We start from the raw sequence: 72,089 nt of genomic DNA on the forward strand, positions 1-72,089 counted from the left end.
TGTACACCCATATGGCATCCATCAGTACTCTATATGTGTGGCACTCCCTCTATATGTCCTTATATCACCGTTTATAAGCCCATATACATATCAAATCTAGTTACACAAACAGGATGGGTATGATTAGCATAGGGTGCAAGTTTAGCCGATGCCCAAAAAAAATTAATTTAAAAACTTGCACGTTCAATATATTATAAGATGACCATAGGTTTAGGCCCATTTATATTATAAAATGACCATAGGTTTAGGCCCAATATTCTAAAGTGATCCATACTTGTCGGCTTTCGCGATCCTGCGGAATTGCGGTGAGACCAAATTTAAAAAGGTTGAAAAGCCCAATTTATGAAGTGAAAAATCAGTAAGGCCCATTTAAAGATAACACACCAATAGTCCGAGTAATTAACATCTTTTACGATGGAAACTAGCTTAGAACCCCGTGTAATACACGAGTTGAATAAATGAAATTTTATATATTAAATAATAAAAAGTTATATCTTTATGAACCTCGTATATTGTACGGGTTAAATAAATGTAATTTTATATATCAAATAATAAAAAAGTTATATCTTTGAAAACCATGTGTATTACACAGATTAAATAAATGTAATTTTGTATACTAAATACTAAAAACGTCTATCTTTAAAAACCCGTGTATAATCGGGTTGAATAAATCTACAAAATAATAAAAAATTACATCCTTAAAAACCTCGTATATTACACGTGTTGAATAGATCTAAAAAATAGTTATATCTTTAAAAACCATGTGTATTACACAGACTAAATAAATGTAATTTTGTATATTAAATACTAAAAACGTCATATCTTTAAAAAACCCATGTATAGTTGGGTTGAAAAATCTACCAAATAATAAAAAAAATTATATCCTTAAAAAACCCTGTGTATTACACGTGTTGAATAAATCTAATTTTACATAGCAAATGATAAAAAAGTTATATCTTTAAAAACTTTGTGTATTACACGGATTATATAAATGTAATTTTGTATAGTAAATAATAAAAAAATATATATTTTTAAAAACCCCGCCTTTTACACGAGTTGAATAAATATAATTTTGTATACCAAATAATAAAAAAAATATATTTTTAATAAATTAGGATAACATTTAATATTAATTTATTATTTATATATTTAATATAAGATAAGTAGGAAAGAGAGGTATTTGTTTTAAAAATATATTAAATTAACAATTTAGATTTGAGGAAAATATTTTATTAAAGTATGAAAATGTAACGCCCCAATATCCGAAATTTTATATTCGCTAGCATGTTTTACATATTATAGCATGAAATAAAATAATTAGGCTATAATTAGATAAGATTTTAGAATACCAAGAAAGTTTATAAAACTTGGAAAAAGTTTATTAAGTGACAACAATAGATAACATGGGGGTTGAATGTGTAAGGTTTGATAAATAACAAAATAAAATTAAAAACCCAGTAGTTGGGTGTGTGTGTGTATCGCGACCAGAAGGGGGAAAGAAAGGGTGAAACCCTACTTGTTCAATCAAGGTCAAAATTCAGCAAATTAATGGTGGCTCTTGACACAAATCGAATGCATGTGCTTGATTTCTCACTAATCTAAGTATTCTGATCATAAGGTAAGAAAGAATTTCATGTTTTGGTGCATCTTGATGAAGTGGGTTTTACCAATCCGTGAATCGCTATGAAATTGAGTTATATATGAGTTAGAATCACTAGTTAGAAGGTATATTATGCTTCAATTTGATTTGCTAAAGATTTGAGAGAAAACCCACTTGTTCTAGTAAGATGATGTTTATGTCATTTGAATAAGTAGATCAATTCTATGAATAATTGTGTGAACACTAGAACATTGATAGATTACTATGTGTAGGATGAAAGGTTTGTGCAAGAATGGTTGATTATGTGAATTATGATGATATTTAGTGAAATTATGCATAAGGTACATGTACATGATGTTTCATATGTTGTATGCACACTAGGTGTTTGATGAAATGCCTCAATGACCATCTAAGTAGCTTTGAATGGGATATGAACAAATGGTGGTAAGCATATTTGCATTGCGAATAAGAAATGTATATAGTGTCATTGATATAGCATAAATGATGATACGAATACATGAGGATAAGCCGAAAGTTTGTATGATGAACTGTTGACTTTTGAAAGTCAACTACGCATAAGAAGCATGATTTGGTTTGTGATCGTAGATGTAGGATTATAGGAAGTTGTATGGTACATGTTATGTTAGTATGTGTTAATTTTGATTACATGATGAATTTCATGAGTTTTAAAGGATATGAATTGAATTGTATGTCATATGCTTGTTAGTTGTCACTAATGAAAGTCAAAAATGTGAAATATACAATTGGTATGATCTTTAACAAGGACAATTGTGAAGGCTAATGAGAATGTGATTTCGGTGACTTGAAAGTATAGGAACCATATCAACATGGACACAAGCATGGAAGGACAATGGGCCAAGGGCAATTATAGAAGCTATGCACGAACTCGGACGCACGAGGTAAGTGATTTCCTTGATCGCTTCTTAGTTGTTTATATAAAGTTATGTGCTAGTTAGTTAAGTATGTTAATTGAGGACCAATAAGGATGTGTTGTATGAAACCAATGATTTTCGTTAAGTAGATGTAACGGGTCAAATGTAGTCTTGATGTTATAACGGAAGGGAGAGTAAGAAAGGGCTACGGTATGATAACCGGGTAATGGGTAGAATTGCGCATAAGTACGCTAACGATAAGCAGGAGTATGGATAAGTAGTCGAAGGACTTGATTATGATTTATGACTAATGGGTAAACGATTTCATGAATAGAACTTGGGCTAACGAAGATTAATTTAGTATATTCGTTTAAAATGAATGAATTAATACATAACGGGTATCGGGCGCGTAAACCCGGGTACGAAACTCCGGATAGTGTAGAAAGTATTATGCTATAAGGATCATGTAAGTTTTGCACTAAAACGAAAGTGTTGTTTGATGAATTCATGAACGGGTCGAATAACCGTAAATGAATAATAAGCCGATAGCGTATAAGTTAAGAATTTCCTTAATCCGGATGTGGGATTTTGAGTCCATAAGGTAGAGGCCAATTTACAAGCATGTAGAAGGAAACGAGAGGTTAAACGGGTTGAAAGTTATGCGAGTTTTAGTACGCGCGAACGACGAAACAACACAGCAGGAAAAACCAACATTTGAGAGGTCGTCGCCGACGCCCATATGGGCCGTCGCCGACGCCCTCTGGAAAGCCAGTTTTTGCTGACGGGTTATCTTGCTGCCTACGGAGGTTTTGGGCTACGGGCAAATGCAAGGGCCGTCGCCGACGCCCCCTAGGGCCGTCGCCGACGCCCTCCCCATGTCCAAAAAGCTGAAATTTGGTTATTTATGTTATTTATGCATTGTAGGCTTCGTTATATTATCCGTGGTCTATGGCGAGCCTTCTAAACATGATTTCGGGTGTTCCCTTGACATTTATGAGTTGTAAACCCAAGTCCAAGTACCATGTAATTAATGTATAGATATATAAGAGGTATGTAAGATCTTGGACGTGTATTTAAGTACATATGAAGGTACGTATGAGTGTATGCAAGTAAGTAGAGACATAGTAATGCATGTATGTACGTAGATGTGTATTTATGTATGTGTGAAGATACGTGTGTGTATATGAACATATGTAGAGACGTAGTAATGTATGTGCGTATGTAGATATGTATTTGGCATATATAAATGTACGTATGCGTATATGTAGGTACGTAGAGATATATGAAAGTATGTACGTATGTAGACGTGTATGTATACATGTAAGAATGTTCGTGTGCATGATTTAGATACGTCGAGTAATACGTTATTAATAGTGTGCCTAGAGAATGAAAAAGTAATGCGGGTACATTATTGAAGCCTCACTAGAACATGGATACGCGGATGGAATGCTTAAAGTTAGAAAGATAACGCAATGGGAAGTGTACGAGATTGAATCTTGTTTATGTATTAAGTACTAATGTGATGAATATATGTGGTGAGTGCAGGTTGTACGAATCACGGGCGGTTATCACGAGGAGTAGAGATCGAAGACCGAGTCACAAGATAGATTGTACCGAAATAGTTGAGTACGTATTTTAGTAAGCAGGATTTATACTTTATTTTTGTAAAAGATACATATTAAAATGAACTTTTAAGTAGGTCAAGATGTTTGTAATGAAAGAAATTTTATGGCACGAATTTCCGCTGCGACTTTTTGTCAAACACGTATTAGGGTCTTACAGAAAAGATTTAATATTAATTTATTATTTATTTTTTAATCAATATAAGATAAGTATAGATTTGAGGATACCTTCAATGAATGATACGTGTCCAAAAGTTGGTTTCTTTTATTATAGTAGATAGATTAACGACAATCTAACTCACAAGTTTCATACGATGTGACAACTGTCAAAATTTCAGGTATCCGTACAACTATTAAACCATGATTAGTGCTTAATGACTGTGCTGAATTACAATTAACTGCTTACTGATTATTGCCATATACATACATGTGCATCACATATTGCTTAAAGTCATATCATTAATGCATGAAAGCTTATTTGACTCAAACGATGCACAAAACACAGTTAGCACAGTTATCAGACAAATCAGGAAAATGCTGACAGAATTCAGCATATAGGCAAACAGTGTGTTGACACACAGATTGAGCCAGAAACTAAGTATTACACTAGTAAAGTGTGTAGGAAAGTAAGGATCACAAAACTGCCTTCCTAGAGATAGTTTAAGTGCCGGAAAGTGCCTAAAACTCACATAAAGTGCTGAATTCAGCAAAAATCAGCAATTTTCAGCATTTAAACAATCTAATATCGTGAAGAAATATGGTTAAATGGTCCTGAATGCTTTCCTAAGTGTCGGGAATCAAAAGTGTCACAAAAGGTAACATAAAGCACACTAAACTGCATAGTTTAGCACCTTAACGAACCGGTAACCAACCGAACAACCGGACACTACCCGAAACACCAAATTTTCACTAGAAGCACTGTTTTAACATTACCAAGCTAGTTATTGTCCACGAACATCATAACACCTCATAAAATATCTAGTAACTAAATCCTAACTACATACTTGATTTTTAACCTAAGTAACTAACTTAGTTACAAACCTAGTCTACATACCCCCCCCCCCCACCTAGAGGACGACCCAACATATGGCCCCACTTGGGATTTTGTTTCAATATTATATTTGATCTTGTTGGCACCTTAAGAACACTAAACCCATGAGTTAAAGCCATGAAATGGTTATAAGAAGAACCCTTGTGATCATAACTTCATAACTTTCACACATCAAAACACACACACTCCTCTTTCCCTCTCTTGTGCTCTCGGCCGACCCTAACCACACCAACATCACCATCATTCATTCATCCTACATCCATTCCAAGCTTATACAAGTGTGTTAGAAGACATACAAAGGAGCTAAGAGCTTGTAGAAGTTGAAAGACCTCTTTCATTTGCTTTTATCCATCTCTTAACTTCACTTGATCATCCCTAGCCTTGAGCTAGTGGTAAGAACCTTGATCTTGCTATTTTACATCTATTTTAAGTGGTTAAAAGATGTTACATAATGATGATCTTGAAGAACACTAAGAAACTTGAACTTGAAACATGAACATAAGCATGAACACATAAGAAATCTTAATGTTTATGTGTTGTAATACTTGTTGATTGTTGATTTCTTGTGAAAATGATGTTGATCATCATATGATCTTGCAAGATCATGATTAAAAATATAATCTAGCAAGATAAGAGGATGAAAGTGTTGTAGGATCTTGGATCATACTCATAAGAAACATGAACTTGAAAGAATATGTGGTTTTCTTGTAAAATGATGATTAAAGTGAGTTGTTAATCATGTAGAACTAAGATTTCAAGAGTGATTTCTCAAGAAACCATGTTAAAAATACAAGTTCTACTTGGTCTTGGTTCTTACATAAATAAACCCTATTTTTAAAGGTTAAACAAGTGTAGAAACACTTATGTAACAAGAAAAACCAAAGAAAAACATTTTTGAGAAAATATGATTATAAGTTGTGAAGATCCATTTTCTTTAAAAATGAAGTATTTAAAGAATCAATCACATTTTAAAGGGTAAGTTACTACAAATTTTTATAAATATTCAAGTTCATGAAGTAGTAGATTGTGCTTGTTAATGGCAAAATTGGTAAGTAAAGATGGTTTATTATTGATTGTGGATTGATTGTGTTGATTTTTCAAAAGAAAATGATATACCTTCAAGGTATGGAAACCTCCATTTTTAGGTGAAACTATGGCAAAATTTTTCTAAAAATTGAACACTTAGAAAAATATTTCTAAACAAATATTTACAAGTGTATTTTAAACCATAAATTTTTACATAAACTTTGCCATAATTTTTGTTACAAAATTATAAATATTGGAGGTTGATTTTTATAAATAAAAGTGACTAAATATGTATTTAGGAAAATATATATTTAGAAGTCACCATGTGTGTGATTATTTGTATACTTTGTGTATTAGTTATATTATTTTAGGACATGAAATAATATAACTCATCAAAATACCGAAAGTTATAATCCAAAATATTAACAAAATTCCAAGAATATGAATATACAAGTTATACACAAAATATTGGTGAAACCGAACTAAGGAATATAACTTACAAAATATTCCGGAAAATTGATTCACAAAGTATATTTTGGTAAATAATATTTTAGACACCAAGTGAATAGAAAATATGATTCTTACAATTACTACAAGAATATATCATATTTTTTACAAGGAAAAATATATTATTTTTGGCAAGTATAAATATATATTTTTCTTGAAATTCTTAGAAGATATATTGTTTTTGAAAGAAATATATATTTTCTTAAACAAACATGAAATACAATATTTTTGGGTGAAAGATATATTTTCTCAAATAAATATGAAATATATCATTTTTTGGAGAAAGATAAGTTTATATATATTTTCTAAGTTAGACTCGAAAATATATTATTTTTGGAACTTATATGAAAATACAAATATTTTTGCCCAAGGGAAAAATTATAAATAATTTTTGAAAAATTATAAATAATTTTTCTAAGTAATATTTCTTAAAGTATATATTTTGGAAATATATATTGGGGAACTTTTATTAAAGATAATATTCCAGAAAAATTAATATGAAATTAAGTATAAGAATACTTAATGAATACAATAAAAATACGTATTCTCATACGTATAAATACACACCGGAATACGACCCCAATACATGGCAAAAATATACAAATACAAGAATACGAATACAAATACACCCATCCTTGGGAAGGATATACAAGTATAAATACTTGAAAAGTATTAAGTTAAAACATATTGTTTTAACAATTATTCCAAAATTTAATAAATATAATTTAAGTTAAAATATTTATTATTTTAACAAATAATTATATAACTTGGAATAATATCGAAGACACAAAGAAACGTAACTCAAAGACACAAACTAATACTAAGTCAAGGCACGACCCGTTCGTCTAATAGATCATAGTATGTTCTAGGTAGTCGTGTGCACCGGAAGAAGCTTGAGTTACTGTGATACGAAGACGCAAAACTGTGAGTTCGTGACCCCCTTTTCTTTTAATTGTTTTCAGTTTTATAACTTCGGGGGTGAAGTACATGTTACAACTGTTTACAAACGTTATTATTTGGTATGGTTAGCTAAGGAAGGGTACTGCTAGATCATGTGAGTGGTGGGTATGACGCTTAAGACAATTAATACTCGTTGTAGGACCGAGGGACATGAGTGATAGATCTATTTGGGTGTAGCGAGCCCCGCCCATGTTGGACCAGGGTTTGACCCATGGGATGACTATGTCTTACAGCCGGAAGCCCGATACAAAGTCTGCTAGGTTTGAGCCTTCCTGCATCAAGTCACACATATTAATGGCCTTGCAAACCATTAATGATCTGTTTTCCTTGTTGCTTTCATACCGGGATTTACAAACATACATACATAATTTCATTGATTTCAAAGGTTTATTCGTGCACTTAAACAAACACACGAACTCGCTCAACTTTTGTTGATGTTTTCAAACTACATGTATTTCAGGGAAATTAAATGTGGATCTGGCGGGCGTTCGGAAGTTCCAAGTGTTGTTTTGAGAATAAAAGATGTCATCCATGGTCTTAGGGTTGGTTCGTGTGTCTTAACCTGGACGAGACACATCTTCCAAAACCTGGTTTTATTTAGTGTCTTTTGTCGAGTCCTTGTGAACTCTAAAAACAAGTTGCATGGTTTGTACTCGAATTTGAATTTCTATGTTTTAAAACAATGTTGTTGTTATGTTTTTAAACTTATTTAATGGATGAACATCTTCAGTTTTATCATATAGATATTGTTATGATTGAATGCAATAATATTAAGCAAGTCACACCAGTGGCAGATCTAGAAACGAAACTAAGCCGTAACGTTTTATAAATAAGCCGTAACGAAATCGAAAAAACGTCAAATTTTTCCAAAATTTACACTAATTTTTCCAAATTTTTCCGCGCCAAGCCGTAGCGGAGGTTGCCCCCGGTAAGCCTTATGTCCGCCACTGAGTCACACATAATCACGCTTCCGCAAAAGTCAGGGTGTGACATACGAATCCTTCAATTTATACAAAGTTAACAAAGTGGATAAATAAGGTATAATACTAGGGAGTGTGTTTGTGATTATAAGAAACCTTTGGTTTTGAGTTGATCTAAATACTAATTATACTCGTTTTTGAAGCCTCGTCAATAGTTAGTATGCATTTTTTTAACCGTAAATTTTTGGATTACTGATGAACCACTAGAGTATCATCGTGCCATCATCGGAGCCACCCGATCATATCCATCTCCACTAGGCAACAGTGCCTATATACCAATACAGGATGAAACCCAATAAATTTGGGAAAACTCTCTTGTGAGAATCGAAACTAGTGTCTATATATCAATACAGGAGGAAACCCAATAAATTTGGGAAAACTCTCTTGTGAGAATCGAACCCAAGACCTAATAGTCCTTAAACCTTATCACACCCGATCATATGTTAATATGCTTACCGTGTCATATTACTAAAATCTAAAATATTATGAACGTGCTACGAGGTTTAATACATACAATATGAGACAACTTGACTTGTTTGTATTCCCATCGTGATTTTATTTTACTTGTTACACGTATAAAGTGATCTAGACTGTTATAAGTTAGGATCACTAATTCACTGCTAGAAATCAACGTCTTGGGTTGTGTCCGTCCCGTAGGTTTTATGATTTTAGTTTCTAATATATAACAATAATAACCAGTGGCGGAACCAGAACGATTTAGTTAGGGGGTCATCATAAGCTTATATTCTATACCGGTTCAAATTAGGGGATTCATCTCTAAGTTTGCTCTTCAAAAACTCATAATTTATAAATAAAAATTCAAAAAGTTCCTGTGACTGGAGGGTCAACGGACCCTCTTGACCCCCCTCTGGTTCCGCCCCTGATAATAACAATAATAATAACAGTAACAACAATAATAATAACAATAATAATAATAATAATTATTATTATTATTATTATTATTATTATTATTATTATTATTATTATTATTATTATTATTATTATTATTCTGGTTCCGCCCGTATATTATGTAAGCTCGGACGGAAGGGGAATTGAATATGAGTGGAATTTTTTGGGTGGTGGAAACAAAAAGATAATTAAAGAATAATTTGTTTAATACTATTCCCTACGTCTTAAAAAATACATATTCTTTTATGAAGTTAACCATTACTGATTTAAAATCATTGGACTATGAAATGATCAAAGGAAAGATAGAATCAGAATGTAGGCAAAAATGACGATAAAGAATTATTATTTTGATCGACATTTCAATGCAATCTAGTCATAAAGCCATAACTTTTCAGTAAAGAAGATAAAAGTTCGTTTCAAGTATTTTATGGACTAAAATTTAAGGAATCAATTACGCGAAAGAAGACATGTTAGATGTCTCTAATCCCTGTTATTACAAACTATTAACTATTTTAAAATTCGTGTATTAGACGGGTTTACTAAACAAAATATAAATAATTATAATAGAGATTTACTACTATAGTTGTTTTAGTTAACTTTTTTAAAGAGTAAAGTACAAAAGTGGTCCATGTGATTTACTAAAATTAGGGATTTGGTTCTTAATTTTCCAAAAGTATATAGATGGTCCATGTGGTTTGCACTTTGTAACACATTTAGCTCATAGCCAACAAATCTAAAGGTTTCAGCAGGTCCAAGTTAGAGACTAAATGCGTTAGAAAATGCAAACCACAAGAAACATCCATGTACTTTTGAAAAAAAGTTAGGGACTAAATCCGGTACTTGGGAGGGCCGGAAACGTTTTAGATTAGATTGTATGGATTATTATTTCCTTTTCATTTGTTTCGTGTTATAGTCGCGATTTTGATGTAACAGGTTGCAAGGCTAGCTTCTTGCTAGTTGGTGTGCTGGAATAAAGTTGGTTTAATTGCCCGTTAAAAAATGGGTGGGGCAAAATACAAAATAAAAGAAGTTTAAGTATTTTAATTATATAATGTTTTTAAGTTTAAAAATAAGTTTAATAGGAATAATATTATACTATTGGTAAAAGAAAGTTGACGGATAGATGAGGAATTTCAATCTAAAATAAGATTTTTATTAGGGTCGTAAACGAACCGAATGCTTAACAAACAATTCATGAACTGTTGGGAAGGTCGTTTAATAAATGAACAAACACGAAAAAGAAATTTCGTACGATAAGTTAAATAAATAAACAAACATGAACAAAGATTGCGTTTGTTCGTTTACGTTCATGAACGTCTAGTAATGTGTTCATTTAAAGATTTTGTTATATCATATTATATTTATTTATTTTATTGGCTTTAGTATTTTAAATTTTGAAACCATAATTATACTACACACCTCTGCCAACATCTCTCATTTGACCATTTCAATTTCAGGTTGTGTTAAAGTTTGACTAACATCTTAATTTTTGTGTTAATTATGTTAAGTATTTATTTATGTTTAGTGGATTCTTCGTAATCTTTCTAATGAAAAATGTAGATTGTGTTTTTAAATGAATATATAACGTTCGTTTGTGTTCACTTATGTTCATGAACGTTTATTTGTGTTCGTTTGCGCTCGTCTATGTTCCGTAAGTGTTCATGAACATGCTCATTTCCTTAATGAACGAACACGAATAAGAACTCTCGTCTGGTAAATGTTCATAAATTGTCCATAAACATATGCATTCATTAATGTCGTGTTCATTCAGTTTGTGTACAACCCTATTCTTTACCAAAGTAAAATATTCTTACAAGATATTAGAATGTTTGCTTTATGTAAAATAGAAAATATGGATACTTTATAAGAAATGATATACGACCAACTCCCTTTTTAAGTATTTAAGTTTTAATATCAGGTTTGAAATTAGACGATCTCAAACTTTATTAGATTAAAAGTGCCGAGGTCAGGTTTAGGTGAGCGCAAACGCTATCCTTGGTGTGAAATATTTTTGGGGTTGGCTAAATGCACCCCCCTTTTTACTAAATGCACCCCTCTTTCCATAAAAAAACATTTTAAAACTTTTTAAATTTGACCCTTTAAAAATCCATGACTCACAATTAGAAGAGGTTACACCAACCAAAAGATTTATTAAGATTGAGTGAATTACCTTGAAGGCATGACGTGGTTTGCAACCCATCAACTGCAAAGTGTTGTGAAGATATATTGAAAATAAAGTATTAAAATTCCATGACTATTATTTTTTATAACATAAATCCATGACTTTTATTTTTTATAACATCGAGATTCAAATTGTTTGACTTTTTTTTAGATATATTGAACAAGATGTACACAATTAGAAGAGCTTACACCAACCGATATACACCAACCGATTGAAAACCACAATTTTTAGATATATTGAAAATAAAGTCTTAAAAATCCATGACTCGCATTTTTTTATAACATCCAGATATACACCAACCGATTCAGTTCGTAAATGATCTATAACCAACTGAAATGTTCAAACTCGATTCAAAATAAACCGAATATCAAAGAAAATCAACTCAATTTCATCGAAACATAATCAAATCAATCCAAACATGCATCTACAAGGTTCTTATCCATAAGTAACAAATGAAGTTAAAAAAAAATTGCAATTAAAGTTTAACCAACATATTGTATACTTCGGTCTGGATTAGGGTTCATTAGCTCCCTATACCTTTTTATGCGAGATCTGTACATAACTTCCCAATCTGCTGCGACGTCACTGCGGTTCATACTCCAAAGATTGTTGGGTAGAGGCATCGGATAGTCACCTTCTAATTTAACATGGATGAAATGGTTTGTATAAACATGAACAAGCGATACCACTTGATGAGGGCTACGGACTTGGTTGGGACCGAGCAATAGAGGGAAGAAAGTTTGATTCCCGCCGATGCTTAAAAGGTGAACAATCACACAAAATCTATTAGCAATGAGGAGTCCAGTGTGGGGTATTTCCATCCAATGATCACCGGTTGCATATCCCATTCCTTGATGATCTATGTTGCGACGTAGACGGTTATACTCTCCGGGGACGACCGTGTCAAAAATTTGCCTCCAAATTTTTTGGTGAGCGTCCATCTCGTGTACAAGTTCACTTCGAATAAAACCCCAAAAGTTTTCATCCAGCTCCAAGCCCACAGCTACAGACCGAAACCCACAGTTACCATCGGGATCGACATTTTTTATACGTGAAATGTATGGGTGAAAGATTTCTGGGATTTCTTTCTTTAATGGCTCTGAATCGTTCGCGTATGAACTATGTCTCGGTGGCGACGGTTTCAAGTCCATAAAATTATATTCAACTACATTTGTCTCGGTGGCGATGGTCTCAGCCATAACTTTTTGTTGTTGTTGTTGTTTCTTTAAGCTCGGTCGTCCACGAGGTTTTTTCTTAACAACATGTTGCTTTATTAATGGGTCAGAATCTTTCGCGTATGAAGTATGTCTCTGCGGCGATGGTTTCAACTCCATAAAATTGTATTCGACTACATTTGACGTGGTTGCATAACTACGTTTACGGGAATACTGAGGATCGGCTCGACTTTGTTTTTTTTGTTGTTTCTTTGGTCTTCCGCGAGTATTTTTTCGAACAGTGGGTTCTTCAAATGATAGTATACTTGGATCGATTATTCCTTTTAGCTTTTCTAGCAACACTTTCTTCCCCAGGTTGGACTGCTTATCAAAGAGTTCTTGAAACATTTAGCAGCACCCAATATTTTTTTGATAATATAATCTATATCAAGTAACATATCTAAATAGTAATTTTATATTAATAGATATTAGATTTAAATAACCTTAACTTTTACAAATTGGTCAATAACATTCTCAACTTTCGATTTGTATCACACCGCTCCCAACTTTCAATTTATTGGACGATAACGCTCCCAAACTGACCCAACACTAACTCAGTTTGCTGACATCAACTGCCACGTCAACAAACCAATGCCACGTCAGCCACCATGTCATCGGAAAAGCCAAGTCAGATGTCACGTCAACCGACACATCATCAAAAAAAGTCAAGTAAGATGCCACATCAGATGCTACGTTATTCAAAATTCCACGTTAAATGCCATGTGAACACATAAGTGTCATATCAGCAAAAAAAACTAATTGGGTTAGAGTTCAGTTAGTTTGGGAATGATATCGGCCAATAAGTTGAAAGATAAGAGTGGTACGATACAAATTAAAAGTTGGGAGTGCTATCAGCCAATTGGTGAAAGTTGAGAGTGATATGATATAAATTAAAAATTGGAAGTGCGATCAGTCAATTGGTGAAAGTTGGTTATTTAAATCTTTATATTAATTAAAGAATCTACCACGAGATAAGTAAATAATAAATAATTAGTTTAAAAATGCACTTAAAAATAACATAGTATAAACGATCCTATGTTACAACTCTTTTGCAAAAGTAAAATAAAAGTTACAAAATTTTGATTAAAAAAGCTATAACATTTGATAAGCTTTTTACACCAAATCGTATACTTTACAGAAAAATATATATATATTTTTGTATAATGAAACGAATATTGTTATTACATAAATGTTTTATATCGGATTACTGTTGGATTTGATATTTTAGTAGAAAACACCTTAAATAATCTTTTTTTTATTTTTACATGAATTCCCAAAAAAGAAAAGTCCAAAAAGGAGTAGCAGCACTTTATTAGGAACCACCCGATCTAAAGTACAGTTAACTATGAGTCTATCAACTCCCTGTTCACATATTCCTACACGTGGTAACGTCATGACCCTCAAATCACTTCTCGCGTGTGTCCAACGCATGACATGGTTGACTCTTAATCAAACCAAACAAATGAAGAGGCCCCAAACCCAAACCAACATGGAGTCATGGCCCAATCCCTTTGCTTTTTAAAATTTTTAATTAATAAATAATATTCGTGAGGTGTAGGCCTGGTTTCGAGAGGTGTAGGCCTGCCTGATACGCTTTGTCCGAGATGCGGTATTGTGGATGAAGATCCGAACCATATCTTCATTTCTTGCATTTGGGCAAAGAGTATATGGTGGAACGTCTTTGTGTGGCTTCGTCTAAATCCTCCTTACCAGTTTGATAGCCTGAAGAACATGCTGAACGAGTTAGGAAGTAACCCAGGCAGCAAAATATGGAGGCGGCTCATTTACACGGTTGCGGCGGCAACGACCTGGAGGATTTGGTATGCCCGTAATGCCAAGGCTTTCGAAGACACTTTTATTCCAGTTAACAACTTGCTGGATTTAATTAAGGAAGACGTTTTTCTTTGGGTGTGTAATAGGGCGAAGATTTCTTCTCCTATATGGGAAAATTGGATAAATTTTGATGTAGCGGACATTGTATAAGTCCCTAGGTCTCGTTTTTTTTCCTGTTCTGTTGTTTATTTCTCCAGTTTCTTGCTGGCCCTATATATTTATATATATAGAGTTGTTTGCCGTTCAAAAAAAAAAAAAAAAAAATAATATTCGTTTTTAAAGTTACCAAAGAAACGTGTATCTGGGTGGATCTCCTTAGGCTAACTTCCACAACGATAACCAGAGTTGTGGCCAACAAAACATAACACTCTCAGGACTCGTCATAAGAATGGAGTTATCTCTGTAACTACTCTTTGTCGAGAGAATAAAAACTTAGTTTGTAGGAGTAATTTGTAGAGAGAAAGTATTGTGTGAGAGTAGATCTCAAACCTTTGATTTGGTCTTGTCTATTCATAGTGATCGGTAGTTAAGGTTTCCCCTTATTTGGGAATTTTATTTGTATTGGGATTGTACCCGAAAATAGGTGATCATGCAGATCATCTTAATATCTGAAAGATTCGGTTATCTAAGAATATTTATTCGTATTGAATAGAATGTTCCAGAATAACATCTGGGTTTATTATAGTTAAAAAGTTGTTTGACCAGTTCGAATTATGCGAACCAGGTCATACATCGTCAGTTTTACATCTTTTTTTTCTATCAATTTGATGTCATAACTTTGTTTAATATGTTTGATACATATATGTTTGGAAAATATTTATCTAATTAACAATTCATAAATCTATAAGTAAAAAATTAAAGAATTCGTAGGCAAATTGCACATGACTTTTGTAGTCTAACGGTAATGTGGTATGTTATTTGCCTCTCACAAAAATTGTGTGTTTAAATCCTTGCAAATGTAAAGATTATTGGTATTTAAGTGTAAAAAGTTATTTTTTTTATTTATTTACTTTTTTTTTTATAAGAAGAGGAGTTTTCGTGAGCTATTGTCGGTTTAATTTGTTATAAAAAAAATATAAGTTCTTATTTAAAAGTTTGTTTTAATAATTATAACTTTAGCTGAAAAACGGCTTCTAAAAACAATATACTAACGACTTCTAAAAACAATTTACTAATATGAGTAAGTACATAGAAAATTAAACACATCAACCAATAGGTAGATCTAATAGAACACACAACCTATGTATTTCCTCATTTCTTATATTTGTTATTGTGTTAGTCTTGCACCTTTCGACTTTACTCACCAATTGTTATTGTGGCCTCCCTCGAAATCAGCCGAAAGGAGGTGTTAGATATGTTTTGGCTGGTATATGTGTGTGTTGTATAGACTTTAAAAAAATTGGCTTTCAAATTTTTTTGTCAAGATTAGGCCGTGGATAAGATTTGTAAGATCGTATTATAACACAAAGAAGGGTTAAGAATTGTTCTTTTTATTTTGTTTTTATTTTTTTTACTTTGATGTTTGCTTTCACGTTTATCCCCATTCATTACACTTAATAATTGCCTGGTCGTGAAAAATTGACAAACAATTATTTGTACTCTTATCAAATATACACTTATGCCCCCTAACAAAAACAATTGATTATAAAGATTATTTTTATCAAAAGAAAATATATATGCAAGAAGAAATATTAGTTTCTTCAAATACATGATTTTAGCATGATTTTTTTTTTTTGTATTTTTTAATAAAAACCTTATTTGCATATATGTTAGTATGACATGTATGTTAAAATGGCATATGTATGAACCGTCTTATAGTCAGTAGTTTTATTTTAAAATATAATAAATTCAGTAAGTTTTTTTTTTTTATCAACAACAACAAATTTGATTATTTTAAGTCAAGTCTATAATAACTTTTTTATAATTTAGAAAAATGTATAATTTCGACTAAACTTGTATTTTTCTCTAATTTTATATAATTGAATTAAAAGGTCATGTGAATGGCTCTCAACCAATGACTAATGCTTTTCAGTATTTTTGAGACATTGATTCGATGCCAACAAAAATAGCCAGCAAAGGAACTAGGAACACCTCACTGTTCTCTGCTTCTTATCCTACTACTGTTTATTTGAAATTAATACTTCAGATATCAATTCTTTATCAATATTTTTTACACATAATTTATATACTTCTTGTTCTTGTTGGTACAATTGTATCGTCGTTGTGACGTCTAAACAAATTTTATAGATCTTAAAATCAAAGAAAATATAAAGATAAAGAAGTATATATATATATATATATATAGGATAATGCTTGGTAAAAAACCCCATTTCTTTAAGAAACTTAGCAAACTATATATGTGGCTAGCATGTTGCCACGTTGATCTGATCTCATGATTTTAAATTTTACATCAAGGTTATATTAGTAATTTGCTTTAACCCCAAGAATTATGAGATGACCTTTTCATTAATTGCCCATCAAGCCATCAAATCGTATACATTCACCATCCCCATATTTCTTTTTCATATTTCCCTTTTATCTCTTCTACATCTCTCATCAGAGAATCATCAATCTTCTTATTTACACCACAGTAGCAAGCATCTCCATTAATATCAATGGAGACAAATCCACCAACCTCTGAATTAATGTCGCCGGTCCGTAGTTTCCCAAACCGGTTCTTTTGCAGCGACTTCCAAAACGATGAAGAATTTAATGCTCCAGGTTTGTCCATATATAGTTTGCTAACTGTTCTAGAAGATCTGTTTTTTTTTTTTAAAATGGTTCTGTTTTTTGTGTTAAAATGGTTCTTAAAAGGGGTAAATGTTTATGTAATTTACAGGTTTTTATTTTTGTGTTAAAAAGTTATGCTTGGTTCTTAAAAGGGGTAAATGTTTATGTAATTTACAGGTTTTTATTTTTGTTAAAATGGTTCTTAAAACGATGAAGATCTGTTTTTTGTGTTAAAATGGTTCTTAAAAGGGGTAAATGTTTATGTAATTTACAGGTTTTTATTTTTGTGTTAAAAAGTTATGCTTGGTTTGCATATGAACTGATTTTTGGTTGTGTTGTGATTTTATTTTAGAAAAAGATTGCAATTTAGCTAAAAAGTTGTGATGTTGTTTGAGAAAAAAGATTTTCTGGCTATGAATGTGTTAATAGTTATGTGTGGTTAACGACTTAACGGTTATCTTATCTTTTTGTTATTAGGATGGTGATGGATACAAGGGAAACAAGATCCAATTCTCGGGACCGTTGGTTTTGTCAAACGTGGATCAGATGCTTAAGGATCATGACCATGTTTATGTTACAGCACAACACAACTAACACGTGTTATAGTTTGAACTTCAGGACATGCATGTGTTACATGTGACATGAAACCCATGTACAACGTAACACGTATTAGTGCTATGTATTTTTGTTTACTAGTAATATGTAATGTGAGACTCTTCTTGTTTTCTCTAGTACACGATGTTAAAACGGTCTAGACTTAACACATTTTCTGTTGGAGGCGCCCGTATTTGTACCTTTACTGTTACAGTTACTATTGAAGTTTATGCATCCATTCTAGAAGTCTCAACACATGTTATAATAGAGGCTTAACCCACGTTATATCATGTTTACTCTGTTGTTATTAAGTTACTATTGGAGTTTATTCATCCACTGTGGAAGTCTTTACACACGTTATAATAGATGCTTAACACACGTTATACATTTCAGTCGCTTAACACATGTTACAGTATGTATATACACATCATGGTGTTTTGGAAACTAATAGCTTATACATGACACCATGTTAGGTTAAACCAAGATTATAACAGAGGGTTAACACATTTTATCCCAGGTATACGGTGTTACGATATTAACTTGTATGTTCCATATTAACTTGTACAAGTTTTTACTATCAGTATATGCACATCATAGTGTTTTGCAAACCACTTTCATATACATGAATACAAGTCGGGTTACAACAAGATTATAATGGTGGAGGCGCCCGTATTTGTACCTCTACTGTTACAGTTACTATTGAAGTTTATGCATCCATTATGGAAGTCTTAACACATGTTATAATAGAGGCTTAACACACGTTATATCGTGTTTACTCTGTTGTTGTTAAGTTACTATTGTAGTTTATTCATCTATTATGGAAGTCTTAACACACGTTATAATATATGCTTAACACACGTTATACATTTTCAGTCACTTTAACACATGTTACAGTATGTATATACATATGGTGTTTTGGAAACCACTAGCTTATACTCATGTATTCAGGTATAACAGAGGCTTAACACATTTTATTCAGGTATACGGTGTTACGATATTAACTTGTATGTTCCATGTTAACTTGTTCACGTGTTACGGTCAGTATATGCACATCATGGTGTTTTGCAAACCACTTTCATATACATGAATATAAGTCGGGTTATAATGGATGCTTACATGTTATCATATGTATACAAGTGGGGTTACAACAAGATTACGATATTAACTAAGCTCCCCATTAAACTCATCGCCCCCGTCGACTGTTTTCACCCTTTGTCACATGTTAAGCAATTACATGTTCCGAACAGACAAATTGTAACACATATTAGATCAGTATATACACATCATGGTGTTTTGTAAACCACTAGCTTATACATGAATACAATATTATATATTCCAAAATTACCGGTACATGTGTTACCATAAATGGCTCGTTTCATATTACACGTTACATCATGGTGTTCTATTACAGCATGAACCACCAACACATATTATAAATGAACGAAGACTTCTTTTCCAAATGATGTGACTTATTCAATGTCCTCGCATTAACGTCGCCTTCATCCATCCAGCTTGTCAATTGAATATCTTTTATGGATCTGTTTCTGTAACTCAACACACGTTATATATCATTCTAACAGGTGCTTAACACATGTTATGTGTCTGTCTCTGTAATTCAAGCAACCCAACAAAAAAACAATTATTGTTAAGATCAAAAGCCCCAAACAAGCAACCAAACCAACAAGAAAACCCGTTCAAAATCTCATCCTAAAGTTTTAGATTTATTTAAAATACATGAACATTAACCATTACTAGAACACGTATTAACTTCGCCTACATCCATCCAGCTTTGTCAATTGAATATATTTATGGGTTTGTTTCTGTAAATCAACACACGTTATATAACATTCTAACAGGGGGCTTAACACATGTTATGGGCCTGGGTCTGTGAATCAAACAACCAAACAAAAAAACACTTACTATTCAGATCAAAAACCCAAACAAGCAACCCAAACCAACAAAAAAACAGCTACTGTTAAGATTAAAAGCCCCTAACAAGCAACCAAACCAACAAAAAAACCAGTTCAAAATCTCATCCTAAAGTTTTTGATTTGTTTAAAATACAAAATCATATTAACAACCATTACTAAAACACTTTCAGCACACAAAAACATATTAATAACCATTTCAACAAAAAAATCAAGTGTGAAATGATATTTCAAGAACACTTACCGGATCTATAACCGTCCGATGAACATGAAGAAGATCTTCAAACCTTCTTCTCACACACACACTTGTGCGTGTGTCATCGTTCTCTCTCTAAAACAACATACTTCAAACTTCTTCTCTCTCACACACTTGTATGTGTGTTCTTGGTGTTATAGATGAACATGATGAAGATTGTTGTTTCTCTCTCTGAAACAAAAAATTCATCTCTCTAAAAACATTCATTCTGTCCTCGTTCTCTCTCTAAAACAACAATCTTCAAACATTTTCTCTTTCACACGATGTAGATCTGAACTTGAAGATCGAAAGTTGTGTTTGGTGTTCATCATGATCTTGATTGAAGAGAGAGGAGAGAGGAGAGAGGAGAGAGATAAGATGTGTGTGTAAGAGAAATAAAGTTGATGTGAGTGAGAGAAAAGTCAGATTTTTAATCCCTTAAATGCCCTTCTCCTTTACTTTTTTTCTAATTTATGGTTTTATTTAAATGTAAAGGACACCAAAAAAAGCTCAGCCATAGATCTACTTGGATGAAACAAAATCAATGGATGAGGTTGGGTTTCCAAGGTTTTTTAAAAAAGATGGGGTTTTTCATATAACCCATCCCTATATATATATATATATATATATATATATATATATATATATATATATATATATATATATATATATATATATATATATATATATATATATATATATATATATATATATATCTTTTTAACGGCAAATATTAGATGGGTTTAGGTGTAACAGAATGAATGTTTTTTAAGCATTTTCTTTTTGTTAAAAACAACGGTGGTGCATGATCGCAAGCATTACTAATTTCCATCGTGTATGGTACGAAATTACTTTTCACAATTACCACTTATGGTATAGTCTAGCATTGCTTAGAATTTGATGAGAAAAAGGTTCTTTTCATATTAATGAAACAAAAAGCTAAAGTGTATTTGTGGTGATAAAGTTGATGAAATTATGATAAGTTGAAAAAAAAAAAAGAAAAATAAAACTTGTTATGAATAAGAAAGTACTAAAATAAACATAGTGTTATTATTTTTACACCTTTTTAAATATTAAAAAAATCACATAAATACTTTATTAACCCTCAGGTCATGCATAATGGGCGTTATTGAGGCATGAAGGAGCTTGATAATACTCTAACACTGCCCCTCTGGGCGTTATGTGGACATGAAGAAAGAGGGGTGTTTCTAGCCTAACGTCAGATGAGGAGAAAAAAATTGGAAAGTATGATTGAAAATGTATTAAGAGACGTTAACTATTACACATTTTTTGAAAGATCGTTATGATGTTGATGTGGTGGAAAACACCCCCTTAGAAACGCTAACCATTACGGATGATGTTATATTGTATTGTTATTATATCCTTGCTAATGGCATGATGCCACTTACAATGCTTTTCTGATGTAGTGGGAGTCGGACGCTATAAAACACTTGTACTTGCATTTAATTCGAATGAGACGAGTATGAAGATGGGGAACTCGGAATTCTACAAACAAAACAAGAAAACAAAAAACAAAATAGTGACGCAACTCGGCAACTTGCATGCCATTTAAGGTTTGTGCTCATTAATATATTTATATTTATAATCAAGAACATATCTTATTTCAAGCTTAACACGATGTTCTACAAACAATAAAATCATATAACGACAAGAATGATATTATAGAAATTGAGATTATATGAAAACTATTGAACCCTGAAAAGAACAGATAAGGCAAAACTAAATGATGAGAAGAATTTTTGATGAAGGAATAACTATTGGCTATAGACAACAATTGTTTTGTAGGACAGTTGTTTAGTTTGAGGTAGCAGTCTTTTATGTAAACATTGTTAGACCATGCGTAGTGGGTATGATTCACCCTTGGGCGTTTTACGCCATGTGGCAGCCTAGTCAGCAATGGGGCATTATTGGACATTTTCTAAAATGGGTATAGTGGGGATGTCGAAATTGTGAGGCATTATGTTTGTAATAAAATTAAATAAAAAAAACATCAAAAAAATTTGATTGGTTTTCTAAAAATGGAAATGAATCTGATTGGTCAAACCTTGCCTCTTATAGCGTTATTTAGAACACGTCTGACCAAAAAATTGGCCAAACACGACCACGGGGGTGGAGGTGCCGGCGTTATCCGGCGTTTTCGGGCGAGATTCCGAGCAAAAAACGCCCCACTACGTTCGGTCTTAGGGAATTTTAGAAAACCGGATGATCAGAGAAGCGTGTAATCACTCTCAGATCAAATTATTTCGGTGTTCACCCGAATAATTCAATCGGATACAACTCTGATTTTCGAGAAAATTGAACCAGGGTATGTGTGTTTGTGAATTATTTTTGTTAGAAACAGGAAGAAGATCATCAAAAAACTGTATGAGAATTTGGGGATGTTTTTGCAGATAACTGCCTCTGGCAGTTATATTCAAATTTAGTCAAATTGCATTAAAAACTGTCTTAATATTTGTCTGAAAAATTAGGACGAATTTTAATAAATTTTATTTTCTAAGGCATTTTCCTTAAAACAATTTAATGAAAATAAAATTTTATTTCCTCTGGCAGCTTGACCCCAGCCAGGGGCTCTGCCCCTTGGACCCCGCCAGGGTCTGCCGCCCGTTGGACCCTGCTCCCAGGGGCGCTACCCCTGGACCCCCGCCAAGGGGGCGTTGTCCCCTTGGAACCTCAGTAGAGTACGGGCTCCGCCCGTACACTTCGAATTATAATAACTCAAACAAGCGTGCACTCCTGCACCTCCTAACTTGCTTGATGTGTATTATTATTCGCTTTGATCACCAAGTCAATCCCGATTACACTAAAATATCTAACAAACATTTGTTTGTAAGATTAATCATTCAATTATTCTAATTGGTAAAGCTATGATGTCATCTGGTGTTACTCTCAGTGTATTAATCATTTGTTCTTAGATTAGGAGTACAATTGTGAGATCATTAGTTGAGGAGGATCATGAGTATGTAAACACTTGAATAGAGGAAACGAGAATCTGTGATGACTTATTTATTTGTTAGTTGATTGATTAATTGTTCCGTTGCATAATACTTTTAAACATGAATTGTTACTATTTTATTAGTCAAAATATACACGTAGATCCCAACGAAAACATAATTTCATGACGCATATGTTCAAGTTACATGATAATGTAGAAATGTGTTGACCCATATGTTCAAACTACATAATAACGCAAAAGTGTGTTGAGTGTGTGCCTTCTATCACTTTTTATCATCATCTTTGTGTACTCTATAGATAGAGGGGTAGTATGTGGATTAATTTTATACTCATCTTGACGTGAGTCGACAAGGTTTACGCCACTCCCCTAATGAGTCAAGACAAAGTGAAACCAATAAACCTTGATCATATGAGTTAGAGAATCTCAAACGATGATTATGCGACGAAACACGTACAACATTGTGTTTATTTAAAGGAATGTATATGTGTATATCTATGTGAAAAGATATATAGAAAACTCTTAGTTATTGAGAAAACTCTAAGCTCCAAACATTTTGTTTTGAAAAAAATCACACATGTAATATACAAATAAAAAGGCGTAGAGTGGATATTTTAAAAATAAATAAATAAGTTTTTGTGTAACATATTTATAGTCGTGTTGCGCAAAACTTGTTTATTTTTTTAAATGTTCACTCCGCGTTTTTTTCCATTTTTTTTCTCAAAGATCTTAAACACATATATATTACATGTGTGATTTTTTTTAAATAAAAAAAAATGTTGGGAGATTAGAGTTTCTAGGTTTTCTCAATAACTAAGGATTTTCTCCCAAAACTTACACTGTAGAGTAAGTTACTTTTTTAGTCCTTGTGTTTTAGTGATTTTAACCATTTGAATTCAAAATCAAAAAGTTTAACGTCTTGAGTTCCTAACCGCTTATTTTATAACGTTTTGGGTCCAATTTTTAACACTTGTACTTTTAATTTTTGACTCAAGCGGTTAAAATCACTAAAACACGGGGACTCAAAACATTATAAAATGAGCATTATTCATGGACTCAGAGCATTAATTTTTTTGATTTTGGACTCAAATGGTTAAACACATGGACTCAAAAAGTAATTTACTCTACACTATATACATAGGGTAAAATGAAAACTTATTCGAGTTGTCTAAGTTCTCACAACTCGAAGGGGTTTTCCCTTAATCTTGATCCTCTCTCTCTCTCTCTCTCTATATATATATATATATATATATGGGAAGATTCTATGCAGAACACAAAATATTGTGAGAACACCAGAACACAATGAATCACCTATTTTTATAATTCTAAAAACCTAAAAAATAAATGAAAATATTGCAAATGTAAGATTAATTGTTTCATACACTCGAATTCAAAACAAAATATGGAAAATTTTCACTTTTTGTATAACATACAGATATGTAGGTTATGTGTAGGTTAAATTACCAACATGTATGTAAGCTACATGTAGGTAAAAAAAATATAGTTTTTTACGTATGTATAACACATATGAATTTAAGAAACTTCAAACTTAAATCCCAAAATTTAGTATTTAAGAGTTGTTCTTTTTGTTCTCGCAATAGATAGTATTCTGTAATGATCCTAAGCGGGAATCGAACGAGCGTTTTTCGAGCGATCATCGAGCGTCAAGCAATTTGGGCAGCCCTATCTCCAACCACTCCAGCACTACCTCGTTGGCAATGATTATCTTAAATAAAACTCGCTATACTTCTCACAATTTCCCATAATTAAAACACAAAGATTATCTTAAATATAACTCGCTATATTTCTCAAAATTTCCCAAACAAACCTTTACATTTTTCATGCATAATCACACGACTATTACTTTACAATCAAACATGTATGATTGTTAACAAATTAAGAGAGTGTTTGGGGTTGAGTTTTGAAAATAGATTATGCGTTTTAAATAATCAGAATCAGATAATTAGCTGTAACAAAACGTGTTGCAGAAAGATAGTGTTTGGATTTGATTATGTTGTTTGATATCACAATAATCAGATAATTAACTATTTGAGTGTTTGGCAAATATATATTTTAAAAAATAAATAAGTTTTGATCTCCACAAAATGTAAAAAATTAGTTTTTATAGAATCCCGTTTTCCTGCAGTAAGGGGTGATCTACTTTTGGATTATCACGTTTTGATCTCTACAAAACGTAGAAAATCAGTTTTTATTAATTTTTACCAAACACTCAAAATGGATTTTTTTTTTGCGATTTCAAAACACAATAATCAAAAAATCAGGTTCAAAACTCAACCCCAAACACCCTCTAACACGTAATCTGTTAGATTTTGTTGTCATAGCTTTGAGTTATGTTAAAAAAGGCAACTTAAATTGATTATACATGCCAATATAAAAACTACGTTTATATTTAAATTATATCATTTAAAATAATCAATCATCACTGACCACTCGACACCCTACACCTTATCAATTAATTGATTATGAGCATCTATTGTCTTTCGTTTATCGCTACATTGCCAAAATAACCGTTTGACAAAATTTGAAAACCCTAAACATCCAAGGAAATGACATTGAGAGGGGTCTGACGATCCTACTTACAGGTTAAATATTAGTGTACTTATCCTATAAAATTTCAAGATGACCCCACTAATGTTTGTAGGTTGACATATGTGGTGTTAGATTATATGTGGACTAAGGGGTTTGAATTGTATAAATAGTGTTCTAGTTAATTATTTATTGAATTTTAAACTCCAATCATAAATAAACACACATGCCAGATATGGGTCCGAAGTCCAGTGAGGCAAAACTTTCTTCACATATAGTTGGATTGAGGTAATTAGTCGATACTGTTTGGTTAAAGAACAATATATAGTGCCACAAAATATACAAGAGCAAGTTTGACACAACAACAAGATCACATACTTAGCATTTTAAGTCAAAATGTAACAAACAAAGGGTAAAAATGTAAAATAAACATGTTTAGGTTAAACAAATTTAAAGATCCTTTAAGAAAAGAAAAGGAGTAGCAGCTTATTTAATGAAAACTCAGAATTACATTAAAGAGTGTGAGGTTCACAGACTTTTTTTCTAAAGAAAATCGAGTCTATAAAAGAACTGAAATTTAAAGCAAATGAATGTCATAGCGACAAGGTGGCCAATGGGATGCAACAATGTAATGATTGCAGAGACGTCTATAGAAATTGAACTTCAGTACAGGTGGTGAGAACAATAACGATGATGAATCAGTGATTGATTATATCATCTTTAGCTCTCCAAATGGAAATTACATCGAGATATAAGGTAAATTGACAACAAGCTAAGCTGCTACCCCTTTTTGAATGGCAAAACAAATCTTTTAAAAATAAAAGAGATTTTAATTCATTTGATTGTTTTTTTATCTCTGTTTAAAAGGAACTTAAGCGAGTGTTAAAACAAAGGATATTGAATTTGAATAACCCCAACTTTCACCAATTGGCGGATAGCACTCCCAACTTTTGATCTGTATCACACCACTCCCAACTTTCAACTCAATTGGCCGATAGCACTCCCAAATTAACCCAACACCAACCCAATTTGCTGACATCAGCTGTCACGTCACCAAACTAGTGCCACATCAGTAACACGTCACCAAAAAAGCCAAGCCATGTGCCACGTCAGCAAAAGCCAGGTCAAATGCCACTTCAACAAAAAAAAAAGTCCACGTGAACACACAATTGCCATATCTGCAAAAAAAAACTAACTGGGTTACGGTTCGGTTAGTTTCGTAGTGCTGTCGGTCAATAAGTTGAAAGTTGGGAGTGATGTAATACAAATCGAAAGTTATGAGTGCTATCGGTCAATTGATAAAAATTTATTTAAATCAAATATTCCTTAAAACGAACCTTTTGAAAGTTAAAACCAAAATTCAAACATTCTTTAAAGGAGGGACCAAAACCGCACATAATAACATTTGGAAGTAAGAAATATATAAATAATAAAAGAGTACTGTAGCTTTTAGTTGTGTTAAAAAAGGCAACTTAAATTAATATGATTATATATGCCAATATAAAATTTATATTTATAAAATTATATTTAGGGAATATGCCACAGAATAGTAATGAAGTTTTAGGAGTGTTCCAATTAGGTCACTGATAAAATTTATTGTTCCAATTAGATCATTCTACTTTATTTTGGTGTTCTAATGCTAGAGATTTTACCTGAATAGCAGGTCATAGTCCTACTTGGCACTTATTTAACTTTTTTTTTAAAAAACATGATGACATGGAATAAAAAAAAGAAATATAATAAATCAAAACAAAATCAAAACCCAAAAGGATCAAATATTACAAATCGTTGAAATTATATCCTTAGTTGTTTATTTTCATTTATAACTTTTTTAGATATTTTGAAAAAAAATCACATTTTTTAATTTTTTTCCGCATTTTTTTAACTTTTCTACAATTAAAAAAAAATTAAACCTATTTCGCATTTTTTTCTAATCCATTTGCCATTTATGTGCCATGTCAACAATTTTTTTTAAATAAAAAACCTAAATAAATGCCATGTAAGATGGATGACCTTCTATTTAGGTAAAATATCTAGGATTGAAACATCAAATGAAACTTGAATGACCTAATTGGAACAAAAAAAATTATGAGTGACCTAAACTCTCGAAACTTGGTTACTATTGTACAAAGTTAACCCTTATATTTATGTAAAAAGAGGGGGATATTTAATCATGCATCGTGTGGTGGCGTTGATAGCCAAAAGACAAGGGGTACATGCACTAATCGGCGTTTGTCTCAATTGCTGGGTGTTATGTTCCTTATGTCCAAGGCTTGATGCAGAACTACAATCGAGCTGGGGGTTTTATTGGAAGCAACCTCTCTATTCCTACGGGGTAGAAGTAAGGCTGTCTACATCTCACCCTCCTCAGACCCTACCTTAGCTTTGCAATTGGTGGAATATACTGAGTATGATGATGATGAAATTTAAATTATATCATTTAAAATATTCAATCATCACTAACCACTCGGCACCCTACACCTTATCAATTAATTGATTATGAGCATCTATTTCTTTCATTCATCGCTACATTGCCAAAATAGCCGTTTGACAAAATTTGAAAACTCTAAACATCCAAGGACATGACATTGAGAGGGGTCTGACGACCCTACTTATATCAGTGTACTAATCCTATAAAATTTCAAGATGACCCCACTAATGTTTGTAAGTTGATATATGTGGTATTAGATTATATGTGAACTAAGGGGTTTAAATTGTATAAATAGTGTTCTAATTAATTATCTATTGAATTTTAAACTCCAATCTTAAATAAACACACATGCTAGATATGGGTCAGTAGTCCAATGAGGCAAAACTTTCTTCACATATAGTTGAAAAGAGGTAATTAGTCAATATTGTTTGGTTAAAGAATAATATATAATGCCATAAAATATACAAGAGCAAGTTTGACACAACAACAAGATCACATACTTGGCATTTTAGATCAAAATGTAACAAACACAGGGTAAAAATGTAAAATACATGATTAGGTTAAACAAATTTAAAGATCCTTTAAGAAAAGAAAAGAAGTAGCAGCTTATTTAATAAAAACTCAGAATTACATTAAAGGGTGTTAGTTTCACGGACTTTTTTTTGTAAAGAAAAATGACTATATCAAAGAACTGAAATTTAAAGCAAACGGATATCATAGTGGGACAAGGTGACCGATGGGATGCAACGGTGGCAGTGATTGCAGAGACGTCTACAGAAATTGAATCGCACTACAAGTGGATAGAGCAGTAATGGTGATGAATCAATGATTGATTATATCATATTTAGCTCTCTAAATGAAATTTACATCGAAATAGAAGGTAAACCGGTAACAAGCTGCGCCACTACCCATTTATAAATAGCAAAACCAAATCTTTTAAAAACAAAAGAGATTTTTAATTCATTTGATTTTCTTTCCTCTCTGTTTAAAATGAACTTTAGCAAGAGTTAAAAAAAGGGAGATTTGATTTAAATAACCACAACTTTCACCAATTGGCCGATAGCACTCCTAACTTTCGATTTGTATCACATCACTTCCAACTTTCAAATTAATTAGTCGATAACACTCCCAAACTAACCCATCACTAACCCAATTTGCTGACATCAACTGCCATGTCATTAAACCAGTGCCACATCAGCTGCCACGTCACCAAAATAGCCAAGACATATGCCACATCAGTTGCCATATCTACAAAAAACTTTCTGGGTTAGAGTTTAGTTAGTTTGATAGTGCTATCTATCGGCCAATGAATTGAAAGTTGAGATAGGTGTGATACAAATCGAAAATTGGGAGTGCTATTGGTCAACTGATAAAAATTGAAGTTATTTAAATCAAATATTCCTTAAAACGAACCTTTTGAAAGTTAAAACCAAAATTCAAACATTCTTTAAAGGAGAGACCAAAACCGCACATGATAACATCTGGAAGTAAGAAATATATAAATAAGAAAAAGAGTACTGTAGCTAGGCAAATCATCGTGTGCGATTCATTATGTTGATGTTGCATCTCCTAAATGTGTTTTAGGCAATAATATTCACATTCCCTTCGATTGTCATCCATGTAATGTGATCTTTTTAGCAAGTTTGGATGGCATGGTATGTGTTTGCTTATGTAATACTGGTGATTTGGTTGTTTGGAATCCACTAACTCGTGTGTTCAAGATGCGAAGAAATTCTAATTATCAGGGATTTTACAATATGGATGATGATAGTCTTGGGTTTTGTGTTGACTTTGCTGGTGATTACAAAATCGTGCACATTAAACGCACTCATTTCAGGTTGATTGTTAACATTTATTCGTTTAGTGATGGTTCATGGTCAACTCCAAGGTTCTTAATTGATAGTCCATATGATATTGCTGTTTATAGTTGGTCCGTTGGGACATTTTGTAGGAATAGTTTGTATTTTGTACTGACCAAATTCTGGTGTATGGGTAACACAATGGTTCTTCGTTTGGATTTTAAGTCGAAGGTAATAGAAAATGTAGATTACCCAGATACATTGAGTGTGGAATCTATAGGTCAGTTGGTGACTATACGAGATGAACTTCATATGTTGGTTAGTATTGGAATGTGTAGTGTAGATGTTCAATTGTGACGTCTACAAAATAATATTTGGTTAAAAGTGGTGTCTTTTGTACCCCGTGTGTTTATGCCGTTGATGATAGGGTCATCTGTGCACTACACTGATGGAAATAACAAATTAATTATAGTACACGAATGGGGTGATGTTGCTCAGATAAACGTAAGGGCAAAGAAGATGCATGGTTTTTTTCCTATCATCTTTACACAAGGCATTGTAAGTGCAAGCTATATTGAAACTGTAGTTTCACCACATGTTTAGTTATGGTTTTGTATTTAGTTGTTTGTTGTTTGTTGTTATCATTGTATTATATACATAGTATTATGTTTGTGGTTGGTATTTTTTTGTATATGGAGAATCAATATTCGAAATTAATGTGTTATTTTAATTGTTCTATTATGTTTATAATATGTTTGGTGTGTAATATTTTATGCTAGTAAATATAATCAACGTTTGTTTGTCATCGGTAGTTTTTTTAACACTTTGTAAACATCTAACTTTCATATATCTTATCTAAGTTCATCTAATGGTGTTGTTAATTTCTACGTTTATCAATTTACAAATAACTAATTCATTTTAAATTGTGCGAATTAGATGTAAGATTTTAATTTAGTATGTATGACAATTCGATATATGACAATACAAGAATAGTTGTAGTTTCTAATCGCAATCGCATAAAAAAGTCATTAGTATCTTAAATATGGAGACACTTATTTATGGAGTCACTTATTGATGTTCTTAATAGTTAGATAAGAAGTCATTATGATATTAAAATATGCAGTGTATTTGGATGATGGAAATATTACCAATAAGACTTCTAATGTTGTATACAGGAAATCACAACTAAATTTATAACTAAATATGAACTTCGACTACCGTTTACAAATTATAATTCTAAACAAAATATGTCATCCATGCCCTAATATACTAATGATTGTTATCAAGGTTAGATTACCAACCAACCAAAAAAACACAATAAACTGTACCAACATGTCCAACCAAAAACCATCAAACGATGACGACAAAAGGCATTAGTTTATATACGCAGACATCTGCCTCATTAGCAGATAACGTTAACTGCTAAGCTTGGCTGATTGCATCCACATGCGTCAACATGAGGAGGTTTCCTGATTCTACATAAGTTAAATGCATAATGTCACCCGTGCTAATATCATTTTCTTTCATGAAACTTGGCCACCCTTCAATCGCATACCTAAATCCATTTCCATCCTTCTATCGCTTAACTATCTTTACAACTCTTTTCCCATCCATGTTTCTGACGTTCATCTGATGCACCTTCTTTGTTAGCCTTGCGTTGTTTACAACTTCTACAAGTAATCACTGCATTGATGTTAGAGTTAACAAGTATATTAGCCGTGTTGGAATATAATTGTCAGCAACAACAAATATCAATTGTTAATTTACGAATAAACATAATTTAGTATGTATTATCTATTATAGTTATTCTATGAAGTCTATAAGTGAAGTTATACTTTATTGTTTAGAAAAAAATAACTGTTTTAAGGTTTTTTGTTGCAAACCAAGTTCAATTGTTATGTGTTTAACTGGTAATTTTGTACGTATAAATAGCCTCATGAATGGTGTTGTAAATTGTTCTCATTAAATAACAGAAATGACATACCATTCGATAATTTGCTTTCCTGTTGAATCGATACGCACCACTTTCTTGAACATAATTTTGACGTGCAACACGTTTTTCGTCTACATTGCTTACCTTCAACGCCATCCCACTTCTTTTCCCGTTTTTGTTAACCTTATCATTTCAAACATGCATTTCCTTTCAATATATATTTATATATATAGTATATATGTTAATGTATAAGAAATATTTATTGGAATATTTTATTAACTTATGCTTAACTTACCAAACGATCTCGTGTTTGTCGTCCAGTTGCTGACACGGTAGAATGATCATAAGTTGTACAACATATCAGTTGTTTAGGTTCTTCAGATGTAGAATCGGATGCAATCTGTTTACCTTTCTTTTTAACCGGTTATTACAGCCCATAACATTAAAGAAAATTAAACTACAATCGTCAACTAAGTATGTATAATAATATGAACAAATAACTTATCCGTTATTATGTTTCAAAGACTTACATCTTCTTTTGTCTGGTTGTTATTTCCTTCACTTACAAAACTCTTTCTTTCAAACTTCAACTTTTCTTTGTCAACACTTTTCTTATTCACTTCATGTTTCTCATCATTCATCTGCATCCAAGATTTTTAAAATTCATTAACATCTGAGGATCAATATATTGTATTGTAAAAATTTGTAAACTCATTACCCCAGTAATCAATTGGTCGATTGAGTCTTCTTGATCAGTGAAGATCTGTTATACGATAACATCCATAAATACGCCTATTGACTAGCAAACCATTTTAACTTACTTTAAACTACTTACAGAGTTGAAGTGTTCATAGTATGTGTGTTTAGGTATTTCAACAACTGAGTTGTCTTTAGTTGTCTCCTTCTTTCTAAAAACAACCTCAACTCCGCTACGATAAAGTGTCAAGTCAAACGATTCGCTGTATGTTTTCATCAACATCAGTATATCACCATCTTCTATGTCAATATATTTAAACATCTCCGGACACCATTTAGCAAAAACGTAGCATGCATTTATTTTTTCGGTCTCAACTTTCCAACACTGACCTGCTGCGTATATGTTATAAGAATCTTTTACTGGGCAGTAACAGTAAAATTTGTTCACATAAGCTTCTGGAATGACCTGAAAAGTCATGTAATATTTTATAAACATATATTCATTTATTCCATTTGCTGACAAGTATAACAAAAAACAAATTCCTACTAACATATAACTATACTTACTATGATCTTTAAATCTCCGTAACGGTTGACTGTCAAGAACGATTCATCACAAAAGTTTTCTATGAAACAATGTATTTGTAGACATTTTTCTTTGATTATCCTCAAAACCAATAAGGTGTTCTTTGTCAATTTAAGACCTTTTATGATACTTATCCATCCGTCAGTGACAACACTTTCACCACTTACACTTCTCAGCCATGCTGTACAGTTTATTCCGCTTTCATGATTTATCGTTACCTTTGTCCGGTTCCAGTAATCTCCTCCCACAAGCTTTACAAACTCAATTGGTAATGCCTGTAGTTACATTTACTAATTTCAGTTTACGTAATGAAGTTTACACTTACTTATTGTAGGCATTACAGCATACCAGTTTCAGTGATTTAGGGTCTTGTAATAGAGACAGTGTGGACGTAATCATTTTTGTATACCTGTGATAGATAACATTTAACATTAACTGTTAGTATTAATACACAATGTGTTAAAATGTAATCTTATGTCATGAGAATATTATTCCTAATTCATAATGTGCAATAGATCTCTTCTGTATACCGTTTCAATACATATAGTCGTAAAATAACCCTTTTCGCGTAATCGTACATGGGTTAGGTTATTTTGGAGCAACTTATAACTTATTAACTTATAAAATTTAATAAGTTGTCTTTATAGTGTTTGGGTTAGCTTATTTAAGTTATTTTTGTGTGTTGAGAAGTTGTTTTTGATAAGTTAGTATTTGTAACTTCTCACTTATGACTTATATAAGTTAATAAGTACTTTTTGAGAAGGAACCCCAAAAATAAAAAAATTTATAACAGAATCATATGTTTTCATCCGTGTTTATGTTGGTGTTTGGGATTCCTTCTTAAAAATGACTTATTAACTTATATATGTGACAAGTGAGAAGTTAGAAATTCTGACTTCTCAAAAATCGCTTCTCAACACACAAAACCCTTTAAAATAAGCTAACCCAAACACTCAAAAAACAACTTATTAACTTCTATAAGTCAATAAGTCATAAGTTGGTCGAACATAAGCTAACCCGAACACCCCCATATGTTTGATTACAAATTTTTCATATATTATCCTCATTATACTGTAAACATTAATTCGACAATGTCCGTAACATGCAATACATAAGATATATATCAACTATACATAACATATGAGAGGTTGAAGATGATTGAAACCTAAAATCCAATTTGACATCTACAAACAAGTTATTCGCCGGAGAAAGCAGCATATGTCGCTGATTAAGTATCTAACAGAGGTTTAGAAAACTAATAGAACTTAAACCGTTAAGATTTACAATCGGAAGTTACCTTTTTGTCGATCAAATCTTCGGCGACGATGATCTTCAAGGAGATATAAAACGCTGGTGATGATGAAGTTGTTTTGATTGTGATAGATATGATGATGATTGCGTATCTTTTTATAATCTTTTGTATTTTATTGTTTGTTTAATTAAATAAAGAAATACTTGAATATTGGTGGTATGGATAGTGTTAATATTAGTCATGGTATTGCAACTGATTCTATATATCGTGTTATTGCATCTGATTATTGTGTTTTGCAACTAGGTGGGTTTTCTATACATTATGTTATGTGTTCTTGTCATTGTGTTTAGTTTGTATCCAATGGATATTAATTTTATTAAATTAAATATAAGGAAAGATTAAAGAGTGAAATATGTATAAAATATTATACGCTACAATTAACACTTCCTAAGATTTCGACGACTCTCGCCTTCTTCCACGCGATTTCATTCTTTCTTTTGTTTTGCAGACCGACTAAGATGTCGTAGATTTTCTTATCCTGTTTCAACAGTTGTGTGATAAACTCTCCTGCGTTGTTCTTGAAATCTGATGGGGGAGAGTGGAGGACTTCGTCAAGCTATCCGATGCTGCTCCAGGTTCGCTTGTAATTGTTATCACTGATGATGCTGACTTTTCTGTTTTGTTCTTCATATGCTCCCTTTTCTTCGAGCGATCATATAGAGAATTGTAATTGATTTAGTTTATGTTGATGTTAAATTGTGCCTGAATATAGAGTTGCAAACATGAATAAAAAACACTATCTATACCATAAACATCTAACTTTGATAGATCTCATCTATCTTTATTTAATGGTGTTAGCAATTGCTATGTTAATCAATTTAAAATAGTTACTTAAAAATTTTAAATTGTGTGAATTAGATGTAAGAGTTGGGTAATAAGTCATTGTGTTTTTAATAGTTGGGTAATAAGTCATTGTGTTACTAATCGAAGTATGAGAATATAAGAACAGTTGTAGTTACTAATCGCAATCGAATAAAAAGTCATTATTATCTTAAGTATATACATGGTTATTGATGTTCTTAATAGTTGGATAATAAGTCATTGTGTTTTGCCAACGAAATTGTATATTATAGTATATATATTGTGTTTTTTTGGCTTTTGTGTAATATCCTTGGGAGATCCTGATGACATCAATTGCTTTTTTTGTATATGTATTCTGCATGTTTATGATTTATTGTATATCATAGCATACATTGTGTTTTTTTGGCTTTTTTGTTATATACTTGTGAGATCTTGATAACATTAATTGTTTTTTTTTGTATATGTACCCTGCATGTTTATCATTTATTACAAGTCATTATTATCTTAAATGTAGACATTGTTATTGATGTTCTTAAATAATATTCTCATGACATAAATATAATCTACGTTAATCAATTCATTTACAAATAATTAATTAAATATTTTAAATTGAACGAATTAGATGTAAGATTTTAAATTAGTATGTATGACAATTCAAGAAGAGTTGTAGTTATTAATCGAAATCAAATCAAATCAAATCAAAAGTCAACATTATTTTAAATATAGGCATAGTTATTGATGTTCTTAATAGTTAGATAAGTAGTCATCGTGATATTAAAATATACAATGAGTTTGGATGATGTTAATCATATATACCGAGACAGCGAATGGGTAAACTACTAGTTTTTTAAAGGAGGGACCAAAACCGCACATGATAACATCTGGAAGTAAGAAATATATAAATAAGAAAAAGAGTACTGTAGCTAGGCCACTAGTATATAGAAACGATAGGCGAATTGAAAGTCGTTAAATCCGCAAACGCCGAAGACGATCAGCAGTCAGAAGCTTCTCAACTCGTAATTCACACATGCAGTAACCGTCACTCGATCACATCATCGAACCTTCTTCATCCTGCAAATTAGGTCTATTACTTCCAAAACTACAAACAAACACACACACACACACACACATACGTCTATATTTGCATCTGTTTCTTCGATATCTGATTTCGATTGGTTTATATGCTGTTAGAAACTGTTGAGTTTCGTATTTGTTGATTATTTGGTTTAGATCTGAACTGCTGAATGAGTGAATTCGTGTTGTACACGTAATCTGTTGGAATCTACATTGCATGTGTTGGTTTTGTGTTTGAATTGTGACGATTGCTTTGTGAATTTGTACGGTTTGACGGCGTTATCGGAACAGAGTGAAAACAGGGGAAGATGACGGCAAAAACGTCTTCTCAGCAACCGCAGTTCATGACTAATACGCCGTTAATTGAGAGTTCTGATACTAATCAGATTGTTGTTCCTGATGTAAGTATTATATTATTTTAATATTATTGTTATTATTATAATTAAGCAATAGGTTTTCAATTTATTTTTATTTTGTGATTTTGTGTTCGAGTTTGTTCTAGCGTCTTCTCAATTGTTAATTAAAATTTTAGTTGTGAAGTTATGTGAATATCAGAATATGTGATAATGGTTGGTTGAGATGATTTTCTAAACTTTGGTAATTGTGTGAAAGTATACGTATACTCTAAACAAGTACTGATAGATCTGGTGCCAGATAATAATAATACTCAAGTTGCTGTCAGTTTCAAAATCCAAAGCATTTTTTAAGCTGGGGGTGTTTGGCCTAGTTTTTATTTTTTGGCTTATGCTTATATTTTAAAGTAGCTTATAGCTTATTTTCTATCATTTGATAAGCTCTTTTTAATGTGTTTGGATTAGCTTGTAGCTTATTTATATCATTTGCCCTTACACAAAGAAGGCTTCTACAAATAAGCTAAAAAACCATCATCAAATAAGCTTATTCAAATTAGCTTATATAAGCTAATAAGCATAAGCTTAAAAAGCTAAACCAAACATCAAATTAAGCTTATTTTGTAAAAAAAGCTAAAAAAAGATATAAGCTTTGTTAAAAAAGCTAGGCCAAACACCCCCTAAGAGTCAAATATGTAATCTAGCTTCCTGCTAGTCACTGACTTGATTTTAATATGATTAATTAGTAATATTATCTTTATTTTTTTAAATGCTACGCATAGCATCTAATGACAAATTTGAGCTGATAATTATTTTTATAAGTGGAATTTTAATTTAATTTTTTTAACTATGTGATCAGGATTATATAGAAGTATGATTTACAATTTTTTTTTTAATTTTACGTGTGTAATACACGGGTTTGTAACACTTTTAAATTAAAATATTATTCAATCTAATTTTTTTTATATTTAATCCGTGTAATACACGGGTTTATAAACTAGTTACTATAATATATGAAAATCATTATTAATTTCATTTGGTTTATTAATATATAGTAACATTTGGTTTATTAATATATAGTAATTTGAGAAAGTGGGATTCTGAAAGTACATATTTGATGGTCCTAATTGTTTATATATGCAGAAAACAAGCTGGAAAAACTTCTTTGCATATTTGGGTCCTGGTTTTCTTGTTTCGATAGCATACATAGATCCTGGAAATTGTAAGATACTTCTTTCTCATTTTCATTTTATTTACTAAGTCATTTATGACTATGTAGCTCATAACTGATTTTATAGTTGCAAATTCTTGCAGTTGAAACTGATTTACAGTCAGGAGCACAATACAAGTATGAGGTGCTTATATAATGTCCTTTCTGAAGTAGTTCAAGATCATTTTGAGTCGACCCGTATTAAATTAAAGTTACATTTTACATTGTTTTATTAGGTGTTTAAAATATAATATTTGTCTTTGTTTTTAGTTACTATGGATTATACTTGTGGCCTCAGTTGCTGCACTTGTGATCCAATCTTTGGCAGCCAACCTAGGAGTTGTTACAGGTATTGAATTATTTTTATACGTTTTTAACCTATCGCCCCTCCGGAAGATATACCATATATCTCGACTTGATTTCCCTGTATAATACTCTAGGAAAACATTTAGCTGAGCACTGCAAAAACGAGTATGAGAAGGTGACCAATTTCATCTTATGGATTCTTGCTGAGATATCCATAGTTGCATGTGACATTCCTGAAGGTATTACTATAGCCTTTTCTATTATTTCATCATTCTAGTAACTCAGAGTTCATTGAATGTTTCATGTGATACCTTTTGAGCCTTTTATGTAGAAACATCACATGTTATGCCAAATAATGTTTCTAAACGCAGTTAATTTTATTCTTTTAAGCATATGATTTAGTAATTATTTTAATACTAAATTTGTTATTTGTAATATACAGTAATTGGGACAGCATTTGCTCTGAATATGCTATTCAATATTCCAGTATGGATTGGTGTGTTGCTCACTGGTTTTAGCACTTTGGTTCTACTAGCACTGCAACAATACGGGGTACTTTTTATTTGCGTTAGCTCATATAATTTATATTTGCTTGAACCGGAAACTAAACGAGATGATTTTGTTTGTTATGCAGGTGAGAAAACTTGAGTTCTTGATTGCTTTTTTGGTACTCACTATAGCTGTATGCTTCCTTATTGAACTTGGTATTTCCAAGCCGGTCGCTTCAGAAGTGCTATACGGGCTGTTTGTCCCTCAGCTCAAAGGCAGCGGGTCAACAGGCCTTGCCATTTCACTTCTCGGTGCTATGGTCATGCCGTAAGTTTCTTACATCTAACATAGGTGGTAAAATGGGTGGGTTAGACATGTTGGTTAACGTGCCAACACGGGTAATTGTTTAGTATGGGCCAGGTTAGGTCAGGTTGATGTGACCTGAAATACATTTTGTCTTTTTTTTAGTTTATTTAATCACTGATTAACACATTAAATTCTATTAATAACAATTCTCAAAAGGTAAATCACTGTAGCGAAGTGATTTGCCTTTTTTTTTTCTTTTTGTTTTTTTTCTTTTTAACTATATGTCGGTATAGATCAAAGTTGGTTTACATTTTGACGTAAATGGTCTACGTTTTGTCATAAATTTTGTTCAAAAACGAATCGTGTCAAATAGAATACATTTTCACTAGGTGGTATATAAGTTCGAGTTATTTTAAGTTTCAACGCCTCCGTAATGCATGGTACCATTCTTTAACTTAAAAAACACTATTTTCTTTCGTGTTTTTTAAATATGTTTCGGTATAAATCTATGTTGGTTTATGTTTTGACATAAATTTTTCTCGGTAACGAGTCAGGTCAAATATAATACATTTTCGTGCTTATTTTATGTATGTTTTAGTTGGTCTAAGTTTTGACATAAGTTTTGTTCGGAAACGAGTCGGGTCAAATATTTGACAGTATAAATTTGAGTTACTTTAAGCTTAGACACCGCCGCAACACGCCGCGGGTCAAAATTCTAGTATATAACAAATGAAGGAAGCTTTTTCACTGTAGCAAATGTCAAGGATTTTAATTTTTTGCTTTTTTTTTCTTTTATATATCTCCATCCCTTAACTTTCAGTATTGCCACTTACACCCCCTTAACTCGTTGAAAACTTTGCAAATGTCGAGTTTTACATGCTTATTTTTATGTATGTGGGTCTAATATAATACGTTTTCGTGCTTATTTTTATGTTCGTTTTCGGTTGGTCTACGTTTTGACATAAATTTTCGGAAACGAGTCGGTCAAATATAATACGTTTTCACTAGGCGGCATAAATTCGAGTTTCTTTACGTTTTGACGCCATTGCAACGCGTGGTACCATTTTTCAACTTAAAAACACTATTTTCTTACGTGCTTATCTTTATTGGTATAAATCCAAGTTGGTTTACGGTCGACGTAAATCTTTATTGGTAATGAGTCAGATCAAGGATAATACGTTTTCGTGTTTACTTTTATGTGCGTTTTCAGTTTGTCTACGTTTTGACGTAAATTTTGTTCGAAAATGAGTCGGGTCAAATACATGACGGGTCAAAATACTAGTTAAATATAGTTGTAGAAAGTCGGAAACTATACATAGCAGTAGTAATCCCTTTTCTTTCTAAATAAAGTAATTTAAGAGGTCATATGCATTAGAAGTACACTTTTTCCCAACTTTTGACCCGTTAATACCTTTAATCGCTAATATTTATGGTTTTACCCATTTGACCCATTAGGGATAATATACAACCCAAATCTATTAATTTATGTGTTTTTTTTTCTTCTTTAATGCAGGCACAACCTTTTCCTGCACTCAGCTCTTGTGCTTTCTAGGAAAATACCTCGATCAGTTAGTGGCATCAAAGTAATTATCATATCTTTCAGAAGCATTCTCCAGTCGTTTTAAATATGTACGGTTTGATTAACAGATAAGAACCCATTATTAATAAAAACCTGTATTTATAGGAAGCTTGCAGATTCTATATGATAGAAAGTGGCATAGCTCTTGCAGTTGCCTTCCTTATTAATATATCCGTTATATCAGTAAGTGGTTCAGTTTGCAGTTCATCAAATTTGAACCCAGATGATCAGAAGAGTTGTCAAGATCTTGACTTGAATAAAGCATCCTTTTTGCTTAGAGTAAGTGTCGTTAATTAGTGCTGAATGGTATGATAATCCCGCTTATGGTGGAGCTTGAAAGTGATCATGATATCATTTTATTTTTCGTCTTTCTAGAATGTTCTAGGCAAGTGGAGCTCTAAGGTCTTTGCAATCGCTTTGCTGGCATCGGGTCAGAGTTCCACTATAACCGGAACATATGCTGGCCAATATGTTATGCAGGGGTTTCTTGAACTAAGAATGAAGCCATGGCTTAGAAACTTCTTAACCCGGTGTTTAGCGATAGTCCCTAGCCTAATCGTTGCTCTCATAGGCGGGTCGGCTGGAGCTGGAAGGTTAATCATTATAGCATCGGTTAGTGATTATTCATCGTATTTGTAAAATGATTATTCACATTAGAGTAACATGCCATTTTTGTCCCTGAGGTTTAGCCAGTTTTGCGACTTTCGTCCAAAGGTTTGTTTTTCTGCATCTGGATCCAAAAGGTTTGATATCTTGCCATTTTCATCCGGCTCGTTAACTCCATCTATTTTTTTCCGTTAAGTCAGGGGTATTTTCGGCTTTTTTCGTTAACTTAAAGTCAGGGGACTTCACTTTTATTTAGTAAGGGTATTTTAAATGCTTGTATGTAAAGTGGAAAAGACCGAATTGCCCTTTAAGTTAACAAAGAAGACAAAAATACCCATGACTTAACGGAGAAAAATGGATGGAGTTAACGAGCCGCATGTAAATGGCAAGGCAAGATTTGAAACCTTTTGGATCCAGATGTGGAAAAACAAACCTTTGGACGGAAGTCGCAAAACTGGCCAAACTCAGGGACGAAAATGGGATTTTACTCTTCATATTATTTAAACGACTCCAAAAGCATCTTGTGTTAACAGCTATTTGTTATTGCGGCAGATGATATTGTCATTCGAACTCCCGTTTGCTCTCATTCCACTTCTCAAGTTCACAAGTAGTGAGACCAAGATGGGATCACACGCCAACTCAAAAACTGTAAGTAAATCTATAAGCGTGTGTGTGTATTCATGAAAACATTATTTATATTTATTGATCGTAAACTATGTATTTTCAGATCTCAGCAATCACTTGGATCATCGGGTCGTTAATTATGGGCATAAACATTTACTTTCTAGTTGATCATCTCATATCAGTGCTTGTTCATGGGGATTTAGCACTTGTGGCCAAGATCTTCTGTGGTGTGTTAGGGTTTTCTGGTATGTTGATTTATTTGGCGGGAATCGGGTATTTGGTTGTGCGTAAAAATAAAGAATCGTCGCATCTTTTGGCGCTTACAACTCCGGAATCCCGGGAAATGGAAAGGACTGTTTCTGCATATGATGGTCAACCAAGACAGGATATTGTTAACATGCAACTTCCTCAAAGGAGGACTAGTAATGATGCCAATTGAGGTGGTTTAGAATTATAATAGAGTTAATTTAAATTTTAACATGCTACAAGTTTAAGGAAAAAAACATATAAATAATGACATCATATTGTGGTCACAGATGATGCCATTTCTATATCTAATGACATGTGTAATCTGTCAGCATCTAAGTTTGGTGTGTAAATCTATGGGAAAAGACCATTCTTTTGGCATGGTGGATTTTCTAGTGATTATGACCAATGCAACGGCTGTGACAACCAGGTTCGTGTGGCCATGTGAGTTGGTGGTGTGATCAATGGTATGTTCTCATGATTTCAGCATCACGGTTTGGTAAAATTGAGTATGAATTAGGCGGGTTATCAATTTGTCATTTTACTATGTCAAGTGAATGAGAGATAGCCGGTATTGGTATTGTCGCATTTAGTTTTGAAACCGAAGTTTTAAGACTTGTATATCTGTCAGCCATTTCAAAAAAATGGGTTTTTATTTACCGCCTTAATTGTTAGGTAATCAAGCCAAATCTAACCTGCCTAAGCCGCTAAGCTTGAGCAGTTACTTAACCAACCAAACGCAGCTTTGAATTCCAAAAACCAAACAGAACCTTAGTTATTTTTACACTTTCGCTTAGTGTGGAAACAAGTAGATGACACTATGACAATACTGGACGCATCAAGTTTTTGATGAACGACGAAACTCCTATATACAAAATGGGCCAGCAAGAAACTAGAATCCGAGACACATCAAGTGTTGGGTTGTAAAATTGACCGACAAAAGGCCCAAAATAATTGGAAAGTTTGGTGTATAACCAACTCACACCTAACTAACCAACCACTGCAATTCTCAAAATTTAACTGTAGAACATACACAATTAGGTTACATCTTAGATTGTAGGTAAAACATCAACTCATGTCACATAACGTACACCATTATGTGTTTCTACTAAATGCATTGACAAGTGACAACAGTACATAGAATATATGTGTTACACTTAAAGACATGCTGAAAACACAAACATACTTTATACTTATATTGTTTGTTCATGTAAAAAATTCACTAGGAGTGAATACGGATGTGATCATCGGTCTGGGCCTGGGTCGGTTGCACCGGGAGGTGACCCTTCTCTTGCAAGCTCTTAACCGTCTCGTATAAACTCTGTTTAACCGGGGTAAATTCAAGACCCAAATCCTTGAGTTTTTGGTTTGAGAACTTATATGGCTTCGCTCTTGGCTTTGTTTCATCTTTACACCTGTATGTAATTAACCATCACCCAATTAGCATCCTTTTCATCTAACTTTAATTTAAAAGTAGCAAATCTGGGCTACTAATCTATTGTTTGGTACGAGCCCATTAAAAAAGATGCCCATGACATTATAGTCTAGTGGCGTCTTTGGGGTGAGATAAGGCTAAGGACCATTAGGACCTGGTTCAATTCTCACAAGAAAGGTTTTCTCAGATTTATTGGGTTTTCTCCTGAATTGGTGTATAAGCATTATTGCTTAGTAGAGATGGATATAATCAAGTGATTCTGCTGGTGGCACGAAGGTACTCAAGTGGTACGTCGATGATCCAAATTTGCCGTTAAAAAATGTTGTTTTGGATTCTAATGTATTGTGCAATGATGAGGTGTAGTAGGTAAGGCATTGGGATTCCTTTGGTATAGGAATAGGTTTAAGGCTGGTTCTCTTGATTGGGCGGGTTGATACAAATTTGGTCTGATATAATCTTATTTGTATGGTGGTCTTGCTATTTCCGTCTTAGAGATAGTTTCGACTCTTTTGTGTTCTAATCAAAAAGAAAGGTGTAGTAGGTAAGTGGGCCCAAGTGGAGCATACACGACGTGGGACCACGGTGGTAGTGGTGTTGATACTTGATAGGGATGTTGCCATGTTGGGGTTGGTGAGGAGTTATCTTGTCCATAAATTATTATATTTTCTTATATATACGAAATGTTGGTGTAATCTTTTTGGACTTTTGATTCTTGATATGGTCAAATATTCATCTAATCATGTATTTGGTTCAACCAAATTTGCTATGTAATAATATGATATTATAATTAGAAATTTATAAATTAACAAAAGCAAATCAAGGTTTTTTGGCGTGGAAAGATATTTTCTATTTCCTAAAACATGTTAAAGATTTCATAAAACAAAATCAATGTTTAACTTTTAGCTAGTATATCAATTATGTTGAGGTGTCAATTGGATAAAACAAGTCTATTACTAACATGTTAACTATATGATTATTAAAAACTATATTATTATGCTAGTTATTTAACTTTTCTTTAATAAGTTAATTAGAAACTTTTATGCCATGTGGTATGCATTTCAACCATTTTGACGTATTTTTTATTCAAATCGGATAGTTTAACTCATTATGAGATAAAAATTAGTCTAAAAAAGAAAAGGAAAAGTGTGCTTACTTGGTGGGAATCGGGTACTCCGGAAAATACTTGGCTAGAATTTCAACCACTTCTCCGCGATGAAGCACACTCTCAGCACACAGATACCGACCAGAAGCCGATGGAGTCTCAAATAGTAAAATGTGTGCCAACGCCACATCACGTACATGAACGTACGCTTGGACCGAATTAGCATAGGTCGTTGTCGACCCAGTTAGATACTTTAAGATATGAACAATGCTAGCGTTGACCGTAGGTTGCAAAAGTGGGCCCAACACCAACACCGGGTTCAATGCAACCAAATCAACCCCTCTCGCCTTAGCCTCGTCCCACGCAGCCTTTTCTGCCACTGCCTTTCCATAGCAATACCAATTCTGTGAAATATATACCAAAAAGTGAACAAATAGTTATGTAAATTTGTGTATCTAAGCATTTATATATACAATTATAACTTTTTGTCTAACTTGTGTTCTGAAAAAAAAGAATATAATCAATATACATCAAGATTATGCTATAGAGTAGTTTATAAGTATTAGTTGGTGTGTGGACCTCACCCACCACTCTCTTGAGATAAAGATGTTTACTTACTATATTGCAAATTTGCAACCCTTGTGTCATATTAATGAGTGAATTTACAATTCACAATTAAGTAGTTTATAATAAACATTTAATCACAATGTGAAGTTAGGCATCTAATCTAATTAAAAATAAATATTAAAATCATGCTGACATTCTTGAATGATGAAGAAGTCATACCAAATAGTGGGAAAATGTAAATAACATGTGAAATTAGGTCTCCAATTTAAAAAAATAAAAAAAAAACATCATTACATCTATTGTGAAATAGAAGACAAACAAACCTTAGTGTTCTTGCAGAATTCTAAATCACTCCAACAACTCTCATCAACAACATCATCTGGACCCCGATTCGGATCCATGTAAACCGCTCCAATCGACGACGTAAACACCACTCGCCGCACTTTACCTTCAGCCGCCGCAACTATCACATTCCTTGTTCCAATCACCGCAGGCTCCACCATTTGTTCCTGTACACACGCAATTAATTAGCTTAGAGTAGAGTAGACGACGTTCATGTAAATATGTAATTGCTTATTATTAGTAAATTAACTGAATACATACAGGATCATCTGTGACAGGAGAAGCAGTGTGAAAAACACCATCACATCCATTAATGGCTTCACGTAAGCTCTCGAAATCGAGAAGATCAGCTTTGTATAGAGCTAACCTTTCCTTAGCTCCTTCCAGCTCTCTCAGATGATTATTCTTCGGATCATCTAATTTCAATTCACATCAAAAAACAATTAACAAATTTCAAATCAAAATGTCCTCCACAACCAAGAGTTTAAATGCATGTATTTATTCTTAAAAATTTACCGAGAATATATTGAAAACCAGTTTTTAAATCATACCAGTTTAACCGGGTTAACCCGATAATTCTATTAAATACAACTTGAACTCAAAAAATAATTCAAAAGTACATGATTCTTCATAAAAAGAAATAATCCGAAAGTTAATTCACAATTAAAAAAATAATCCAAAAGTACTCAATTTTCCAACAAAGATTTTAAATAAATGTGTACAATAGGTTTATATCACTGGAGTGTAACAAAATATCAGATTTTTTAAAATTTTAGAATCAATTGAATATTTTGTAAACCGGATTTACCGGCGGTTTAGACCTTATGTCGTTTCCACGTTTTACCGGCCTTAAACGTACCAGGGTCGTGTCTGGTATCCGGTATAAGCAGCCGGTTCATACCGGTATTTAAAACATTGATTGAAATTGTAAGTACCTGGATTTCTAACGGTTCCTCTGACAATATAGCCTTTCTCTAACAGCAATTTGACCATCCATGAGGCGATGAAACCGCCTGCACCGGTAACGCAGATGACTTGACTGGGTACCGGAGACATAACTATAAATAATTGTAATAAGATATTGGTTGAAGATATTGAACAAGTTAAAGAGGGATGCGAATATATATATACACGTAGATTTCACCAACTCACCATTTCGCCTACCTTTTAGTGCTAAGTCAACAAACCCCCACTCTCCTCAACAACACCCTTTTTTTTTAATTTTTTTTTAACATATGTGCTACCAAACTTGTGGTTAATGTATGGTTTTTTTTTTTCAACAAATATACAGTGATAATGAATTATTATAGATGTTTTTTTTAACATCTGTGCTACCTAACTTGTGGTTAAGGTGTTTTTTTTTTTTTTTTTTTTTTTTTTCTAAGGTATGTTTTTTTTTTCAACAAATTTAAAGTGAATGAATTATTCTAGAGTGTGCATATGTAGTGATGTAAGTGTTTCTTATAATCTTAATGTTTAATGCTGTCATTATCTTTGATAGACATTGTCTAAAATTAAAAGTGGCTTAGGTTATATTGAATATGATAATAAGTTTAAAAAATGTGGGAGAAAGAGGTTATTTAACTTTGTTCTATTGCGAAAGGTATTTTAGTTTTTGAACGTAGTATACAATAAGTTTGTTTTTTTTAATGGCATGTAATAATTCTGTGTAATTTATGAATAAGCGTTTGTTTATAATATTTTTACTATTACGTTAATGTAATTGTTTTGTTCTACTCGATGTCACTAGTGAAATTTTAGAATTGCGGGAGTGTCAACCTTATTTTAAGGGTTAATGCAAAATTCAAGTTTGGGTTTTATTATAAAAAAGGAAATAGCATGAATTGAGGAGATTTAACAAATATATAAATGACTAGTAAAAATAAGTGTAAATACTCATTATATAATTTATTTTTAATAAAATAAATAAAATTGGGTAAATTTGAAATTTTATTAGGTAACGAAGGGAATATATGCAATTTTAATTTTAAGTTGGGTAAATATGCAATTAAGAAGTTTTTCAAAGGGAAATATGTAATTATCCCTAAGAGATAGTGGTTAATTTTGAAAATGTGTGTCTATTAATTTTATGATTGTGTCTCAAGTTAGTATTTTGTTTGGAATTGACACGCTTTTTCATTTCTTATCAACCTTTTCGTGGCTTTTTGTATAAGAGATATAATATAATATGGTTTGTTGAAAATATAATTTGACTTCATATTGAGACATATGTGTGATGTGTTATTTTTCAAAACTTTTTGACCGATCTAATACATTTTTACATCACTTTGATGACAATTGATTTGTCCCCTGCCAAGTGCCAATGGCTTCCGAGCCAACTTTATTGTTCCCTCTAGCCCCTACTTGGGTCACAAAATCAAGTTCATAGAGTCGGGCTTTTTTTTTTTTTTTTTTTTTTTGAAGATCAACCCTTGGATTTAATCTACATTTGTAGAGATTTGAACCTATATCATTTTTGTGAGGAGAGATTTGAACCTATATCGGAACCTTGGCGTAATGCATGGGCGAAGCTTTCAAGGGGCGGCTGATCCCCCGAACTTTTCGCTTAGTAGTGGAGAGTATGTAGTTTTCGTTTAGAAAATTTTGGGTATATACGTTTTCGACCCCCCCCCTCCCGGTTTTATAGAAATTTTTAGGTCCGGTGACTTCGCCCCCCCCCCCCCCCCCGCGCGGGTCGAAAATCTCAAACTTCGCCACTGGCGTAATAAGGTAGAGAGGTGGAGGAGTGGGTAACATCACGACACCCGCTTGTTTCTAGGGTTCTCATGGACACGTTCCCGATCTCCCATAGCCATTCTTTTACTGTTAAGGTTTTTTTACCATTCCAATTGTATCGTTGAGGGGTAAAAGAAATTAGTTTAGTTTTTTTTTTTTTTCACTATATAGATAACCCCTTATGCATTTTACACCAACTTAAAGATTGCCAGAAAACAACCCGAATAACCGATGTAATATTTTCTTGATTCTGAAACCAAACAACGTTCCTGTTGTAGAGCCAGGCAACACTTCATTTGATGGCCAAGTCTGCCAAGTCGTACGATATCATAATGAAGCCAATCTGGACAGGTTTTACGAGTGACATCAATGCTTTTTTGACGATAGTTAAAAAATATCACGATAATTGTCACACCCCCAAATTACCACCTAGGGTATGTCCCTATTGGAGGTGCAACGATCCAACAAAGAGCCACCAATCATATCAAACACAAGTTATAATGTATTAAAATACCCAATTGAAAGAAATGTATCGTTTGAAAAGTTAAACCAAAACCAAAGTATTAAGCGGAAGCATAAATGTATAAGTGCGTAAATGAATGAAAACCAAATCAACATAATTGTTTATTATGACCACAACCACTCCAGCAGCATCAGACGGCAAGCTCCCAAGTTCCTTCAATAATTACCTACAAGCATGTAAACAAGTGTATCAGACTACGCTGGTGAGTTCAAGGTTTGTGTTTGTTTACCAAGTTGCGTTACCGATCATGTGAGTAAAACAGTTTACAAGACGATATGTTGTTTGTTGTTATGATGTTTGATGTTTCGATGTTGTTATTACTCGATTACCGAACGACCATATAATATGTGATTGCCAACCCCAATGCCTCTATCAAAGCATTGGTCATGTTTTAAGGTAATTAGTTCACGACCGTTCTCCTCGAACGTCGTGAGGGTGCCAAACCTAATAGCGCTATCAACTAATAACCCCCGTTGCCCTACAAGTAACGACCCGGTAGATGTAGTGGTCTTACAATGATAGAAAACTGAGTACGATAACCAACATCCCATTACACATGCATTCCCCCTCGGAACGTTACCCATTATCCCTTCCCTGGGATCCATGCTTGAGAAAAGCAATGAACTCACCTTTGGTTTGCTCGGTGAAACTAAAGTACGTGTTTCCAGTTGATCAATTAATCCCTATTGGAGTTACCAAGTTAGTCAGTTTCGTGCAAACATAACACATGTGATCTACGCATTCGTTACACAAGTTACAACCAGGCAGATATATTGCATTACACATGTCATAGTAAACATTCGAGTGCTACTTCCAATCACCACACAAACTCATCTCATAATCATGGCAAATATTATCACACGAATTATAACGGTATTCGAGTCAAGTATCTTTACATCATAATGCCACTCATCAACAGCTCATTCGCCATTCACATAAACATACATGTACTAATATTAACTTATAACATTTCACAATCATTTTGGTTACATGGATATTGTATCAAAACCACCCGAATCCCAACCAAGGTACTTAACCTGATCCCCCTAATGTGCGGCCCACTTGATGTCACCCCACAACCCAGCGGCCCACAAGAGAAAAGTGCAACCAATATAAGATTACTCCTAGTGTCTACATACTGAACCGGCCCAGTGCAAAAGAAATCTACCCAGGTTTAGTTTGGTTCACATGCAGTCCAACCAGCCCATTAGTTAGGTGGCTACACTTATTCTGAGCCCAGTGTAACCCAATCGGGCTCCACAGCCTTAAGTGGGTGTCGTTTACCCAGGCTCAATTGTTTAAGGCCTATTTTTGTGTTAGTGGACCGCTTATTTACATATAAACCCATTCCTTCCTTACCGGCCCACTATGATTGACGGCACTGGATAATAAACAATTCCATTCCCCAATTTGTGTTACAACAGACCTAGCATGATGAATCATATAACTTCACATAATTTTCCATGCATACTTAATTCAGAGACTATGTATTCATGTAAGGGTTCAATTCTTGATGACCGATGCTAGCAAGCTTTTCATATGACATATCAAAGTTAAATTATGAAACCATATATGCAATCCACATGCTTATTCACAATTGTTTATTGCTAGCACATAAGATCATATAATATTACTTTAACACAAGATTCAATAATTCATGATTCCCGAATCTGGGTAGCATATACACATTACATACAAGCCAATCGTAATAATCTTGATTACACACATCAGGAAGTTGCTAGAATGAGGTTGCTAGAATATTTATCATAGTTCTAATATCATGCATATCTCACAAACAAGTTTTCAACCGAACTTAAACAAGGAAATTTACTAACCAGCGATATGATCTGATTATCCGACGTTCTGGAAGGGGGGAGGGTTATCTTGTGCCGTGCGTAGGAGGTATGAAGGGGTAGGGGTTTGTTTTAGTTTATAAGCTAATCCAAATCCTAATGATAGAGTAATACGTATTCAAATAGGTAAGGTTTTGGGCCGACTAAGCTGTTAATTGGAGTATTGAACAAGTAATGGGCTCCAGCCCAATCGCCTAATTAGAAAAATAAAAAGAGGCCGGTTACAATTGTTTAATCCAAACAGTGAAATTGGGCCGATTATGATGAAGGTGCATTCAAGTGCTACAATTTGCATTTAGCCCAATCTATATGTTATGACCTAACTATCCGCACGACTTAGCGATTGACCCGTTACACACACACCACAAGAATACCAAAAAAGAAACATCCAAGCACGTTTATTCGAGTCATGGGTCGAATAGGTAGATTAAGACAAGGATAGGGAACGCGTAAAGTCGAAGGCACTAACCTTGGAATTTCGAATTGTCACATCATCCCCAACTTGAAAGGAATTTCGTCCCGAAATTTGACGAGTGAATGCTGAGGAGCGAGGTGAGGAGATCAAGATTATTGCGGATTCTGCTCAGTTGTGACATCATCCCCAACTTGAAGAGGAATCTCGCCCCGAGATTCACCAGCTTTGCTTGACTCTGCTTTGTCTTTGGGAAAGAGGTGAGGGTACTTTAGCTTCATCTGATCCTCGCGCTCCCACGTGAACTCTGGTCCACGTCTTGAGTTCCAACGAACCCTAACGATGGGAATGCGACTGTGTTTACGCACTTTGACCTCACGGTCCATGATCTCGATGGGTTCTTCAACAAACTGCAACCTGTCGTCGACTTTTAACTCTTTAAGAGGTACCGCTAAGGGGTCGTCAGCATAACACTTCTTTAACTGTGATACATGAAATACGTCGTGAATATTGCCAAGCTCAGTAGGTAACTCCAACCTATAAGCCACCTTACCGATACGCTCAAGAACTTTAAACGGCCCAACATAACGTGGGTTCAGCTTGCCACGCTTTCCAAAGCGTACAACCCCTTTCCATGGCGAGACTTTCAGCATGACGCGGTCATCTACTTCAAACACTACCTCTTTGGCACGCTTGTCCGCATAGGCCTTCTGGCGGTCACGAGCAGCTGCCATACGTTCTCTGATTTTTACGATCATATCTGACGTCTCGAGTACCATCTCAGGACCGGTGATCTGACTATCACCCACCTCAGCCCAGCAGAGAGGTGAACGACACTTCCTCCCATACAGTGCCTCGAATGGTGCCGCTTTGATACTGGTGTGATAGCTGTTATTGTAGGAAAACTCTACCAACGGTAAGTGCTTCTCCCATCCTTTCCCAAAATCAATAACACATGCCCGCAGCATATCCTCTAGTGTTTGAATAGTACGCTCACTCTGACCATCCGTTTGTGGATGATAAGCCGTGCTCATATCGAGACGTGAGCCGAATGACTTATGCATAACCTGCCATAACTCGGAAGTAAAACGAGGATCTCGATCAGAAATGATAGAAGTTGGCACCCCGTGCCTAGAGACCACCTCTTTAAGGTACACTGCTGCGAGCTGCGAATACTTATCTGTCTCCTTGATTGCTAGGAAATGTGCTGACTTTGTGAGACGGTCGACAATCACCCATATAGTATCGTTCCCAGCCTGTGTTCTAGGTAACCCCGTAACAAAATCCATAGCGATCTGTTCCCATTTCCACATAGGTATCTCTAGCTGCTGAAGTGGACCCGAAGGCTTCTGGTACTCTGCCTTGACCCTAGCACAGGTCAAACACTTACTCACGTAGGTGGCAATAATAGCTTTCATGTTTGGCCACCAATACAAAACCTTGAGGTCCTGGTACATCTTATCAGACCCTGGATGGATAGAATATCGTGACTTGTGTGCTTCGTCCATCACAAGTTCCCGAAGATCACCAAATGAAGGAACCCATATCCGTTCCATGAAGTAGTAGATATTGTCAGACCGTTGCTCGAACCTCTTCTTGTGTAGCCCTCGTAATCCTTCGGCTTCGATATTTTCTTCCTTTAACGCTTCAATCTGAGCGGAACGAATCCGGGCAGGTAAATCAGAGTGAATAGTAAGCTATAGGGCACGAACACGCTTCTGCTTTGGTTCCTTGCGACTAAGGGCATCAGCTACAACATTAGCTTTACCCGGATGATACTTGATAGCACACTCATAATCATTAAAAAGCTCGACCCAACGACGTTGCCGCATATTCAATTCCTTCTGGTCGAAGATATGTTGAAGGCTCCTGTGATCGGTATAGATGGTACACTTGGTACCGTACAGGTAATGCCTCCAAATCTTCAATGCAAAGACTACGGCTCCTAACTCCAGGTCGTGTGTCGTATAGTTCTTCTCGTGTACCTTCAACTGTCGAGAAGCATAAGCTATCACCTTGTCTCGCTGCATCAACACACAGCCGAGACCCTGAATAGACGCATCGCAATAAACCACAAAATCTTCAGTACCCTCTGGTAGCGATAAAATCGGCGCGCTGCACAACTTCTGCTTTAAGAGCTGAAAAGCTTCCTCCTGGTTCGATCCCCAAGAATAAACAACTTTCTTTTGAGTCAGGGCGGTGAGGGGTTGAGCAATCTTAGAAAAGTCCCGAATAAATCGACGATAATATCCCGCAAGACCAAGAAATTGACGCACCTCCGAAGGATTCTTTGGTGCCGCCCAATTTCGAATAGCATCGATCTTGGCAGGATCCACATGAATACCCATTTCGTTAACGATGTGCCCGAGAAAGTGTACTTCCCGAATCCAGAAGTCACACTTAGAAAACTTTGCGTACAACTGCTCCTTCCTCAGGAGCTCTAAAATAAGGCGAAGATGGCGCTCGTGGTCTTCCTTGTTCTTGGAGTAGATCAATATGTCGTCAATGAAAACGATAACGAAGTCGTCAAGGTAAGGTTTGCATACGTGGTTCATGAGATCCATGAAGACCGCTGGTGCGTTGGTCATCCCAAATGGCATAACCAGAAATTCATAGTGGCCATACCGCGTCCGAAAAGCTGTTCGAGGTACATCCTCCTCTCTAACTCGTACCTGATGATATCCTGACCTCAAGTCAATCTTTGAATAGAAACTTGACCCTTGCAGCTGGTCAAACAAGTCGTCAATGCGTGGTAAAGGGTAGCGGTTTTTGATCGTCACCTTGTTGAGCTCGCGATAGTCGATGCACATACGAAAAGACCCGTCCTTCTTCTTCACAAATAATACAGGGGCTCCCCAAGGAGAAGAGCTAGGACGAATGAAACCCCTGTCTAGTAACTCTTGAAGTTGATTTGATAATTCCTGCAACTCTCCTGGTGCAAGACGGTATGGAGCACGAGCAATCGGTGCTGCTCCTGGCTGGAGCTCAATCTGAAATTCTACCTGACGATGTGGAGGTAAACCAGGGAGCTCTTCAGGAAAAACATCAGGAAACTCTCGAACAACCGGGAGGTCTTCGAGTTTCCTTTCGTCAGTCTGAGAGTCAGTAATAAGGGCCAAGAGGGAAGGATAGCCCTTACGTAGACAACTTAGAGCCTTCATGGCTGAGATAATACCTACTGTAGCACCGCTACGATGACCCTGAACCGATAAAGATTCACCACTAGCAAGAGGAATACGAACGACTTTCTCCTTGCAGAGAATTTCCGCCTGATATTTGGATAACCAATCCATTCCCACAACTACATCGAAGCTTCCGAGAGTGACAGGGAGTAGGTCAATGTCAAATACTTGACCTAAGAGATCTAACTTGCAACCCATGAGGACATGAGACGCTTCAATAGTTTTACCATTTGCTATTTCCACTACATGCTTAACAACAAGAGGCGTAGGACTCAATCCTAGACGACTACTGAACCCCGTAGACACATAACTCCAATCGGCACCCGAATCAAATAAAATAGAAGCATAAACACCATTCACAGAGAACGTACCAGTAACTACATTGCCGTTGTTCCGAGCTTCACCAGCTCCAATAGTAAATCCACGCCCACGCGCCACGTTGCCCCCATTGTTCCCACCATTGCTCCCTGTGTTGTTACCACCTGTATTCTGTTTCAATTGTGGGCAATCCCGCTTCATATGCCCCTCAGCCCCACACTGATAACATCCTTTTCTAGACCCCTGACTCTGCTGAGATTGCTGCCCTTGCTGTCTCTGATTCGGCTGAGTCTGCTGCTGCTGCTGCTTTGGCTGAGGAGCCCTACAATCCTTGGCCTCATGGCCTACCTTGTCGCACCTGCGACAAACTCGATCACACTGCCCATAATGATGAAACCCACATTTGCTACACTGAGGCTTCTTTCCCGCATAAGGTCTCTGATTTTGATTCACTGAGGATGATTGGCTAAAGCTGCGAGTACTGCCAGTGTCTGTCTTCTTTTGGGGCTGAATCGAGTGGGACGCCTTGTCCATATCACCCCACTTGCGTTTACTATCAGTGACAGGAGTAGTGGCTGTGGTGGTGGCAGTAGTAGCTTTAGAAACACGTGGTGGCAGTGAGTTGCTTTCCACCTCCTGATCAATAATCTTGTGAGTCAACCGGACAATCTGGGTTAAGTTATTGAGGTTTGCAGCAGTAACCAAACCCTTCACTCGTGGAGGTAACCCCTTGATGAATAACTCGATCCTTCGTGACATAGGTCGAGACAAATTCGGACACAAGTCAGCCAACTCATACGACCGCTTCACGTACGCTTCAACCTCAGATCCCACCAGTTTCAGATCGTAATACTCGTTCTCTAGCTTCTGTATCTCATCACGAGGACAGTATTCCTCCCTCATTAATTCCTTGAAGTCGTCCCAAGTAGTAGCGTTTGCTGCATCAATACCCAGCAGCTGAACCTGGGCATTCCACCAGGTTAAGGCACCATCCTCAAGCGTGCCTGTCGCATACTTCACGCGGTCCCCCACGGGACAGTTGCACATAGCGAACACTGACTCAGCTTTCTCGAACCACCTCAATAGTCCCACAGCCCCTTCCGTCCCGCTGAAGGTCTGTGGCTTACAATCCATAAACATCTTGAACGTACAGGCAGGCTGATTGTTTGGGTGCGCTGAGTGAAAGAAGATACAACACAAGAGTAAGAGTTGGGTACACGATACAGGATTAAAAGTATTTGGTACAGTTCATACCAGCTTGGTAGGCTGCCAGAGCCTCAGCCACACGTGTGTTTATCAGATTTGTTAACTCAGCCTGAGTCATGTTGATGCTACCACGTCCGTGTCCTCGTCCACTCATGTTTCTATATATGGAAATGAACTAATTTAGGAGTCGAAAACGAGGGAAGTGTTCAGGCTTATCACGTTAAGAACGATTAACTACCATGTTCATACACAAACAGGGAAGAACCCCTCTTACACTCGTTAAGCCTCATTGGGATTTGCATGCACCACGCGTTATTATTATGTGTGCACCCATGATAATAAGGTGGTTTGCATGCTCATCTCAATGCTTCTTAACTTATGTTTGAAGTTTCTCCCACCCCAATCAACACAAAATAAGCACTACCAACAAGATTAGAATTTACTAGATGCAAGTGTTATGTTACACTATCAATGTATCATGATGCCTACCATGTCGTATCGTGCATGCTATAAATATAGTTACGTTTACTAGGCATATAAAGCATAAGCTAACGAGGAACGAACCTTGCAGTCTGAAGCTGAGTGTCATGGTCATCGTTTGGATCAATTCGGTTATAGTCTGGTTTTATGAAAACATTTTAAAAACGAGTTCTCTATAACCAGTGGCTCTGATACCAAACTGTCACACCCCCAAATTACCACCTAGGGTATGTCCCTATTGGAGGTGCAACGATCCAACAAAGAGCCACCAATCATATCAAACACAAGTTATAATGTATTAAAATACCCAATTGAAAGAAATGTATCGTTTGAAAAGTTAAACCAAAACCAAAGTATTAAGCGGAAGCATAAATGTATAAGTGCGTAAATGAATGAAAACCAAATCAACATAATTGTTTATTATGACCACAACCACTCCAGCAGCATCAGACGGCAAGCTCCCAAGTTCCTTCAATAATTACCTACAAGCATGTAAACAAGTGTATCAGACTACGCTGGTGAGTTCAAGGTTTGTGTTTGTTTACCAAGTTGCGTTACCGATCATGTGAGTAAAACAGTTTACAAGACGATATGTTGTTTGTTGTTATGATGTTTGATGTTTCGATGTTGTTATTACTCGATTACCGAACGGCCATATAATATGTGATTGCCAACCCCAATGCCTCTATCAAAGCATTGGTCATGTTTTAAGGTAATTAGTTCACGACCGTTCTCCTCGAACGTCGTGAGGGTGCCAAACCTAATAGCGCTATCAACTAATAACCCCCGTTGCCCTACAAGCAACGACCCGGTAGATGTAGTGGTCTTACAATGATAGAAAACTGAGTACGATAACCAACATCCCATTACACATGCATTCCCCCTCGGAACGTTACCCATTATCCCTTCCCTGGGATCCATGCTTGAGAAAAGCAATGAACTCACCTTTGGTTTGCTCGGTGAAACTAAAGTACGTGTTTCCAGTTGATCAATTAATCCCTATTGGAGTTACCAAGTTAGTTAGTTTCGTGCAAACATAACACATGTGATCTACGCATTCGTTACACAAGTTACAACCAGGCAGATATATTGCATTACACATGTCATAGTAAACATTCGAGTGCTACTTCCAATCACCACACAAACTCATCTCATAATCATGGCAAATATTATCACACGAATTATAACGGTATTCGAGTCAAGTATCTTTACATCATAATGCCACTCATCAACAGCTCATTCGCCATTCACATAAACATACATGTACTAATATTAACTTATAACATTTCACAATCATTTTGGTTACATGGATATTGTATCAAAACCACCCGAATCCCAACCAAGGTACTTAACCTGATCCCCCTAATGTGCGGCCCACTTGATGTCACCCCACAACCCAGCGGCCCACAAGAGAAAAGTGCAACCAATATAAGATTACTCCTAGTGTCTACATACTGAACCGGCCCAGTGCAAAAGAAATCTACCCAGGTTTAGTTTGGTTCACATGCAGTCCAACCAGCCCATTAGTTAGGTGGCTACACTTATTCTGAGCCCAGTGTAACCCAATCGGGCTCCACAGCCTTAAGTGGGTGTCGTTTACCCAGGCTCAATTGTTTAAGGCCTATTTTTGTGTTAGTGGACCGCTTATTTACATATAAACCCATTCCTTCCTTACCGGCCCACTATGATTGACGGCACTGGATAATAAACAATTCCATTCCCCAATTTGTGTTACAACAGACCTAGCATGATGCATCATATAACTTCACATAATTTTCCATGCATACTTAATTCAGAGACTATGTATTCATGTAAGGGTTCAATTCTTGATGACCGATGCTAGCAAGCTTTTCATATGACATATCAAAGTTAAATTATGAAACCATATATGCAATCCACATGCTTATTCACAATTGTTTATTGCTAGCACATAAGATCATATAATATTACTTTAACACAAGATTCAATAATTCATGATTCCTGAATCTGGGTAGCATATACACATTACATACAAGCCAATCGTAATAATCTTGATTACACACATCAGGAAGTTGCTAGAATGAGGTTGCTAGAATATTTATCATAGTTCTAATATCATGCATATCTCACAAACAAGTTTTCAACCGAACTTAAACAAGGAAATTTACTAACCAGCGATATGATCTGATTATCCGACGTTCTAGAAGGGGGGGGGGGGGGTTATCTTGTGCCGTGCGTAGGAGGTATGAAGGGGTAGGGGTTTGTTTTAGTTTATAAGCTAATCCAAATCCTAATGATAGAGTAATACGTATTCAAATAGGTAAGGTTTTGGGCCGACTAAGCTGTTAATTGGAGTATTGAACAAGTAATGGGCTCCAGCCCAATCGCCTAATTAGAAAAATAAAAAGAGGCCGGTTACAATTGTTTAATCCAAACAGTGAAATTGGGCCGGTTATGATGAAGGTGCATTCAAGTGCTACAATTTGCATTTAGCCCAATCTATATGTTATGACCTAACTATCCGCACGACTTAGCGATTGACCCGTTACAGACACACCACAAGAATACCAAAAAAGAAACATCCAAGCACGTTTATTCGAGTCATGGGTCGAATAGGTAGATTAAGACAAGGATAGGGAACGCGTAAAGTCGAAGGCACTAACCTTGGAATTTCGAATTGTCACAATAATCATGATAATTAATATTTTAAAAGCCCACCCTCATTAAATGAGCTCAATTTCCACTAAATGCCCAATTAAAAGTTAAATAAGCCCATGTCTATGTTATGGATTATTAGTCTGGGCCATAAAACTTTTACAAAAAATACTTGCTGCCCTGGAAATCGAGTTTTTTTTCCAAAGTGGTGTTGATGGAAAAAATATTTACTATAATAGTGTTGTTTCAAAAGTATTTACCAAAATAATGTTTTATCTTTTTTTAATAGTTTCTCACTCCTAATTTCATTGGTTAGCTTCACTTTATTAACTACATTATATACTTTACCGCTTTTTTATTAAAAAAATTGAACTGTTAACTTTAAATACTTTCTTAACATTGAGAGTTCACATTTGATTTTTTTTTTTTTTGAACTGAAAGAGATTAATTTGTTTTTTTCTCTGTGTTACAATTTCTTCGTCCACATGTAAAGAAAACAACAAACAACAATAATTCAATAAGTAATTTATATGTATTATCTATATAAACTAAATAAATATTCACATGTATTTTAAATAGGAAAAGATAGAAATTATTTAGCTTGATTATATTTTTTTATTCAAACTTGCTATAAACCTTTTTTTTTCTCAATCAACTTGTTATATTCTTATTTTATTTCATGTTGTAAATTTATTTCATATGGTTCTTTTAAATTTTATTGTTCATGGAATCTTTAATCGAAATACGCATATCAAACATACTTGATAGAATTTATTCAAATTCAAACAACGGATTTGAATTCAGATATCAATCAATCAAGTAAAGTATAAACTAAAAGAATCGTGCGAAATAAGTTTAATTAATTAGAAAAAAAATACAGTTTGCTGGTTAAAAAGAAAACAATAGCGACTGATAATCCGCACCGCATTTCGAATTTTGCTTTGAATCGAATTCAACCTATGAATTTCGAACCGACCCCATTATTCAAAAATAAAAATTCAATTATATTTCTATCTAAAAATCGCATTAGATGATTTTTGATATTAAAAATTCATTTATGTTTCTATTTAGTTTATATTTGTATACACATATAATTTATTTTTTTTATTTATCGTTCCTCGTTTTTTGTATTGGACAAATATATAATGGATAATAAAATATTATTCTCTCCGCATTTCTAGTAAAAAAAACAAATAATTGCATACGTATTTACATATGTGAGGTGATCACGAACATTTTTTTATTAATTAAAAGGAAAACAGATTTACATATTTATTTATATATGTGACAGTTAATATATTTTTATATTAAGAAAAATAGTTTTTTGTTTTAAGTTTTAGGAGAATTAAGTCATTGTTTTTTGAAATGAGGTTATCCAATTAGAATAGGAGTGATAAATTAATAAATTAAGATAAAACACCATTTTAGTAAATATTTTTGAAACAACACCATTTTGGTAAATATTTTTTCCACTAACACCACTTTAGTAAAAAAAAACTCTCTGGAAATCGACATTGACTCACACAAGACCTATTAGTTGATCGACGCGAACATGCATTGAGGCACATCAATTCAAGCTCCATGAAGGCTGATTGACTAATTGTGGGAATTTGATTGAGGATTGATTGATAATCGAAGACTCGAAGAGGATAGTTTTATACTTTTTATTGTTTATTTGATGGTTGTTTCATAGTTTAATGCATTTATTTTTACAGTTTTATTATTTGTTTGTTTAATTGTTAGGTGAAACTTGATTTTATATTATTATTGTGTCGTATTTTTATTATGTGACTAACCTAATCAGACCCGTACTTCCGTGCAAAATTGTAAATTTTTACGTTCGGTTCTATGAAATTAAAAGAGTGGCTCCATTTGAAATAAAACTTATAGATCCACCAAAGGGATGGCGGATGAGTATAACATAGATTAAAGAATAGAGGTGAAGGATGAATGATGATGTAACGGTGAAGTAACAATCTAAGAAAAATATAACGGATAGCCTAACAATATTCCCTTCGACAAAAAATATAACGGATAGCCTAACAATATTTCCTTCGACAGCTAAAAACTGCCTATAGGAATGCGTTGCATGTATCATGACATACATATCTCATTTAAGATTACTTAATTATCCACATTTTAAAAAATGACGTGAACCCTATTGTTCACTTAAATGGTTTTTTACAATGACTCGCCTCTTATGATTTGTATCCTTTGATATGCATGTTACACCTAAAAACCAGCCAAATGTGTACATAAATATATAGTGCTTTTAACACGTAACAAGTTTGCTATTAAATTATTCATTTTCTTCTGACATTCAATCCATTTGTAAGTAAGTTAAGAGTTCTAATTGTTATCATCATATGGGTTACCTATTTATTCAAATATTTAGTTTTCTTAGTTCTACAAGAAAGTAAAACCGCACGTTATAGCGTAACATGATTGCATAAGTATGCAATCAACTTCTTTGTAATTTCTTTAAAATATTAATATTAATCTTCCGATTTATTACTAGACCACCGCCAATACAACCCGTCGAACGCAACCCATGAAGGACGCATTTGGCTTTAGCCTTTAGATGGATTTGGCACTTTCCATCTTTTGCAATGGAGGAGGTGCGCATGCGGAAATGCGCACATCCAGACGTGTGATTTTTTGCTAGGTGGTGCGGCTCTGGTTGGTTTTCGTTTTTATTTTATTCCAAATGGAATAATAAGTTGTACATCATATGCCTTAACAACTTGTACATAATGTTTATATTTACATTAAGTCAATTTAAAAATTTTAATATATATAATTTATTTAGTAACAGTGTATTTTCTATTATGATAAGTTAATTAAATTAAGTGGCGTAGAAGCCATTGATTCACAATGTACTAATGCTACTTTTAAAAGTAGTTTAATTTTTAAAAGTTATATATGTAACGGCTAGAATAAATTATTATTTTTTATATATTCGAATAGTCGGTTGTAGTCTTTGAGTGAATGAATTCTCCCTATATGAATTATATATGGGTTGTAGAAGCGAAACTTTAATAATTTTTAGAGTTAAATGAGTTAATCATAACAAGAATTCGATTATTAAAAATAAATAAATGTCAAAGTGATGATGACGCGGGAATGTAAGTTTTTGATATCTATATTTATAGTGTTGGAGAGAAAATTGATGTTTTTGAAAGACTTGTAGAAATTGGATATGCTAACTGATTGAGCGCGTTTATAACTACATTTAGCGTCTTGTACGGTGATAGTCTTACCAAATAGTACGTAATTAACTCTTAACTTATTAAGCTTTTGCTTCTACAACCCATACATAATTCATATATTACTCGTGGGAGAACTCATTCACTCAAAGACTACAAAAATAAACATCTAAGGTAACGTTGTTTTCGTAAAATATAATACTTGATTTGGAATTTAGATGTGCTTGTTTTAAAGAATGGAATGGAATCCAGATGAAATTTGAATTTAAATTTTCTTCCTTATATTGTTTAATTCCAAATCAACTTTTTGTTGAAACCAACAAAATATGAAATGAAATCAATTATATTAAAATCGTATTTCATTTTTCAACTTTTTGTTGAAACCAGTTACATTAAAAGTGTATTTCATTTTTCGTGAAATGAACACCTAAGTTTTTAGTTTGAAAGTGTTATTTTTTTTATTTCTAAGTCTTACTTGGCTAATAAGTTTAACAGTCCTTAATTTTTGAACGTTTATTACACAAGCTCCAAAGAAAGGTTATAAATTCAAATTTGGATTATCAAATAAAATTGAAACCGAAAACAAACCAAATTCTGTATTATTTACGGTTTTTGCTTAAAAATCTTAACCCTAGACCTCGGCATGTCTTAATTAACATGCATCATAAAAGAGCTAACATGAGGTTCATCTTGTATGAGGTTTCGAGTTTTATCAACATGAGGTCCATTATTTAATCTAATTTGTTTACTTGGTTTGACAGATAGTATTGTTTCACTTTAACTCTATTTTTTTTTTCACGTGGGATAGAGTATGAACTCTGATTGTTTAATAAACCTAGAGACTAAAGTATGACATAAAATATTTTGTCACGTATATGAACACAATCTCTTACATTAAGATACCTGTGTATGCACTAAATCTGGAAGGGTACATATAAATTATTAATTATCTATACAAATAGATATATATACTAGCATCCCTGCGTTGCGACGGGGACGAGCACTAATGCCACACTACTGGCAGCGACCACCAACACTGAAGTTGCGATGTTAATGCGAATAAATTAAACCGAAACGTAAAACATAGAATAAAATAACTAAATTGATCTAGGACTCGCGCGTTACGATGAATCCGCGTCTATTTTTTCCTGTTTAACAGGTTCATCGTAATCAATATATAATATATATAATTACCACTACACAAACCATAATGCATACATTACAACAACCATTGCATCAATATGTTGCAAATTATATATATACAAGATTTTGGCTAATTTAATTAGATTATTATATATAATAATAATTTACAAAAAAACAACACAACTTTGAATGGATCAAACCGATTGAATATGGTAAGATAATGAAACCATTATTTGATTAGGGTACAACCACTTAAGCACAATTTACAACCATACATGCAGGGGCGGACCCACGTTAAGCGGAACGGGGTCTCCGGACCCCAATCTTTTTTTAAAAAGTAGTAGAAGCGGTATATAAAATTTTCTATGGACCCCATAAAATAATTTAGTTGGACCCATAACAATGAGATTGAGCTTGGTACAGTGGTAAAACCCCTTGTTTGCACACAAAAGGTCTTGGGTTCAACACCTGTTTGTTTCATTTTTTGTGTTTTTTTTTAAACCTGATTTTAAATTAATCATTCTATTTTTTTTTCCTATTTCAATTTTTTCTCACCTATATTTAGCTGAATGTGTAGTAAATGAAACTTGTAATTTAGTTATGATATTGTTTTCTTTTATGTTTCTCGACCCGAACAACGACCGACCCAAAAAATTTGAACACCGGAAAAATTGGACCCCCATTGTCCAAAAATCCTGGGTCCGCCATATATGCATACAAAACAAATTGAATTTGGTAAGGTAATGAAACCATTATTTGATTAAGGTACAACCACTTAAGCACAACTTACAACCAAACACTTAAGCACAACTTACAACCAATATTTGATTAAGGTACAACCACTTAAGCACAACTTACAACCAAACATTTAAGCATAACTTACAATAAATATTTGATTAAGGTACAACTATTTAAGCTCAACTTACAACCAAATATGTATACAAATCTTTCAAATTAATAATATATAAATATAAATAGTATATATTATTTATGTCATTCTATCTTTTTGATCAGATTATAAAAGAACAGAGCGTTAAAACTACTTTAATGTCAGGTTCCTTTTAAAGTATGAAATATTTAGTTTGTATTAATAAAAAAGTTAAATTTTTTAGAGAGAACAAGTATATAGGGAAGCTCAAATTTAAAGGCATGTTTTGTTAAGCTTTTCCAACTCAATTTATGACTAATTGATTTAATCAAAAAGCTAAAAAGTAATTTTAGTGTTTGCCAAACCTAAAACTCATTTTTAAAATGACTTTTTGAAAATGAGAAAAAGTCATCAAAAAGTCATTTTTGAGAAGTTAGGGGCTTGTGACTTTTTGATCAGCTTATAACTTTTCAAAGACCAAATTACTAGATTACCCCTGATTTAACACTCCTTATATTTGTTGACTTATGAAAGAATGTCCATTATAGTCATTTTGTGGGTGTTTAGGATTCCTTTTCAAAAGTCCTTTTAGCCCCAAAAGTCCTTTTGAGAAGGAGATGGAATCCCAAACATGCACTGAGAAGTCCTTTTGAAGAGAAAAGGAATCCCAAACACCATGAAATAAGTTCTTCTAGCTCCAATTAAGCCTTCAATAAGTCAAAATGGAGAAGTAAGAATTTCTTACTTATTGTTTTGAAAAGGACTTTTGAAGAGGGAGAAATGGAAAAGGAATCCCAAACACTCCCTTTACATCAATAAGTTAAGCCAAACACTTTTTAAAAAACAACTTATTGACTTATTGGCTTTTCCCACCACATAAGCTATTCCATACACTTTTTTAAAAACTCATTTTCAAAAAGTAATAAGTCCTTTTTCACAAAAAGTTCTTTTTAGGTAAAATAAGCTTAGCCAAACATGCCCTAAGTATAAATATAAAGTGAATTTTTCCTAACATGACCATAGAAAATATTAACTGCGATATCGAAATACAACTCTGTTTTCAATAAACTTTTATCAAAATATCCAACTGAAAGGTGAACATAATTGCGTTTTAAGATTTTCTAAAAAAAAAAGTTAACGAACAAAAGTTATTAGATAATAATAAAATTAAAAGATAAATAAGATACGGTTAAATAAAAAGAATGAAGTGACAAAGTTAATTGAAATGTTTACATTCATGCTTTTTAATTTGATAATGTTTTCTAATACTTTATTTATATCATTATGAGGAAGTTCGTTTGGTGTGTTGATCATAATTGTATTGTAGCTTTGTATATTCGTTACCTTCTCAAATATGATATAACTAGTATTTTTGCCCGTCGCGCGTTGTGGCGGCACGCGACGGGTGGAAACATGTAAAGAATTACATGATTCGTAAAACGCAATGTGTAATAGACAATTAAAAAAAATGTAAAACATAATGCATAAATTAAAAAAGTGTAAAACATAATGCATAAAACACAATTGCAAAAAAGAGTAAAATACAAAGGTAGACATGATGTGTAAAACACAATAACTAAGACATTTCGTAAAACACAATGCATTGGTATTTGCAAAGTAAGAGTAGTTGTTTAGGGGTTAAAATGAAGTAATATTGCAAGGGATAAAAACGCAAAGTCTAAAATTTGTGTGAAAATAAAGGTAGAAGGGTAAAAATGGAAAGTATAAAAGTAGAGGGGTGGTGGCAGAAAAGGCAAAGTGTAAAAGTTGAGGGGTTGTGGCGAAAATGTGTAAAATATGAGGGGTGGTAGTATAAATAAAAAGTAGAGGGTTGGTGACATAAATACGTAAAAGTTGAGGGGTTGGTGGAAAAGCAAAGTAGAGGGCTGATAATAGCAAAGTTTGAAAGGCGAGGGCTAGATTATGAAAATTCAGAGTAAAGGGTAGCAAAATATAAAAGTGAGGGTAAAAGATAAGAGGGTGGTAGTGTAAATGAAAAAGAAAAAGTAGATACGTAAAAGTTAAGGGTTATAAAAAGCAAGGGACTATAATTGCATTTTATCAATTTTTGGAGGTTGTCGGTGGAATGTTCCACCGACTTTTGATTTTAAGATAGTATGAAATATGTATGGTCTTTTTTTAACATAAAAATCAGTATAGATGTACGTTTCTCAAGTTTGGACTTATAGTTTGTCATAACAAGATGTCATTCAGTACCTCATCATCGCCTATTAGGTGTGGTGAACCATGCCTCAAACGGCATTTACAAAATGTTTATGGAGCAAGGAAGACAATGAACGAATCTGGTTAGAATTAAATAAGCAACCTCTACTCTACCCATCTTTGGCTTTTGTTTCCCATAGCCACATGCATTTATCTAAAATATATATACGTGACCTTAATTGTTGATGCTTGGTCCATGTCGTTAATCTTTGTGAAATGTATTAACGTTCGAAATCAACCGTGAGACAAGTGCAAAAATTGAAGTTCTATGGGTTGCAACTTTAATATTATATAAACTAGGGTTAAAGACCCGCCCGCGTTGCGGCGCGGGTACATCGTAATGGATTAGTCCAAACGTTATATGATACATTAACCATATAAAAACACACATTTCGACGTATCCAGTTGAACTCAGTGTAACCTGTATAAGCATTTGTCATTGGATCAAACGTAAAGTAAATGAAATTCATATCGAAGAATAACTTGAATTTATACGAAAACGTACATAAAAATATGCACGTAAAAATGGTTTCTTTAAACGAAAACGTATTATATTTGATCTGACTCGTGTATAAAAAAAGTTTACGTCGGAATGTAGAAGAAATCATATTTATACATACCCGTATATAAAATATGCACGTAAAAAAATAGTTTTTAAGTAAAAGAAGTATAGGGGTAAACCGAAACAAAATATTAGTAAAAAATTTAATAGGTTAAAAACGTTCGTAAAACCGTGCCAAGTAGCACCAATGCCACAACGACATCGACTCTCAACGTCGTAAAAATAAAATAGATAAAATGGTAAAAATTACACTGAACGAAAAGGAGACTAAAATCGTTGAACCACGCACACCCGTTATAGTGTGTTAATGTGAAGAAATTAACCATAAATGTAAAACGTAGAAAATAATAACTTAGTCGATCTAGGACCCGCCCATTGCAGCGAAGTTTTCAAAATGGAAAAAATGAACGAGTTGCGACGGGTCTGTCAAATATGGGAAAATAGAGCAAAAACGTTGAACCTCACATGCACGCTACGACATGTTAACTCGCAAAATTTAGAACGAAACGTAAAAATAAAAACTTGTGAAAGATAAAAAGTATGGGGGACCAAAGTTGTAAATAATAAAGTATTGTGTTAAATTAAAAAAGATGAAAAAATTTGAGTTAAAAGTAAAAATTTCATATGGGTTAAAATATAAAACATAAAACTTTAAGGTTGAAAGTGGAAAATCAAGTAATGGGTTAAAATTTAAAAGAGAAAACTTTAAGGTTGAAAGTGGAAAATCAATATTTTTTTTGAAAAAACCCCAAAGCAAAGGGTACAAATGATGATGCACAACAAAGTTACAAATTTATATATGGAATAATAATAATTCTCTTAGTACTTCCTTTTAAAGAAACTTACGCATGCTTGGTCCATATATATAAACAGGGGGAGTTATTTTGATAATCGTGAAAACTCATGAAAAACCAGTTAAAATATTTTTTTGTATATTATGACTACTAGGTTAGAACCCCGTGTATTACACGGGTTGAATAAATATAATTTTATATACTAAATAAAAAACATTATATTTTTAAAAACCTCATTTATTACACGTGTTGAGTAAATATAATTTTATATATTAAAAAAATAAAAAATTATATCTTTAAAAACCTCATTTATTGTGCGGGTTGAATAAATGTAATTTTATATACCACACAATAAAAAGTTATATTTTTAAAAAACCATGTGTATTCACGGGTGGAAGAATATAATTTTATATACTAAATAATAAAAAAATATTTTAAAAAACTCCGTGTATTATACAGGTTGAATAAATCTAATTTTATATAGCAAATAATAAAAAAATGATATATCTTTAAAAACCCTGTATATTACATGGGTTTATCTATTGTTAAAAAAATCTTTAAAATTATACCTTTAAGAACCTCGTTTGTTGTGCGGGTTGAAGAAATGTAAATTTATGTACCAAACACTAAAAAGTTATATTAAAAAAAAACCTTGTGTATTCACATGTTGAAGAAATGCAATTATATACTAAATAATAAGTTATATTTAAAAAAAAACTTTGTGCATTATACGGGCTTTAATAAATCTAATTTTATATAGCAAATAATAAAAAAAAATGTTCTATCTTTAAAAACCCCGTGTATTACACGGGTTTATCTATTTTTAAAAAAATCTTTCTAAATCAAAATGAATTTTTTTTATTATTTTTTAAATTAGATTAATACTATTTAAAATTTTTGGTTTGATTATATTTTATTAAAGGAAATAAAAAGTAAAATGGAATTAAAGACCACTCCAAAAAATCTTTATTATCTTTCTTGCGAGAGGTGATATGCATATATCGAAAAACTTAGTTATACTATCAAAACTTTAAAAAAAAAATTGTTGTTTGTAGCATAATTAGTTTTTTTCTAACGGAGGTTAAAAAATTAATATAAATTAAGACTTTACAATTTGAAATTAAGTTTATGCCAATAATTTAGGGTTGATAAGATTTATATTAATTTAATTGATATTTAATAATTTAAATTAAATAATAATTATCTAAAATTAAGGATGGTCTAGAATAATGACAAGTGTCCTAAAGTTGGTTTCTTTTATTATATAGTATAGATTTATATACTATTAATTTGTAACATTTGTATGTATGTTTGGTTGTAAATTATGCTCAAGTGGTTGTACCTTAATCAAATAATGGTTTTATTACCCTACCAAATTCAATATGTTTTGTATGCATGTATAGTTGTAAATTGTGCTTAAGTGGTTCTACCCTAATCAAATAATGGTTTCATCATCCTACCAAATTCAATTGGTTTGATCCATTTAAAGTTGTGTTGTTTTATTTGTAAATTATTATTATTTATAATAATCTAACTAATTTAGCCAAAATCTTATATAAATATAATTTTCAACATATTGATGCAATGATTGTTGTAATCTTGTATAAATATAATTTTCAACATATTGATGCAATGATTGTTGTAATGTATGCATTATGGTTTGTATAGTGGTAATGATATATATTATATATAGATTACGATGAACCTGTCAAACAGGAAAAAATAGACATCGGTTCATCGTAACGTGCGAGTCCTAGATCAACTTAGTTATTTTATTCTATGTTTTATGTTTCGATTTAATTTCTTCGTATTAACGCGCCACAACTTCAGTATCATCGATGGTCGCTGACAGTAGTTTAGCATTAGTGCTTGCCCCTGCCATAACGCGGGGGTGCTTATACTAGTTGTTAATTAATATACAACCTAAAAAAAGGATTTTTCCCTTCGATTAACTCATCAACCCTCTTTAATTACTCTTAATAAAAAAATTATACATGTAAATTTAAGCACGTAAATTTATTTTCTAATTTATATTTTAATAACAATGATAAGTACTATAATTTTTTATTTTGAATGTGCTAGTTTATCAATTATAACAATACCGATACTTATCGTCTCGCTTGTGGCATGCGCATATAATGTATATATGTATGGGTGCTTGGGGGGAGTGAAAGTGCACTAATTTTAATGTCATTTTACTAATTTCGTGAAAATAACATTAAAAGAGTGAATGATTAATCATGCATCATGTGGTGGCGTTGATAACCGAAAGACAAGGGCGTACATGCAAATCGGCCTTTGTCTTAAAGGTTGTGAGTAATATGTGTCTTATGTCTAAGGGGCTGTTTGGTAGCCTCTTAATAACCATTCAAATGCTACCTCTTAATGGTTTAAAACCTCTGAATGAATAAGAGGTAACCTCTAGTCTGAATGGTTAAGAGGTAACCTCTGAATGGTAAATCATCACATGTCACATTCTTCTACCTTCTCATTGGTAAAATTCTTAATGGTTCCATTAAGAGGTAGCCTCTTAATGACCATTCAGAGGCTACCAAACTGCCCCTGCTTGATACAAAAGTACTATCGAGCCAGGGGTCTCACTAGAAGCAGCCTCTCTATTTCTACAGTTTAGAGGTAAAGTTGTCTACATCTTACCCTCCTCAGACACTACCTTAGCTTTGCTATTGGTGGGATTTACTAGAGTATGATGATGATGATGATGATGATGATGAACAATACTGATACTTGTATTGCTTACAATACCCTAAAAACCCTCTACTTTAAACGCAACTCTGTTGTCAACAAAAAAATTATACCATAACGTATACTAGAACATCGAAGAAAAAAACCAAACACAAGCACGTAATTAGTTTTTTTTTAGTTAATAGCATTGTTATCTCAAAGCTTAAGACCCATTAACATATTATTTAATAAACTTTTAATTAAATGCACTAAATGCATTTTCTCAATAATATAATAAAAAATTAATAAATAAACGAATCTGTCTATACTATATAATAAAAGAAACCTGTTTTGGGACACTTGTCATTCTCTCATTTAATTGATTAAAATTATTAATAATACTAATAATACTAATATTTAATCTAAATTAATACAAATTTTTATTATTAATAATATTTAATCAAATAGATAGATAGCTATGTGTTTAGATAAATCACAAGGCCGCAACTACCGCCATCTTGGAGAAGGGAATTGTGACACTTCGGTTTTCCCGGATAACCTTTCGATGTAACTTACGTGTATATGAATGAAAATCTGAACTATTGTGTTACATGTTATGTGTATTTAGGTATATGTGTATATAGATATATATGTGTGTTATATATAGGAGCCGAAACCCGACTCGAGACCCGGGATGGTCTCGAGTAAACAGTAACAGTTGGGCCGGTTAGGGCCTGGCGACCGAGAACCCAACCCGGAAACCCCTAAGCCCACTCGTGACATTATATAAACCAACCCTCCCCTCCCTTAATCATTTTTACAACACACCACTCACACTCACCCTCCTACTCTCCCCTCATTTCTCCTTCACTAAAACCCTAGCACAACCCCACAACCGGCTGCAAGAACGCTTTCGGAATCGGCTCAAATTCATCACCCGGGACTCCACCTCATTGTTTTCTTGCACACCCTTTGAGTACACTATAACCGGTTAGTGGTTTTAGCTCTTTTCTAGATGTTCATGTGTTAATAATATATGTTATGTGTTACTATGATTCTTGTGTATGAATGATGATTGTTCGCCATGTTTTGTGCGAATCAAAATGTGTTAAATGGATAACCGGTTAGCATGTTTATGTTTCGAAATGTTTAGATAGAATGGTTATTCATGATTGTGGTTGATTAAATATAATGTGTCTCGGATTGAATTGTTTACATGTTATGATGATAGTTATTGATGCTTGTTATCCGGATGATGTTACGTGAAGGAATGAAGGGTTTTTATGCATAATCTCGGGGTTGGTTTGTTGATAAATGGGGTTGATTGTTCATAAGAAATTTCTTGAATGTGTTTGAATATGGTAAGAACACTTTGAATGTCACTTAAATATTTTGAATATGCCTTGTTTGATCTGATTTAGACACAAAATAGACAAACAAACATGTTTAGTGGGCACAGTACTATGTTTCATGAAAATGCAATATCATTGGTTAGTACATGTCAGATTCTAGAAGATTTGTTGTGCACGTAATCACGGTTGCGAGTCGTAACCTTTGGTTGCGACTCGAGACCACATCAAGTCTTGTCGAGATCTCCCGGTTGCGAGTCGCAATCAACGCATATCGAATCCGGTTGCGAGTCGGAACCTCTGGTTGCGAGTCGTAACCAAAACGTGATGAACCGAGACCTC

General features: G+C 33.5%; 2 protein-coding genes and 1 long non-coding RNA gene across 6 annotated transcripts; 2 read left to right on the forward strand and 1 right to left on the reverse strand.

Annotated features, from left to right (window-relative positions):
* The first annotated feature begins 1,485 nt into the window (after nt 1-1,485).
* Nucleotides 1,486-4,230, forward strand: LOC110867390. Of its 2 annotated transcripts, none has more exons than XR_002551564.2 (3): nt 1,486-1,618; nt 2,431-2,520; nt 4,039-4,230. It is a non-coding gene; the product is annotated as an uncharacterized LOC110867390 (long non-coding RNA). The 2 variants fall into 2 exon arrangements; XR_002551563.2 differs by having other exon boundaries at nt 2,436-2,520.
* Nucleotides 4,231-36,213: 31,983 nt separating this feature from the next.
* Nucleotides 36,214-42,789, forward strand: LOC110868780 (metal transporter Nramp6). 3 transcript variants are annotated; one of them, XM_035977971.1, is made up of 14 exons: nt 36,214-36,422; nt 36,706-36,815; nt 37,908-37,986; nt 38,079-38,119; nt 38,245-38,323; nt 38,415-38,519; nt 38,723-38,832; nt 38,915-39,096; nt 40,589-40,658; nt 40,760-40,933; nt 41,030-41,266; nt 41,813-41,908; nt 41,988-42,324; nt 42,421-42,789. In XM_035977971.1, exons 2-13 carry the CDS (start codon nt 36,723-36,725, stop codon nt 42,321-42,323), a joined length of 1,602 nt encoding a protein of 533 aa, XP_035833864.1. In that variant the 5' UTR covers nt 36,214-36,422; nt 36,706-36,722; the 3' UTR covers nt 42,324; nt 42,421-42,789. The 3 variants fall into 3 exon arrangements, with proteins under 3 accessions (XP_035833864.1, XP_035833865.1, XP_021973729.1); XM_035977972.1 differs by having other exon boundaries at nt 42,463-42,753; XM_022118037.2 differs by having other exon boundaries at nt 36,257-36,422; nt 36,571-36,815; nt 41,988-42,789.
* Nucleotides 42,790-43,116: 327 nt separating this feature from the next.
* Nucleotides 43,117-46,672, reverse strand: LOC110868781 (cinnamoyl-CoA reductase 1). The gene is made up of 5 exons (XM_022118038.2): nt 46,512-46,672; nt 45,838-45,992; nt 45,558-45,743; nt 44,719-45,071; nt 43,117-43,545 (listed from the first exon to the last, which is right to left on the reverse strand). The coding sequence occupies exons 1-5, from the start codon at nt 46,630-46,632 to the stop codon at nt 43,353-43,355; spliced, it is 1,008 nt and encodes a 335-aa protein (XP_021973730.1). The 5' UTR covers nt 46,633-46,672; the 3' UTR covers nt 43,117-43,352.
* Nucleotides 46,673-72,089: the final 25,417 nt, after the last annotated feature.

This window comes from Helianthus annuus, chromosome 9, assembly GCF_002127325.2.
Source record: "Helianthus annuus cultivar XRQ/B chromosome 9, HanXRQr2.0-SUNRISE, whole genome shotgun sequence".
Lineage (NCBI taxonomy): Eukaryota > Viridiplantae > Streptophyta > Magnoliopsida > Asterales > Asteraceae > Helianthus > Helianthus annuus.

Coding starts and splice junctions, on each gene's coding strand:
- LOC110868780 (XM_035977971.1), top strand. CDS start 36,723: ATGACGGCAAAAACGTCTTCTCAGCAACCGCAGTTCATGACTAATACG. Junction 37,987..38,078: donor ATACATAGATCCTGGAAATT/GTAAGATACTTC, acceptor AAATTCTTGCAG/TTGAAACTGATTTACAGTCA. Junction 38,120..38,244: donor GAGCACAATACAAGTATGAG/GTGCTTATATAA, acceptor CTTTGTTTTTAG/TTACTATGGATTATACTTGT.
- LOC110868781 (XM_022118038.2), bottom strand. CDS start 46,632: ATGTCTCCGGTACCCAGTCAAGTCATCTGCGTTACCGGTGCAGGCGGT. Junction 45,993..46,511: donor AGGAACCGTTAGAAATCCAG/GTACTTACAATT, acceptor AATTGAAATTAG/ATGATCCGAAGAATAATCAT. Junction 43,546..44,718: donor GAGTACCCGATTCCCACCAA/GTAAGCACACTT, acceptor AATTACATACAG/GTGTAAAGATGAAACAAAGC.